Consider the following 72,089-nt stretch of genomic DNA (forward strand, 5'->3'; position numbering starts at 1 on the left):
CCCTTTTAGTTCTCTGAGAAACTTACTCATAGTTTCTGCAGGAACTCTCAAGGACTGTCAATGGTTCATTAATAAGCAAAAAGTATCAAGGCACTTGAAATATTCCTTGAGGACATAAACAGGATATTTGAGGCTCTTTTACAGGGTTTCTGTAGAGGGTTCTGCCGGTGTGGCAGCTGAGAAATCCCAAATGGTGGCTTGTGTATATTTAAATTATTACAGTGTATCCTGGAAAATAAATCTCAGTTTTATTATAATCTTGATTAATATCAATATGAGTTCCATATTTTTTCATTGTTTCATAGGGTCACATGTTGCCTCCTTCCAATATGAAGTTCTCCCCAGTCGTTGTTGAGATTCCAAAACTGGACCTCCAGGAAGAAAAGAAATGGTAAGGTTTTCTGAGTTCTGCCAAAACATTGAAAACATGCTTGACTTTCTTCAGTCTAATTCTGATTAATGGAAACATGCCTCAACATGTTTTACTTTCTACAGGTTAGTAGCGTTGTCGGAAGATACAAACAATGAACAAAGTTTCAATAGTGTTGACTCGACTCATAGTGTGGATTATGGTCAGGCGTGCTCTGGTATCCAGGAACAGAATATGAGCATACTAACACGCACCATGCTTGCCCTGCAAGAGCTGCCATTGTTACCCACTAACACTGTGATACCAAGCAAAAGTCTAGATATTGGTTCCCAAAGAGAAAGCAATAGTGCAAACAGAGATTCGGGGAATGGCTCAGGGTCATCGTTTTTAAGAAACAATTCCTATTTGGAATCATCAGTCCCAGATGATTCTTCATTCTTAGATATCTCTTTTGATCCTTCATATCAGTCTTACAAGAGGGAATTTTTTAATCCGGACCCAGTAGACTGCCTTAAGACCCAGCTTAATTCTGCTATTGTGGAAGATGGATATCAGGACATAGGAAATGTAAATCATGCAAACGGTAGCTCTGATGTTAATGAGAAGTTCATCATGAAAAATCTTATCACCTCTAAAAATCCACTGTATCCTTGTTTGACTCCCCATGATGATGGCATCACCCCAAGTAGTGATTGCTACCAGGATTTCCAAAGCTTATCGAAAAACACAGGAGAACAATGGAGCCCTACCACGTGTGCTGAAATAGCACTTGGGGAGTGTGGAGCACTGAAAATCCCTCAAACCGTTTTGGGTACTGACCATACACCCACATCAGTTCAACAAAGTTCTTGGACCTCTTCTTTGCATATCTCACCCTGCATTCAAATGGACAGTTCCTATCATTCTGTTTAACTCTGCAGTCAAAACAGATACAAGGTAAACGCTTGTAACGTTGCATTAATTTTCTGTGTAATCTCATGGGATGTTACACTTGCAGTGAATTTTGATGAATCATTCATTTGAAAGCATGACCTGTGACAACTAAATTAAGGGTTTCAAAAAGGGGTTCTCACAGCGATGCCATAAAAGTACCATTTTTGGTTTTTAAGAAACTTTTTCCACCACAAAAAACATTTTGTATTATGGAAAGGTCCCATTGATGGAAGAGGTTTTTCATGGAACCATACATGCTAATATATTTTTAATATATGTTTAAATCTTTTAGACACCGAGCCGAAACCTTAAACACTGGCTTAAATGCTTCAATCATGATGCCAGTGTTTGACATTTTAAAGTCACATTTGATAAGGCATATTTGAAAGGCATTATGATAAGGTCAAATGGTATCCTCTTCAGTATTAGAAAACAAAGTGAACTGAACCTGTATTTTTCAATTTTTTTGCCCTGTATATACAATAACTTTTGGTTTGGATGACATTGTTACTTCTTGTTGTTTGTGGTCGAGGATTATGATATTGTCACTATTTTTGTAACAGCAAACTGTTTAATAGTCACTCAGACCTCTTAACAATACTACTACTATTGCAAAAAAAAAAAAAGAAAAAAGTATTTGACTGTATATTTTCCTTGTACAGGTGCATCTCAAATTAGAATGTCGTGGAAAAGTTCATTTATTTCAGTAATTCAACTCAAATTGTGAAACTCGTGTATTAAATAAATTCAATGCACACAGACTGAAGTAGTTTAAGTCTTTGGTTCTTTTAATTGTGATGATTTTGGCTCACATTTAACAAAAACCCACCAATTCACTCTCTCAAAAAATTAGAATACATCATAAGACCAATAAAAAAAAAAACATTTTTAGTGAATTGTTGGCCTTCTGGAAAGTATGTTCATTTACTGTATATGTGCTCAATACTTGGTAGGGGCTCCTTTTACTTTAATTACTGCCTCAATTCGGCGTGGCATGGAAGTGATCAGTTTGTGGCATTGCTGAGGTGGTATGGAAGCCCAGGTTTCTTTGACAGTGGCCTTCAGCTCATCTGCATTTTTTGGTCTCTTGTTTCTCATTTTCCTCTTGACAATACCCCATAGATTCTCTATGGGGTTCAGGTCTGGTGAGTTTGCTGGCCAGTCAAGCACACCAACACCATGGTCATTTAACCAACTTTTGGTGCTTTTGGCAGTGTGGGCAGGTGCCAAATCCTGCTGGAAAATGAAATCAGCATCTTTAAAAAGCTGGTCAGCAGAAGGAAGCATGAAGTGCTCCAAAATTTCTTGGTAAACGGGTGCAGTGACTTTGGTTTTCAAAAAACACAATGGACCAACACCAGCAGATGACATTGCACCCCAAATCATCACAGACTGTGGAAACTTAACACTGGACTTCAAGCAACTTGGGCTATGAGCTTCTCCACCCTTCCTCCAGACTCTAGGACCTTGGTTTCCAAATGAAATACAAAACTTGCTCTCATCTGAAAAGAGGACTTTGGACCACTGGGCAATAGTCCAGTTCTTCTTCTCCTTAGCCCAGGTAAGACGCCTCTGATGTTGTCTGTGGTTCAGGAGTGGCTTAACAAGAGGAATATGACAACTGTATCCAAATTCCTTGACACGTCTGTGTGTGGTGGCTCTTGATGCCTTGACCCCAGCCTCAGTCCATTCCTTGTGAAGTTCACCCAAATTCTTGAATCGATTTTGCTTGACAATCCTCATAAGGCTGCGGTTCTCTCGGTTGGTTGTGCATCTTTTTCTTCCACACTTTTTCCTTCCACTCAACTTTCTGTTAACATGCTTGGATACAGCACACTGTGAACAGCCAGCTTCTTTGGCAGTGAATGTTTGTGGCTTACCCTCCTTGTGAAGGGTGTCAATGATTGTCTTCTGGACAACTGTCAGATCAGCAGTCTTCCCCATGATTGTGTAGCCTAGTGAACCAAACTGAGAGACCATTTTGAAGGCTCAGGAAACCTTTGCAGGTGTTTTGAGTTGATTAGCTGATTGGCATGTCACCATATTCTAATTTTTTGAGATAGTGAATTGGTGGGTTTTTGTTAAATGTGAGCCAAAATCATCACAATTAAAAGAACCAAAGACTTAAACTACTTCAGTCTGTGTGCATTGAATTTATTTAATACACGAGTTTCACAATTTGAATTGAATTACTGAAATAAATGAACTTTTCCACGACATTCTAATTTATTGAGATGCACCTGCATATAGCTAGTACTTCTCTGACTCTAACTATTCTCAATTGCATGCTTGCTATCTTTTGACCATGGCATTCTAACACAAGAAAAGTAAAGCACTTTGTTTTTTAAAGCACCTTTAAAAAAAGAGTGATATAAATGTAAAAATGTTACATATTGTTCTAATATGATTCTTTTCAAGTAAAACTTCATATTAGTGAAATAGAGTGTGAGTAGTTGAGTTTCTTTCAAAAGAGAACTAGAACTGGTTTTGTTCTACATGTTACACTGTAAGAACCAGGAAACTGTACAAATATTTTTCTAATTTCTTTGGAAGTCACACACGTCATATACACTGGCATGTCATGACATTTATTCTCCAAATGTAAGTGCTGTTCAAAGTAAGTTAATCTAAACTGAGTTTACCTGGGTTCTCCATTATAGTTCACATACTGTGATCTCAAATTACAGGATTGCTGGTATGTAAATGGTCTTAATGGAAAAGATTACAGTACAATTCTCTGCAGTAAGAATGATACAGATTATATATATTTTGAAATACCATCTCTTCAAATTAATGCAATATTAACAGCCATTTGAAAGCTGTTGATCTAGACTAACGTAACTAATAATTATCTTGAGATACTGTAAACATAATACATACAGGAACAGTTAATTTGGTCTTGAATACATTTGTTTTTCTTTACTCACAGCAAGTAAAAGACACAAAAAAGAAATGAGAGAAATCTGCTTTTTTTCAAAACAGACTTCCATCCGTCTTAATTTTCCAGTCTGTCACTGAACTGTGGGCTAGACTGCCTCCTGTGTTTACATTCTTGAATTTTCCAGTTTATCCCTTGCATGCATTTAATAATGTTAAATGGACTATTGAAGCACCATCTGCTGGGCCTAAATTCAAAACGGCCTAGTCTTTCATGAAATCATACCTGACATTGTGACTGTATACTGATTGTGCGTATGTATATACAATATACAATTTCATAGTCCAAATTAGCTTTGCTTAATAAAGTTACATTGGCAATAACTAGATCACAATTTTGAATTAAATACAGAAGTCAGAGTGTTGTGGGCGCAATTGCCAACAGTTGAATATTAACCCACTGACTGTATCTCAAATGAGCATATAGTTTTATTCTTTATGTGTTAACAATTATTTTGTTGTTTGGAGCAATATTTGTTTAAAGCAGGTGTCTAAATTTTACTTATACTTGTATTGCATAATTAGTTATACCCTTTGTACTAACGAAAACTGATCATCTTATACCTCAATAACAGCGTCTTTAACAGATATACTGATTAAATTATGTCCATTAGAAATTTTAAGGAGTTAAAGGTCATACAATTTTATATTTCATAGTTACAATTGCCCTCAACCTCAATCATATAAAAATATGTATGGTATACCAGCTACAGTATTAGCATCTGTAATATATGGTAACTTTTAACTAACAATGTACGGATAAAATAGATGTTTCAATTTAAAGGCATCAACACTTGACAACTTTAGAAAAAAATGGGATAGCCAAAAATATTTACATGCCTCATGCAAGCTTTATATATATATATATATATATATATATATATATATATATACGTGTGTGTGTGTATATATATATATATATATATATATATATATATATATATATATATATATATATATATATACACACACACACATACATGTATATATATATATATATATATATATATATATATATATATATATATATATATATATAAGTGAAAAGATCACATTTTATCATACTGTAGGCACAGTAGTAGAAGTCTGTTGAGCATACGTATACACTGGCAGCCAAAGGTTTGGAATAATGTACAGAATTTGCTGTTATAGAAAGAAATTGGTACTTTTATTCACCAAAGTGGCATTCAACTGATCACAATGTATAGTCAGGACATTAATAACATGAAAAATTACTATTACAATTTGAAAAAATCTTCAGAACTTATTTAAAGAGTTCTCATCAAAAAATCCTCCACGTGCAGCAATGACAGCTTTGCAGATCCTTGGCATTCTAGCTGTCAGTTTGTCCAGATACTCAGGTGACATTTCACCCCGGGGTTAAGATCCATAACACTCTTTTCCAATTATCTCTTCCAATGTCTGTGTTTCTTTGCCCAATCTAACCTTTTTTTTTGTTTTTCTGTTTCAAAAGTGGCTTTTTCTTTGCAATTCTTCCCATAAGGCCTGCACCCCTGAGCCTTCTCTTTACTGTTAACATGAAACTGGTGTTGAGCGGGTAGAATTCAATGAAGCTGTCAGCTGAGGACATGTGAGGCATCTATTTCTCAAACTAGAGACTCTGATGACTCAAGATGGCGCCGAGTATGGCTGCTGCGTTGCGAGTTCCGACACAACATGGCAGTGTTTTGTTTGTTTTGTTCACAATTCTCATGTTTTTTGTCTTGGATGTTGTCTGCCTCATTGTCTATGACAGATAAACACTTTTGGACATTGGTTCAGCAATTTCACACCGTAACCCGGACTTCAAATTCCTCAATGCTGACCCGCTGTTTACAAACAAGCAAGCGGAGCCCTTTGTCTGGGCAGTCCGGACGCGGAAACGCAGGAGGAAAAGGGGAAACAGAGCCGGCGTTCTCTTCAGAGTAAGACGCCGCGCAAATCGACCCCTGCTACCCACTATTCTACTAGCAAATGTTCAGTCTCTGGATAACAAGCTCTGCGAGCTGAAAGCGCGGATCTCTTTCCAACGAGAGACGAGGGACTGCTGCATTATCTGCCTAACAGAAACTTGGGTGTCTGCGGAGATTCCAGACTCAGCCATTGAACCCGCGGGGTTCTCCGTGCACCGAGCGGACAGAGCGAAAGAGCTCTCAGGTAAAAGCAGAGGTGGTGGTGTATGTTTTAATATCAACAAATCCTGGTGTGATCAGAGGAACATACATTCTATCAAGTCTTTCTGCTCTCCTGATCTGAAATTTCTCATGCTTCTGTGTCGACCATTCTGGCTACCGAGGGAATTCACAGCGGTCATTATCACAGCTGTGTACATTCCCCCACAAGCCGACACAGACCAGGCACTCAAGGAACTGTATAGGAGTATAAGTGAGCATGAAACCGCGCACCCTGAGGCCGCGTTCATTGTGACCGGGGACTTTAATAAAGCCAGTTTCAAATCAGTCGCACCAAAATACCACCAGCACATTAGTTTCAACACACGAGGGGACCGGGTTTTGGACCATTGCTACAAATCCCTCCCCCGCCCACCATTTGGCAAATCGGACCACTCTTCCATTCTGCTTCTGCCCGCTTACAGGCAGAAACTGAAACAGGAAGCACCCACCCTCAGAACGATATAGTGCTGGTCGGACCAATCAGACTCTATGCTACAAGACTGTTTTGATCACACGGACTGGGAGATGTTCCGGTCCGCCTCTGATGACGACATCGAGCTTTACGCTGATAGTGTAATGTGTTTCATCAAAAAGTGCGTGGAGGACGTTGTTCCGACCAGAACAACACGGATCTATCCGAACCAGAAGCCATGGATAAATAGCGATGTTCGCGCGGCACTTATTGTGCGGACCTCCGCTTTCAATTCCGGGAACGCGGAGGAGCATAAACAAGCCAGTTATGCCCTCCGAAAAACAGCAAAACACCAGAACAGCAAAACGCCAGAACAGGAACAAGATTGAAGGACAGTTTAACACCACCAAATCTAGAAGCATGTGGCAGGGAATTAACATCATCACGGACTTTAAAAGGAATAAAAACTCCGCCATGAACACCGCTACCTCTCTCCCGGATAAGCTAAATACTTTTTATGCTAGTTTTGAGGGAAATAACACCGCCCTCATGGAGAGAGAGCTCTCGCGGCCGAAGCTACAGAGGTTAGTTCACTCTCTGTCTCTGTAGCGGATGTAACCCGATCCTTCCGACGGGTGAATAGCCGCAAAGCCACGGGCCCAGACGGCATTCCGGGCCACGTCATCAGAGCGTGCGCGAACCAGCTGGCTGGTGTTTTTACAGACATTTTCAACCTTTCCCTCTCTTTGTCTGTAGTCCCCACATGCTTTAAAACATCCACCATTGCGCCTGTTCCAAAGCAATCAAAAATAACTTGCTTAAATGACTGCCCTCCTGTTGCTCTGACCCCCATCATCAGCAAATGCTTTGAGAGACTAATCAGAGATTACATCTGCTCTGTGCTGCCTCTCTCTCTTGACCCATTGCAGTTTGCTTACCACAACAACCGCTCCACTGATGATGCCATTGCATCTACACTACACACTGCTCTCTCCCACCTGGAAAAAAAGAACACTTATGTGAGAATGCTGTTTGTAGACTACAGCTCAGCATTCAACACCATAGTGCCCTCCAAGCTAGATGAGAAACTCCGGGCTCTGGGCTTAAACAGCTCGCTGTGCAGCTGGAACCTGGACTTCCTGTCAAGCAGATAGGCAGCAACATCTCCTCATCACTGACCCTCAACACTGGAGCCCCACAGGGCTGTGTTCTCAGCCCACTCTTGTATTCCCTGTACACACATGACTGTGTGGCAACACATAGCTCCAATGCCATCATTAAGTTTGCTGATGACACAACGGTGGTAGGTCTGATCACTGACAATGATGAAACAGCCTACAGAGAGGAGGTGCACACTCTGACACGCTGGTGTCAGGAGCACAACCTCTCCCTCAACATCAGTAAGACAAAGGAGCTTGTGGTGGACTTCAGAAGAAAAGACAGAGAACACAGTCCCATCACCATCAATGGAGCACCAGTGGAGAGAGTCAGCAGCTTCAAGTTCCTGGGTGTCCACATCACTGAGGAACTCACATGGTCCATCCACATTGAAGTCGTTGTGAAGAAGGCTCATCAGCGCCTCTTCTTCCTGAGACGGCTGAGGAAGTTTGGAATGAACCGCCACATCCTCACACGGTTCTACACCTGCACTGTAGAGAGCATCCTGACTGGCTGCATCTCCGCCTGGTACGGCAATAGCACAGCCCACAACCGCAAAGCACTGCAAAGGGTGGTGCGAACTGCCAGACACATCATCGGAGGTGAGCTTCCCTCCCTCCAGGAAATATATACAAGGCGGTGTGTGAAAAAAGCTCGGAGGATCATCAGAGACTCCAGCCACCCGAGCCATGGGCTGTTCTCACTGCTACCATCAGGCAGGCGGTATCGCAGCATCAGGACCCGCACCAGCCGACTCCATGACAGCTTCTTCCCCCAAGCAATCAGACTTTTGAACTCTTGATCTCCCACGATCAAAATACATCAGCACTGCACTTTATTACTCTTATATCTCACACCGGACTGTCATAAATTATATTATTATTATGTATATTCTCTCTTAACAACTTACTATCAACCGACAGCCTGAATGTCAATACAGTACAATACAACCTACTGTACATTCTATATATACTATTATATATACTTTTTTGTTTTTTATTTTTTATTGAATAATGTGTATCTATATTGTGCATATTGTATACTGTACAGTGTATTTTATTATTTGTATATTGTGTTGTAATTATGTGTATATTAGACTTTAAATTGTGTTGTGTTAAATTGATGTTATTGTAAATTGGTATATGTCTCATCACTATCACGACTGCTATGTTGATAGGAACTGCACCCAAGAATTTCACACACCATTGCACTTGTGTTTATGGCTGTGTGACAATAAATGTGATTTGATTTGATTTGATGTACTTAACCTCTAGTTTAGTTGTACATCTGGCCTTCCACATCTCTTTCTGTCCTTGTTAGAGCCAGCTGTCCTTTGTTTTTGAAGACTGTAGTGTACACCTTTGTATGAAATCTTTAGTTTTTGGCAATTTCAAGCATTGTATAACCTTCATTCCTCAAAATAATGATTGACTGATGAGTTTCTAGAGAAAGCTGTTTCTTTTTTGCCATTTTTGACCTAATATTGACCTTAAGACATGCCAGTCTATTGCATACTGTGGCAACTCAAATACAAACACAAAGACAATGTTAAGCTTCATTTAATGAACCAAAGAGCTTTCAACTGTGTTTGGTATAATGGCAAGTGATTTTTTAGTGCCAAATTATCAATTTAGCATGATTACTCAAGGATAAGGTGTTGAAGTGATGGCTGCTGGAAATGGGGCCTGTCTAGATTTGATCCAAATTTACTTTTTTCAAATAGTGATGGTGGTGTTTTTTTATATCAGTAATGTCCTGACTATACTTTGTGATCACTTGAATGCCACTTTGGTGAATTACAGTACAAATTTCCTTCCAAAACAGCAAAATCTGTACATTATTCCAAACTTTTGGCCGCCAGTGTATGCTGATTAAGTGTCATCAGTGTAGTTTGCAAATGAAGAAATATAGTATATCAGATTCAGTGCCATGAGGTATTAATTATCTGAGCACTAAAACTAGAATTTGGAGACAAACCGTAAAAAGAGGCTAAAACTTCTAAGTGGTCAGTGAATATATGCACTTAAATGCAAAGAAGGCTGTAACAAATACACATTTATGTTTTCTTTATTGAATTGCATTAATAACAACATGTTTTATCTTCTGTTAATGCCTGATCTTCTGTAAAGCTGCTTTGAAACGATGTGTGTTGTGAAAGGCACTATATAAATAAAAATGACTTGATGTGACTTGACATAAAACCAAAAAAAAAAAAAAAAAAAAGAAACGAAAATGGTAAGCTTCAAAAGGCATGTTTAATTTTTCATCTTTACTGTCAATTAAAAAGTGTAAATTTGGCACAGTGGGTGCCTGGGTAGCTCAGCGAGAATTGACGCTGACTACCACCCATGTTGTCGCGAGTTCGAATCCAGGGCGTGCTGAGTGACTCTAGCCAGGTCTCCTAAGCAACCAAATTGGCCCCATTACTAGGGAGGGTAGAGTCACATGGGGTAACCTCCTCGTGGTCACGTTAAGTGGTTCTCGCTCTCAGTGGGGCGTGTGGTAAGTTGTGCGTGGATCGCGGAGAGTAGCATGAGCCTCCACATGCTGGGAGTCTCCGCGGTGTCATGCACAGCGAGCCACGTGATAAGATGCACGGATTGACTGTCTCAGAAGTGGAGGCAACTGAGACTTGTCCTCCGTCACCCAGATTGAGGTGAGGAACCACGCCACCACGAGGACCTAGTAAGTAGTGGGAATTGGGCATTCCAAAATTGGGGAGAAAAGGGGATTAAAAAAAAAGAAGAAAAAAAAAAGATCTGGCACAGATTCTGGCACATAATCAGTATCAAGTATTTACATTATGACACTTATTAATTAATGCATAGCAGCAATGCAGTGAAATGAATGTTTTCATTGGGCTAGTATGTGATAGACAAGTGGCAGTAGTGTACAGTAAGTAGGTGAGTACAAATGAGAAAAGACACTATGTAATGTCATCAATTTAAACTCCAAACATCAGGAGTACACGACCAATTTGTGAAAGCTTTGTGACACTTTAAAAACATAAATGAAATACAGCCTTAAACTTATTACACCTAAAGATAATCAATCTGTAAACATGAAGTCAACATGCCTTTTTTACTTCATAACAATCACAGCAGTACTGAGTTGTCTCTGCTATAAAGCTGCCATGCTATGATCAGGACAGATGCACAATGCTGTAACGCTGACAGTTAGTCAGTGAGTAACTCTTGTTTAAAAGAAGCACAACAGCTGTATTATAATTCTGTATTACAGTATATTCTGCAACATGTAGAACATGGTATGTTCAGCACATCTGATGCAATGTAAAGAGAAATGCATATTGGATTTCATTATAGATTGTGATTAACATGTTCTGAACTTCTCATTAGACCGGTTACAGGCTAACCACTTCATTTAAAACTTAAAAGGAGCCAGATATACTTGAGTAATGTATAAAGACATGCTTATAGTCAAAAATAGGATACAATATATGTGTTGAAGATTACCTTTATGTTAACAGTGAGATTCTTGTTGAAATCATTTTTGTTTATCTGCACTGTTGTGAGAGCTCTCAGGCCAGATGAGATGATATTCGCCCTTGGGTCATTAAAGTAATACTTTCATTATCTGAAAGCAGCTTTTCTGGCATCGAAAAGAAAGTCTAAATATTTCACAATGAGAGACACACTAGTGTATAATGTATACTCAGTGTAAAAATCATTTTTGAAAAGAAATCTAAAATGGCTTTTATCTCAGTAGCTATTTTGAGTTAAAAACTCTATAAAAATCACATAATCATACATCAGAACCCTGAGAGAAATGCTTTCAGAGAAGACTTAGTCAAAATAATACAGCTTCTCTTTGGCACTTAAATTTCTCCTAAAGATTATTATTTTTATTTATTTTTTGTTGTTTTTTTTACATTGCTGTTGAGAAGTTAAAGGGATAGTTAACCCTAAAATGTAAATTCTCTCATCATTTAATCACCCTCATGCCATACCAGATTCATATGATTTTCTTTCTTCTGCTCAACACAAACAAAGATTTTTTGAAGAATATTTCAGCTCTGTAGGTGAAAAAGGACTTACATTTTGAACTGTTTCTCACCCACACCTATCATATCACTTCAGAAGATGGATTAAAACACTGGAGTCATATGGATTAATGTTATGCTACGTGTATATGCTTTTCGGAGCTTCAAAATCAGGGCCGGCGCTGGCCAAACTGATGCCCTATACAGAGGTCCGGGATTGTCAGATGGGGGCGGTGGGGGGTGTGATGTTGCGAGGCACGGTGCGAGCATGAGGGGAAAGTGTGAGCGCGAGACAATCTTCTGTGTTCCGCGACTGCTACCGGGTCCTTGGATAACGTATAATGTGCAAGTAAGGTCAGCTGGTGGAGTTTCTGGTGCCCCCCTAGAGAGTTGGTGCCCTACACAGACTGTGTATTTTGCGTATAGGGAGCGGCGTTACTGTTCAAAATTTTGGTACCCATTCACTTGCATTGTGAGGACCAACAAAGCTGAAATATTCTTCTAAAAATCATAATTTGGTGTTCTGCAGAAGAAAGTCATATACATCTGGGATGGCATGAGGGTGAGTCAATGATGAGAGAATTATTTTTACATTTATGCATTTGGCAGACGCTTTATTCAAAGTGACTTACAGTGCACTTATTACAGGGACAATCCACCTGGAGCAACCTGGATTTAAGTGCCTTGCTCAAGGACACAATGGTGGTGGCTGTAGGGATTGAACCAGCAACCTTCTGTTTAACAGTTTAGCCCACTACGCCACCACCAAAAAGACCACCACCATTTCTTTTATTTCTTATGGGATTCACATTCAACTGTAGGTTATAACAGAATGGCACAATCATAAAACAAAACATGGCAACAAAGAAAAAAATGAAATGATCCCTGTTCAAAAGTCTGCATACCCTTAGTTCTTAATACTGTGTATTGCCCCCTTTAGCATCAATGACAGCGTGCAGTCTTTTGTAATAGTTGTCTATGAGGCTCCAAAGTCTTGCAGGTGGTATAGTTGCCCATTTGTCTTGGCAAAATGCCTCCAGGTCATGCAAAGTCTTTGGTCGTCTTGCATGAACTGCACGTTTCTCACCAGAGTGGCTCGATGATATTAAGGTCAGGAGACTGTGATGTCCACTCCAGAACCTTCACCTTTTTCTGCTGTAACCACTGGAGGGTCAGCTTGGCCTTTGGGTCGATATTAGGGTCATTGTCATGCTGGAAAGTCCAAGAGCGTCCCATGCGCAGCTTTCATGCAGAAGAATGCAAATTGTCTGCCAGTATTTTCTGATAACATGCATTCATCTTGCCATCAGTTTTCACAAGATTCCCCGTGCCTTTAGAGCTCACACACCCCCAAAAACTGGCTTCACAGTGGGGATGGTATTCTTTTCACTATAGGCCTTGTTGACCCCTCTCCAAACATAGCGCTTATGGTTGTGACCATAAAGCTCTATTTTGGTCTCGTCACTCCAAATTACAGTGTGCCAGAAGCTGTGAGGCATATTGTAACCAAGCTTTTTTGTGGCATTGGCACAGTAAAGGCTTCTTTCTGGCAACTCGACCATGCAGCTCATTTTTGTTCAAGTATCGTCGTATTGTGCTCCTTGAAACAACCACACCATCTTTTTCCAGAGCAGCCTGTATTTCTCCTGAGGTTACCTGTGGGTTTTTCTTTGTATCCCGAACAATTCTTCTGGCAGTTGTGGCTGAAATCTTTCTTGGTCTACATGACCTTGGCTTGGTATCAAGAGATCCCCGAATTTTCCACTTCTTAATAAGTGATTGAAAAGTACTGACTGGAATTTTCAAGGATTTGGATATCTTTTTATATCCTTTTCCATCTTTATAAAGTTCCATTACCTTGTTACGCAGGTCTTTTGACAGTTCTTTTCCGCTCCCCATGGCTCAGTATATATCCTGCTCAGTGCATCCACATGAGAGCTAACAAACTCATTGACTATTTATACACAGACACTAATTGAAATTTAAAAAGCCACAGGTGTGGGAAATTAACCTTTAATTGCCATTTAAACCTGTGTGTGTCACCTTGTTTGTCTGTAACAAGGCCAAACATTCCAGGGTATGTAAACTTTTGATCAGGGCCATTTGGATGATTTCTGTTATCATTATGATTCAAAAAGGAGCCAAACAACTATGTGATAATAAATGGCTTCATATGATCACTATCCTTAAATAAAAGACAGTGTTTTCGCATGATCAGTCATATTTTCAAAATCAATGCCAATATTTCAAAATTTCTGCCAGGGTATGCAAACTTTTTAGCACAACTGTAATATGATATGATATGATATGATATGATATGATATGATATGATAGAAAATCATCTGTGCAAAATATATGGTTTCCTTACATGTCTCTGCCGGTCCGCATGTCTCAAATTCAACACTGGGGCGACAGAGAGGATCGCCCACATGAGGCGGGTCCATGTAGTAATTTAGATTTTAACATATTCAAGATAGGACATAAAATTTAGACGATCCGCGTCCTGCAATTATTTTATCGCCCCTAACGAGCCACTGCCAAAGTCAGGACTAGTCTGTAGGGGTGCCATTTTAACTACATGGATAATGGATGATGGCGAGCTTAATTATCACTGCTTCCAGACCCAACCCTAACTCTGTAATATCTCTCTTCCAAAGTCCGTTTGAGAGGAGAACTTTGGCGGAAAAACTAGAGGTGAAAGAGCTGGGCCCAGATCAACCTGACCTCGCAATCAGACAGCAGTCTAGTAAAAAAGGGAAGCCATACACGCAAGGCTTCTCTCATAGTTGGTACACCAAAAAGGCTTGGCTATGAGGGTGCGGTTATGCTAATGCTTTATTTTGCTTTCCGTGCTTGCTTTTTAAAACAGCGGGGACAGGTCCAGCATGGAAAGCTACGGGAGTGAGAGATATGAAGCACCTGTCTGAGAAAGTAAGGAAACACAAGAACACAAGGGAACACATGGCTAATTCTGTCAAGCTAGCCATATTGGGAAAAGTGAACATCGCTACGTAGCTTGACAATGGCCACAGGATTGCAATGAGGAAACCTCTGACAACCCTGGCATTTTTAGGGGATTGGTGGATTTTGTTGCTTTCCTAGACACTGTGCTGGTGGAGCACCTTAAGACAGCTACCATTTTTCAAGGCACGTCAAAGACGGTACAAAACGAGCTGTTGGGACTGCATGCTGTCAGTGCTCAAGGATTACATTCTGGAGGAAGTAAAGGCCGCTGATTTTATCGCCATTCAGGCAGACGAAACGACTGATACTTCCACCCAATGCCAGCTGGTGCTTGTGCTACGCTACACTGATGCCAACAGTAACATCCAAGAGCATTTTTTTTTAGTTCATTACCATCCAGAACGCAACCACTGACACCATCACTACAGTGCTTCTGGACAGGCTAAGCATCATACTCCCAAATGGACAAAAGGCCAAACTTATCGCCCAGGCTTATGACGGGGCTGCTGTAATGAGGGGAGGCAACGGTGGAGTGCAATGTAAGATAATGGATGTCTATGAAAGTGCTCACTATGTCCACTGCTATGCGCATCAGCTGAACCTCTTCATGCAGCAGGCAACATCACACATCCCCAGGATCTGCACTTTTTTTTCCGACCTTGGTGGATTTTCTGCCTTCTTCTCCAGGTCACCCAAGCGAATCACCGTGCTTGACCAAGTGGTTGCGCATAGATGCCCCAGAGCCTGTACAACACAGTGAAACTTCCACAGTCGCGCTGTAAACATTGTGTGCGAGCACAAGGATAACCTCCTAAAGTGTTTCCAGACCATCAGAAGCTCTGGGAACTTTGATACCGCATCTGTCAAAGAGGCTGGGGGCTTTGTGAGGATGCCTGAAGATGAGGCTTTCTGTTTTTTCTGGCATTGTTCCACAAGATCATGCCAAATGTAGACATGCTGTTCAACCAGCTGCAGAAGAGGAACATCGACACTGTCTGCATTAAAGCACTTGTCCAGAGGTTCACAGACAGCATGCTAACAATCAGGTAAATAACTATATTTACTATTGGCTGATAAAGCTGTTGTTGTTAGAAAGATGAGTTGCTCACTTCCAGCAGTCTGTAAAAGCCTATAAAAGTATCAGTCCACCTTGGTTTTAGATGTCCATAATACCAAGCACTAATGACAATTAAATAATAAAAGAAAGTGCAACAGACTGAGTAATCTAAGAACACTGAAAAAATTTGTAATTCTAATGGAAAATTAATATAAAAATGCTACAGTGAAAATATCTTAGTTACTGGTAGTTAACTGGTAGTTACCTTTCCATGAACAATTATATTTTATTTAACAAGACAATGTATGTATGTATTAAATACTAAAAGCTGCGAGTAAGACTCAAGCCCCGTACATGCATGCAGCGACTTTCAGTGACAAAGCGACTAGTTCTTATTCATTTTCAATGAAAGCTGGCGACTTTCAGAGACACAAATGACAGCGAGCTCTGACGACTAGATGTGGCCGCGGTGAGCGTCACGACTCACAACAAAGCTGAGAAAAGTTTAATTTTATGTCAATGAGGAGCGACTTTAGGGAGCGACAACCAATAGGTGTGAAGATGGTGTCAGTGGAGCTCACATCATTGGTCTCCTTTCAGATAATGGAGTCGAGAGCAGGCAAGAGTTTCTGTGAGCGATTTCACTGTTCTATATGATTCATCTGTAACCACATGCATGGATATAATAAAAATGATGCATGGAAAAGAAGTCTCCAAGTAAGATTCCACTTAGGGCCCCCATATGCTCAGAAACATGTGATCCTCACAATGTGGAGGAAGTAAAGAACGAGTCGTTTTAGCGGCTTGGTTTCAACAAATGCTCTTTTTGCAGTGACGAGGAAGTTTTGAGTTCTGAAACTTACAGTAAGTTTTTATAGTACAATGACCTCTTATACTTTGTTAAAAGATCAAAGGAAAATTTCATTCCTCACATTATGACCCCTTCATTGTTGTTTAATTAATGTTTATTGTATTATTTTAGTGTGTGGGTGACACTGTGCTCTTTCTGTACATATTTACTGGCCATTGCTCCTGGAGGGACCACTCTTGATGAAATTTAAGTCATCATGTGGCCTTTTGTTTTACCAACTGTTTTACTATGGTGGTTAACAGTACATTTTAAAGTGATTTTTGTAGTTCCAGTAGGTTGGTATATTAACTTTCGGGTCAGGAGCTTCAGTTAATGTTCACATCAACCATCAAAACAGGGAAAAAATTTGATCTCAGTGATTTCGACCATGGCATGATTGTTGGTGCCAGAGAGGCTAGTTTGTCTATTTCTGTAACTCTGATATCCTGGGATTTTCACACAAAACAGTCTCTAGAATTTACTCCGAATGGTGCCAAAACAAAAAACATACAGTGAGCGGCAGTTCTATGGACAGAAACACCTTGAGGTCAAAAGAAAATGGCCATACTGGTTCAAGCAGACAGAAAGGCTACGGTAACTCAGATAATCACTCTGTACAATTGTAGTAAGCATCTTACATCTTAGAATGCACAACATGTCAACCTTGAGGCGGATGGGCAACAACAGCAGAAGACCATGTCAGGCACTTTATTAGGACCAAAGTGTTCCTAATAAAGTGGCCATTGAGCGTATATGGTAGTGTATTGTAAATTATACAGGCACCAACATGACATCTCGTAATGTCTGAAACATGGGCACTTACCAGCTATTTCTCCAATTCCCACCACAATGCCTGAAATGCCAATCAAGCATTTTGCTGCATCTCCAAAGTGTGTCGTAGCTCCAATGCAAGTTCCGTACATACCACTGTAAAACAACAGCTCCAAACCTTGAACAAGAAAGCAGGATCAAAACATGTTCATCATGCTCAAAAATGTTTTGAATGGAATAAACATGGATATTTTCCTTAATGTCCTCACCACTGTATGCCATAACAGGAACTTAATAACAATATGGTGTTTTGTTCTGAAGATATCCAAAATGGTCTCTAAAAGAACAGACAAAAGCGGAAAATTTTGAAATTGACAAATCTCTACAAATCTGACAACTCTTTATAATTTTGAAAGATTACCAGATCATGAAATAGATCATAATAAAGTGTGTAATTTCAGCATCAATCTTTGAATGGAATACTAATAGTTGTCTCAACATATTAAGCTGGGATAGAAGAAAGTATCACCTTTAAGCAATATGAACAAAACTCTGTTTTGGCTTCCATCACAGCAGAAGTTGCTCTTTGTTTATATCTAAGAAATACATGACACAACAAGCACATCAGCCAATTAAATTGCAACATGCTGAAAGATTGGTTCAGGCTTTACATAATCCTTAGCTTCCATACATCACTGTTAACGTGAATCATTATGTTCAGGAGTTTACATGAGTCGTGCTGATAACAGAGACTGGCCCTCCTCTTCAATGAGAGCGGCCTCCAGCTGACAAGTCTTCTTACTTAGTGTCCCGAGTACTGAGATAACCAGTAAACATAATTATTCTGTCTTTGTCTGTGATAGAATGTCAATACAAATGTGTCAGAATCAAAATTTGAAATTTGATTCCATTTTAAAAGATTTTGTGATGTGAGAGTTAGTAAAGACAAAGGATATTTTGTGGTTAGCCGAGATCAGATAAGTAATCATTATCTTAAAAGTGCACGCGGTAACTTTTCCTCATTAAACAATTTTTCCACATGAATTTTTTTATTTTTATTCTTGTTTAAAAGATGTTTAATATGATGCACACTCACATGACTACAATGGTGTTTTATAGTGCCAAGTACAAAAAAACAAAAAATTAAAAAGAAGATTTCGAGAATAAAGTCGTAATATTTTGAGAATAATCTCATAACATCCCTTTTACAAGCATAAAGTCAAAATTATTAGAATAAAGTTGTAGCATTATGATATTAAAGTCAGAATATTTTGAGAATAAAGTCAAAATTACAAGAATAAAGTCAAAGCTTTATGAGAATTTAGTATATTGCAAGAATAAAGTAGAAATATTTTGAGAGAAAAAAAATCACAATATAAAACTGCGTGTTATCACAATGATTTAATGGTCGCCGAGCCAGCAGCTTCATTAAATGGATATGATGGATTTAGTTAAATCATACTTTAGGACGGGATTTAGCAATAAAGAAATCCTTGGTCTTTTGGGGCATCGGCACAAGTTATTATTAGCATCCAGACACTGCAGCGGTTATGTAGGAAATTGAATTCATTCAGGAGAAAAAACCAGCGTGGGTGATGCTTGGCCTGCTTTTTTGTTCTCAAACCAATACTATAACTGAGGGGATGTTACCATATACAATGTCTTGAAACGGGCCTATATAATTCACAGCAGTTCCGGTTATTTTTCGCTTCACTAAAGAGTAAGCCTAGCATCTCGTACCTCTCTTGACAGGCGCACACAGGTTGAAAACTCATGTACTAATGCATACATCATTCATGAACAGAGAGCTCACAAAAACTTATCACAAATTCAGCTCGGCTAACTTGACAAATAAGTTGAATAGCCAATGTTATCTTCTTGGTTAGTGGTGTTTACTGTATCAAAAGACCCAGTCACTCTTCTTTGCTGTTGTCCACCACATCACTCTGATGTTACTTTCCTTACGACTTATTCTCATAATATTACGATTTAATCTCATAATGCTATGATTTTATTCTTGTAATTTGTACTTTATTCTCAAAATATCATGACTTTAATGTCATAATGCTATGACTTTATTCTTGTAATTTGTACTTTATTCTCAAAATATCATGACTTTAATGTCGTAATGCTATGACTTTATTCTTGTAATTTGTACTTTATTCTCAAAATATCATGACTTTAATGTCATAATGCTATGACTTCATTCTTGTAATTTGTACTTTATTCTGAAAATATCACTACTTTAATCTCGTAATGTTAGTTTTTATTTTTATTTTTTGTGGCACTAAAAGAGCATCATACAAGACAGTTATATCAGTGGCCTAAAATTTTTTTATTCCACATGGAGTGGGTCGCCACATGGCAAACAAATTAGGCTCATATGACCAGTCGAACACTACCCTTTATTTCACACTTTTGTTTGTGTAACAAATGAATCATGGCTGACTACAAACAAGCCAAACTTTTGAATGTTTCTTTTTTGTGGTTCTGCTTTTATGTTGATAAGTGTCAGTATAAAGTCCAACATGACTTTAATATAGATCAGCAGAACATAAACAAAAATTATTAAGTGCACTTTTGAGTATAAAAAAATTGTTATACCTGAAATTTCAGTTTTTCCTTTCCAATCAAAATAAATGTATAGATTCCCAAACAACATACTGGAAGGAAAACAAAAATAGAGGTTTTCATAAAGGAATCATTGAGAGTGTTTTCCACAGTTAAACATAGCTCTTGTTGGTATGACTGGTTTGGTTAGAAATTTGGCTTAACGTCTTAATTACTCATGAACACATACTGTAGACCCACAGTTATGTCAGGCATGTTGCTGTTAATCTTAATGCTGTTATTAAACATGTATTGCTCTGACTTCTAATGCATATTCCAATTAGATTATTTTACTGTTCACACAATCACAGGTGATTCAGGGTAGATATGTTAGTCTTAATCACAGATTATACATTTCAGCGCAATTGTGCATCAGTTGTAAGATCCTTCTCAACCTGCACTGCAGTAAAGCCCAAAACATTCCTGTGTTCCTGTTGATGGTGGAAGCATCAGAGTTCTTCACTAGAAAGTGTCCTTGAGCTGTCCAAAGCACTGTGGAATGATAAGAAGTTCATGCGTGATATTAGGTCTACAGAAAAGTCAGAAAAAGATTCAGAACAACATTCAAATATTGCAGCAATGTCCTCACAATAATAATAATTTTAAAAAAAAATTTAATCAAATTGGAGAGTCCCTGTATGACATGCCAAAATCTACTACTATGGTATTCATGTAGCCTTCCATGCCGAGCTACATTAAATTGACCCAAAAATGAAAATTCTGTCATCAATTACTCTGAAATGAATGAAAATAATGACTGAAATTTCACTGTGCTCCTCACAAAAGCTATCACATGACTTCAGACCACTTGGAAAATAGCACATAACTAATATGGACTATTTTCACAGTTTTTTGTTTTGTTTTGTTTTTTGTGCTTTTTGTAGGTTGTCAGAATACAATTTTATTGTATGGAAATACATTTGACTAAATATCTCATTTTATATTGCATGAAAAACAAAACAGAGGTTTGGAATGACATGAAGGTGGGTAAATGATGATGGATTTGTAATTTTTGGGTAAATTATATCTTTAATGAAGAATAAAGATAATAACAGACAGCTATCACAAATTCAACATTTACTTGTCATTTATTTGTAATTTATTAGCTTTTATTAGCTGAGAACATTTGAATGTGAAAAAAATGTGTAATCAAACATGCAAAAGCTGGTGATGTATAACCAGGAAATACATGATGAAATGTGTTTTAATTGCCTAAGTATGTAAATATCTACTTACTGGCTGCACCAATTGCAATAAGCACTGATATAAAATAAAAGGACCATGTGGATGGAATGATGAATACAGCTATGTAACCACTGTAAGAATACGCAAACAAGTGAACAAAGCAGACAATAGTGTGTCACAATGGCTACACAATGAACAGTCACAAAGAATGATTGGTAAAGGTGCATATTTGTGGTACAGTACTTGCCTATAAAGAATTCCGCTCAAAAACATTGTAAACTGTGGTCCAATTATTGCAACAATGGTGGGAGCTAATAAATTACAGAATGAAAAGACTCCATATATTATTCCAAGGCTATAAAAAAGCAAAGAAAGAAAAATCTATGAAATTCTAATAAACCAAGCATCACATCCAGACCTAGCCTGCATTTGGCTCTTAAATTAAGCCCTTAAAGTCCCCATGAAATCATTTGACAAGCACAGTTATTTTCCTTTTGGGATAGGATAGGATGTATTTCCTATTGAAACAGGAAGTTGGGTTGAGACATACATATTGAAGGTTCATACCTTCTTACCTCATTTTTTGCAATAACCAATAGCCTTTAGTTAACATCATAGCTATCAACCACAATTTATTACTTGCTACTGCTAACCAGAGGGGACATTTTCATTCTAAAGAGCTCTATTTTGGACATACATTTTTTGTTTTTTTTTGTTTTTGTTTTTGGATATGCTTATGTAGGGCTTTACTGGTTGTTTAGATCAGTGTTACTATCAGAAATAATTAATAATTATTTCTTTAGTTATTAATTAATATTTAAATTAATTAATTGAATCTAACTCATTAAAACCTCATATGGGGCTCAAGTAAATGTAGTGTGCTACGTTTAGGAGCGGGTTTGGTTATTAGCAATAATTAATAATTATCAAAGACAAATATGAATTATTAAAATCAATAGAACATTGATGAGAATCAATGTTAGCTTTTTCTAATCCTTTAAATCAACAATTATCAAAGATAATCGTTAATTGTTAACATCGATGAAACATTAATTAAAATTAACACTAGCCTATTGATCATTCAAATTCAACAATCATCAAAGATAATTATAAATTATCAAAAATCAATAGAATATTAATAAGGATTAACATTGACGGGGCACCACCCTGGAATCAGGGACTAATAACCAGATAGTAAAATAGTCTCAATATTAGATTGCTTTCTTAGGAAATTCAACATCCGAAGAATATCAATTTTCGGGAAAAAAAACAATGAATGAAGGCTTGAATCCGAGCACTGACATCCCGTCAGCATGACACAGGCATATGCAAAACAAACCAAAACACTTCTCTTTGTAATATAAACAAAGTATATTTATGCAGTAATATCAATTAATAATTAATACAATGCAGTCAATAAACTTCCGACTTACAACTACAAACTAAACAGTGATATGATTAGATATGGAAATCAAAATAATCCTATAACACATGAGGGTGTGTGTTTGTGAGGGGTCGCCTGTGTGTGTGTGTGTGTGTGTGTGTGTGGTTAGTACGAGAGAGAGAGAGAGAATAAAGTGACAGCCCTAAAGCCGATTTCGCGATCGTGGGAGAGAAAGCAGCTGTTAGTTTATCGCTCAGAGACGTGCTGGATGGCTCGTAAACAGTCCCGCGTTCTTTGACTGTTTAATGGATAAAATCAGTTGCCGGTCTCACCCGCGATGGCGAAAATGCACAACAGTCCAATTTGGTTGGACCACAATACAGCAAATCTCATTCGTAATAATTAATACCCTAAGTATTAATAATGAGCGGACATGGCAGTTTGTAAACTGTACAAGCAAAAACCTTGAAACACAAGAATAACACACTATAATATTCTATCTCTGCCCAGACGTAAACCTCTTACTTGAATCGCATGAGGATGCAGAATGTGTGTTCATCCGTCCTTTATTTCCGACCCGGTTCCTTGAGGCTCGTGTGATGACGGGAGGCCGTTTCCTCGCTCTGTTGGCGGGCACGGCTGTTGATTCTCGGCGGGCTGGCGGAGAACTCAGAAATGTCAACTTGATTGAAGATGGAAGAGAAATCTTTAATCTCTTCATTTCTGCAGGCAAACGGATGAAGATGCGGATTGCTCAGCGGTCTCCTTCGGATCCGTTAGAGTGTTCGGTTGAACACAGAGTAATCTCAACTCGTCCAGCGAGATGGAGATTGTATGGCCACAGTTTCAAGTCGGACGTTACTTCCTTGTGCCACGAGGTTGCACCTGAGAGCAGCGATGAGCTACATCTATACACGGTGAACAAAGTTGCTGGAAGCAAATCCCGGAAGCATTTCAGAGGTATTTCTACTCCTGATGATGTCATGGTTTGAGGGACGTTCTGTTGTGTGCCTCATCCAATAGGAGTTGAGAGTTCAATCCTTTAGTGAGCAAGGCTTCATGGGATTTGTAGTCTGTTTTGGACTCCCTTTGTTTGATTTTGGTGCAAATTTTATCAGTATAATTTATGACCTGGTATGTGGGGGCCTGAGTTAGGTTTTTACGACTGTGTCAGGCCTGCCTTTGTCTTCTATCTGAATACATGAGGCCCAACATTTGTGAGTGCAAGATGAGTGTAACGGGTAAAGGATGGGCAAGGAGGAGGCAGGAACCAGCACAACAGTCAACATAACTTTAATTGATTAAAGTTTCAGCACCGGGTGACCATCGTTATGGCCCGGCCATGCCCTCCTCCTCGTCACACTCCTCTGCCGCCCGATTCAGGCCAGGGAAACCTCCGACATGACATACTCCCCTCCCCTCCCTTCCTGGAGGAGAGGTGTTGCCCTTCTGGCCATCCTTCTGCCAGCAGGTCTTCCCCGCTTCTCTGGAGCCCTGGGAGAGACAAGAGGAGGGGGAGGGGAGAGGGAAATAGCAAGGGGGAGAGACAGAGAGAGAGAGGAGAGAGAGAGAAAAACTCGCTCACCGGTCCCCGGACACACCGTCGCCTGGTCCTCAGCCACTCCTCCGCCCTCTGGCGGATGACAGCCGCTCCTCCCCTGGCAGACGGCAGGGAGTCCTCTGACCCCTGGTGGACGGTAACGGCTTTTCTGCTTCCTGGCGGATGACAGTGGTTCCTCCGAATCCCAGCGGCCGGCAGTGACTCCTCCATCCTCTGGCGAACGGCCGAGGCTCCTCTGCTTCCCAGCGGATGGCAGTGGCGAGGACTTCATGACAGCGCATCCCTCCTCCTTCCCGGGTTTTGGCACCAATGTAACGGGTAAAGGATGGGCAAGGAGGAGGCGGGAACCGGCAGAACAGTCAACATAACTTTAATTACATAACTGAACTTAAACATAACATAAAACACACAGATAGCGCGGCCGCATGCATCTCTCTTGCACTGGCATCCCCGGCTCCACTTTATCCCTCTCCCAATGATTGGGCTGATTCAGCGCCGGGCATCCATCGTTACGGCCCGGCCACGCCCTCCTCCTTGTCACAATAAGTCATCAAAATATTTGGTCAGTTTTCCCAGAAAAGCAAGACTGTACTGTACAATTTAAATGTGTACATCTGCTGAAAGTTTATTTAGTCAACTCTTAGAAGTACACAAGCATATGGATGGCCTCAAAGCTAACAGACCTGAACTAAAATGCAACAAATTCCAAATTTTATTTGATGTGGTCTTTAATATTTTCTACAGCAGCATAAACCATACCAGCACATTGTATAGCACTACTGGAATGTACCATTATTGTTTGGTATAGTGTCTGCTAGGGAAACACCACCACAGGAGGGCCATTTTTGGAGGATGCAAGCAGGAAAATACATTCAAATGATGTGAAAATTCACATAGAATATCACAACTAAGAATAATCAATTATCAATATAATTAAAAAATGAAAATTCTCTCATCATTTACTCACCCTCATGTCATCCCAGATGTGTATGACTTTCTTTCTTCTGCAGAACACAAACAATGATTTTTAGAAGAATATTTCAGCTCTGTAGGTCCATGCAATGCAAGTGAACGGTGGCCAGAACTTAGAAGGTACAAATATTACATAAAGGCAGCATAAAAGTAATCTATAAGACTCCAGTGTCTTCTGAAGCAATCCATGGGATTTGGGTGAGAACAGACCAAAATGTAATTCCTCCTTCAATATAAATCTTGACAGCAGTCTCCTTGGTAATCCTGATTTCAAGCTCGAATACGCTTCCTACAGCGCCATCTAGCACTCTACACATGCGTCAATCACTAAGAAGTGTAATTGAGCTTGAAATCATGATTGTGCCTAGAGATTGCAATGGCAAGATGTGAAAAAGGAGTAATATTTTTGTTTGTTCTTACCCAAAACCGATTGGATCACTTTAGAAGGCATGGATTTAACCACTAGATTTGTATGGATTACTTTTATGATGCCTTCAGAGTTCTGGTCACCATTCACTTGCATTGTATGGACCTACAGAGCTGAGATTTACTTTTACAAATCTTCATATCTGTTCTGCTGAAGAAAAAAGGTCATTCACATCTGGGATGGCCTGAGGGTGAGTACATGATTAGAGAATACAGACATACAGTTGAAGTCAGAAGTTTACATACACCTTAGACAAATACATTTAAACTCAGTTTTTCACAATTCCTGACATTTAATCATAGGAAACATTCCCTGCATTAGGTCAGTTAGGATCACTACTTTATTTTAAGAATGTGAAAAGTCAGAATAATAGTAGAGAGAATTATTTATTTCAGCTTTTATTTCTTTCATCACATTCCCAGTGGGTCAGAAGTTTACATACACTTAGTTAGTATTTTGTGGCATTGCCTTTAAATTGTTTAACTTGGGTCAAACATTTTGGGTAACCTTCCACAAGCTTCTCACAATAAGTTGCTGGAATTTTGGCCCATTCCTCCAGACAGAACTGGTGTAACTGAATCAGGTTTGTAGGCCTCCTTGCTCGCACACGCTTTTTCAGTTCTGCCCTCAAATCAGATTGAGGTCATGGCTTTGTGATGGCCACTCCAATACCTTGACTTTGTTGTCCTTAAGCTATTTTGCCACAACTCTTGAGGTATGCTTGGGGGTCACTGTCCATTTGGAAAACCCATTTTCATGGCTGATGTCTTGAGATGTTGCTTCAATATATCCACATCAATTTCCTTCCTCATGATGCCATCTATTTTGTGAAGTGCACCAGTCCCTCCTACAGCAAAGCACCCCCACAACATGATGCTGCCACTCCCATGCTTCACGGTTGGGATGGTGCTCTTCGGCTTGCAAGCCTCACCCTTTATCCTCCAAACATAACGTTGGTCATTATGGCCAAACAGTTCAATTTTTGTTTCATTAGACCAGAGGACATTTCTCCAAAATGTAAGATATTTGTCCCCATGTGCACTTGCAAACTGTAGTCTGGCTTTTTTATGGCGATTTTGGAGCAGTGGCTTCTTCCTTGCTGAGCAGTCTTTCAGGTTATGTCGATATAGGACTCGTTTTAATGTGGATATAGATACTTGTCTACCTGTTTCCTCCAGCATCTTCACAAGGTCCTTTGCTGTTGTTCTGGGATTGATTTGCACTTTTCATAGCAAACTACACTCATCTCTAGGAGACAGAATGTGTCTCCTTCCTGAGCGGTATGATGGCTGCGTGGTCCCATGGTGTTTATACTTGTGTACTATTGTTTGTACAGATGAACGTGGTACCTTCAGGTGTTTGGAAATTGCTCCCAAGGATGAACCAGACTTGTGGAGGTCCAAAAAAAAAAAAAATGACTGATCTCTTTTCATTTTCCCATGATCCAAGCAAAGAGGCACTGAGTTTGAAGGTAGGCCTTAAAATAAATCCACAGGTACACCTCCAATTCAGTACACCTCCTATCAGAAGCTAATTGGCTAATTGTCTAAAGGCTTGACATCATTTTCTGGAATTTTCCAAGCTGCTTAAAGGCACAGTTAACTTAGTGTATGTAAACTTCTGACCCACTGGAATAGTGATATAGTCAACTAAAAGTGAAACAATCTGTCTGTAAACAATTGTTGGCAGAATTACTCATATCATGCACAAAGTAAATGTCCTACACGACTTGCCAAAACTATAGTTTGCTAATATTAAATCTGTGGAGTGGTTAAAAAATGAGTTTTAATGACTTGAGCCTAAGTGTATGTAAACTTCTGACTTCAACTGTAAGATTAAAAAATCATGTTTTCATTATTCAATCAATTTGGTATCTCTGCCTCTTAAAACACTGGTATGTATAGAAGTTCATTAAAAACATATGTCCCCTGCAGAGGGTAAAAATGAATTGCTGGGTTGCAAGAAGTTGTTTTGTTACAGTGTTACATTCTGTACATTGTTTACCTTTGCAATTGTCTAACTATCTGTTTTTGTACTGCTTAGTTTACCCCCAATTGTTTCTCACAGTTTTTCTGTGCCATTGTAAATGATAAACATAACAAAAAAAGACAGAGACTGAAGAATTAATTCTTACCTGTGATACCCACACCCAGTGAAGGCTGTGATATTCAAGCTTTTCACCACTGTTTGCTATAATCAGATCCACAAATTAGATACACAGACTGTTGTACTTTGTAAGCATGGTACAGGCAAATGTGCAGAGAGTGGGTAATTATGGGTAGCTGACAAATAACATGGACAATACATATACACTGATCAGCCACAACATTACTGCTGCTCACTGGATGTTTTTTGTTTTTGGCACCATTCGGGTAAAGTCTAGAGACTGTTTTGCATGAAAATCCCAGGAGATCAGCAGTTACAGAAATACTCAAACCAGCCCATCTGGCATCAACAATCATGCCATGGTCCTAATCATTGAGATCTAATTTTTTCCCCATTCTGATAGTTGATGTGAACATTAACTGAAGCTCCTGACCCATATCTGAATGATTTTATGCACTGCACTGCTGTCACACGATTGGCTGATTAGATAATCGCATGGATTATTGTTGGTGCCAGACAGGCTGGTTTGAGTATTTATGTAACAGCTGATCTCCTGAGTCAGTCTGGGATTACATGAAGAGAAAGAAGCAATTTATACAGCCTACATACATAGAAGAACTGTGTCAAGTTCTCCAAGAAGCTTGGAACATCAAATCTCCCAACAACCAAGAATAAAATGTGTCCAGGTGTACTGAGGAGAACTGGTGCTGTTTTAAAAGAATAGTTCACCCAAAAATGAAAATTTGCTGATAATTTACTCACACTCAGGCCATCCAAGATGTATCTGAGTTTCTTTCTTCATCAAAACAGAATTTAAGATTTTTAGGATTTTATTTCAGGCTTCCTCCTTTAAACAATGCAAGTGAATGTACTCCATTTTTTGACGGTCCAAAATACATATTTAGGGTGCATCAAAATAATCCACACGACTCCAGTCGACAAATAAAGTTCTTCTGAACCCAAACGATTGATTATGTTTAGAAACAAAACAATATTTATATACTTTTTAACTACAAATGTTCGCTTCCATACATGTCTGTGATGCACGCTCACGAGAGGGATGACGTAAGCTCGTTGGTAAGGTCACACGTCACGTGGAGGAGGAGGCAGGAAGCGCGTCATTGTTTACAAGAGAAACTTGCACAGACCACAGACCAAACGCCGTTCACAAAACAAAACAGTCCAAAACAATTTCAAAACAATATAAAATCAAATTAAAAAATTAAAAAAAAACATTACTGCAGTAAATAACCATCCTTTATTTCGGAGCAATGCCGTTGCGTTATCTACTTGTGCTTTTTCTTTAGCAGAAATATATACAGGTGCATCTCAATAAATTAGAATGTCGTGGAAAAGTTCATTTATTTCAGTAATTCAACTCAAATTGTGAAACTCGTGTATTAAATAAATTCAGTGCACACAGACTGAAGTAGTTTAAGTCTTTGGTTCTTTTAATTGTGATGATTTTGGCTCACATTTAACAAAAACCCACCAATTCACTCTCTCAAAAAATTAGAATATGGTGACATGCCAATCAGCTAATCAACTCAAAACACCTGCAAAGGTTTCCTGAGCCTTCAAAATGGTCTCTCAGTTTGGTTCACTAGGCTACACAATCATGGGGAAGACTGCTGATCTGACAGTTGTCCAGAAGACAATCATTGACACCCTTCACAAGGAGGGTAAGCCACAAACATTCATTGCCAAAGAAGCTGGCTGTTCACAGAGTGCTGTACCCAAGCATGTTAACAGAAAGTTGAGTGGAAGGAAAAAGTGTGGAAGAAAAAGATGCACAACCAACCGAGAGAACCGCAGCCTTATGAGGATTGTCAAGCAAAATCGATTCAAGAATTTGGGTGAACTTCACAAGGAATGGACTGAGGCTGGGGTCAAGGCATCAAGAGCCACCACACACAGACATGTCAAGGAATTTGGCTACAGTTGTCGTATTCCTCTTGTTAAGCCACTCCTGAACCACAGACAACGTCAGAGGCATCTTACCTGGGCTAAGGAGAAGAAGAACTGGACTGTTGCCCAGTGTTCTAAAGTCCTCTTTTCAGATGAGAGCAAGTTTTGTATTTCATTTGGAAACCAAGGTCCTAGAGTCTGGAGGAAGGGTGGAGAAGCTCATAGCCCAAGTTGCTTGAAGTCCAGTGTTAAGTTTCCACAGTCTGTGATGATCTGGGGTGCAATGTCATCTGCTGGTGTTGGTCCATTGTGTTTTTTGAAAACCAAAGTCACTGCACCGTTTACCAAGACATTTTGGAGCACTTCATGCTTCCTTCTGCTGACCAGCTTTTTAAAGATGCTGATTTCATTTTCCAGCAGGATTTGGCACCTGCCCACACTGCCAAAAGCACCAAAAGTTGGCTAAATGACCATGGTGTTGGTGTGCTTGACTGGCCAGCAAACTCACCAGACCTGAACCCCATAGAGAATCTATGGAGTATTGTCAAGAGGAAAATGAGAAACAAGAGACCAAAAAATGCAGATGAGCTGAAGGCCACTGTCAAAGAAACCTGGGCTTCCATACCACCTCAGCAGTGCCACAAACTGATCACCTCCATGCCACGCCGAATTGAGGCAGTAATTAAAGCAAAAGGAGCCCCTACCAAGTATTGAGTACATATACAGTAAATGAACATACTTTCCGGAAGGCCAACAATTCACTAAAAATGTTTTTTTTTATTGGTCTTATGATGTATTCTAATTTTTTGAGATAGTGAATTGGTGGGTTTTTGTTAAATGTGAGCCAAAATCATCACAATTAAAAGAACCAAAGACTTAAACTACTTCAGTCTGTGTGCACTGAATTTATTTAATACAAGAGTTTCACAATTTGAGTTGAATTACTGAAATAAATGAACTTTTCCACGACATTCTAATTTATTGAGATGCACCTGTAGGCTATATGACTGTCAGGAATTCAAGCCAACCAAGTGCGAGAGCATTTACTGAGATTCACAGGATTTACAGAGTTAACACAGTGAGATCAGGTGATATCACACAAAAGAGAAGCTTCACAAACTGAAGAATAGGTAACAGGCAAAAAAACAGGGTAAGCACTAAACAGATACTGGCGAAGATCAAGAGTAAATACAGACAGGTAAATAAACACTGTGTGAGAGCAGCGCGGTCAAACTAGAGTCCTTTGTGTGAGACTTGACAGTGAAGTGGCATGAAGGTGAATTATTTATGCAGACAGTGATGAGCGAGTGAATTGAGTACAGGTGCGTTGAATTAGAAATCGAGTTGGAGGAGCGGAGCGCTGTGGGAGGTGCAGAGCCCGAGGGAGGCGTGACAATGACAAAGTTTTCACACATACCTGAGTTCGCTGGAAAAAACAGCATGGGAACAACCGATGAATTCAGATATCGACTCTTTGTTTCTTTCGATGGTCTGAAATCCTCAGGGGTAAAATGTTCACTGCACACCCTACAATATTTGAGAGAATGTAGGGGTGTACTGATATCCAGGTTCAGCGTGATATGCCAGAGCTTCAATCGCTCATGATCATGTATATGCAATCGATGAAAAGTTAATATTTTTCCCAGCGTGCATTTTCGTTGGGGTTTCTGAAGTTTGAAGCATCCAGGATACACACGCCAAATGACCATTTGGAACAATACCCGTATACAAATACAAATCTACAGCAAAGACAATTAAACTTGTACAGCACTCCTTCTCTTGTAAACAATGACGCGCTTCCTGCCTCCTCCTCCACGTTAAGCTTACGTCATCCCTCTCACGAGCACGCGTCACAGATGTACGGAAGTGAACATTTGTAGTTAAAAAGTATATAAGTATTGTTTTGTTTCTCAAAATAATCAATCATTTGGGTTCAGAAGAACTTTATTTGTCGACTGGAGTCGTGTGGATTATTTTGATGCACCCTAAATATGCATTTTGGACCGTCAAAAAATGGAGAACATTCACTTGCATTGTTTAAAGAAGGAGGCCTGATTGAAATCCTAAAAATCTTATATTCTGTTTTGATGAAGAAAGAAACTCAGATACATCTTGGATGGCCTGAGGGTGAGTAAATTATCAGCAAATTTTCATTTTTGGGTGAACTATTCCTTTAAGGCAAAGGTTGTCACACCAAATATTAATTTAGCCTTTCTTTCTTTTTTTAGGTTTACTGGAGTTTGTATAATGTTAACTGATATATGAAAATTATTTTTGCCAATATTTTAGATGACATTCTCACTAAAACTTTTGAACTGTATATATATAAATATGAATCTCTTTACTAAGAGATGACTTTGAATGTTTTAAAGAAGGTGAATTTCATAACAGCATTACATGTACTAAACATTCAATAAATAGATCATTCTTATTGAATAAAAGTATTTTTTTAATCTTATGGTAAGACATCTTAAGGGTTAAGGTTGAACTGAGTTTCATTTTCATTTGGGGATTTGAGGGTTTTTACTCTGTAGAAACTGTAGAGGTGAACACGAGTCCAGCGTGACATTTGAATTTGTTCCACTCAATAGTCATGCAGGGTAACTTATTGACTAATGGAAAAAATGAAAAACATGAGATGCGCCTGACCCATGTTTACTTAAACAATGGAGTGATACAAGTTTTATACAGTCTAACAGAAAAAAAATTTTGAACACTGATTTTCACAATGTATAAAATACTCAATAAAGTCCAAAACAGATACAGATCACATTCTGATTTTACAGTGGTAACAATGACTGAAGTAACTATGCTATTTTGGCAAAACTATGGTTAAATATTTGTTAGGGTTGCCATTTCTGCCCAATGTTATGGCTTATCTGTTAAAATAAATTATTAATATTGAAAATTAATTGTCTGCAAAAAAAAAAAAAAAAAAAAAAAAAAAACAGCAAAACAACTCCAAACAGCATAATAAAATATATAATATGTATATAATATATATAAACTGAAGAATTACTTATCAACTTACTTCAATATTCCCACAGGTGGTAAAGGCTGTAAAAATTAGCAAAAATCCTATTCCCAAAATGACAACATTATACGTCCTTTTGTCTGCCATCCTTTGCTCATTTAAATATACATTTAAGATGCCAGCTGCAGAGATTCAGCAAATTTGCCTTGATCCATATAAATCAAAACTGCATCCAGCCCAGGAAAGACAAACTGTTAGAAAATAAATCTCAGAGAGGGTGGAGATCTTAGTCATCTACTGCATTTCTATAAAAGTGTTATAACATTATATCTATTTCACTGGTGAACTGCAGCAGATACAAGTTCGTGGTCGCAGAACTGCACACGTCTCGTGAAGCTCAAGCATGAGATGAAAGTTGCTGGCAAGCAAAATTCCATCAACATGTGATGGTTTCTGTGAAAACTACTTCACTTGAACAGTGCCTGCCCACTTCTCCAGCCATCTTGGTCCCAGAAGTATTTTTCCCATTTATTTTTGCCATAGGGATTTCATAAAATCCTTTGTAAAGAGTTCTATATCATGAACCAAACCAACCAGCTCTGAGGTGAATAACAAGATTACAAACTTTGATTTGATGAAAAAAATGTATTTGAAAATCAGGCAAAAAGACATAGGTACAAGATTGTGTACTTAAAGCTGAAGTGTGTAATTTCTGCACCATTAGTGCTACAGAATGGAACTGCAAAATAAACAAACAGAAAGTCCCACCCCCAGCTCTCCCCATTGGTTGAGTCAACATTGTTGTGACGGTATGGATGGGTGGCTCAAAACAAACAGAGGAATTTTTGGATCTTTCTATTTTTAGATCATTCCAGTGGATCGTTCTCTTCAGGATCATGGGTAGTGTTTTCCAGCAATTCCGCTATTAAACACGATTTTTTAAACAATGAAGTTGACAATGCAGACTGATGGCTTCAAAAGAAGCATAGACCATCGATTAACAACCTCAGAGCTCTAGGTCTGTATTTAAAGGTTTATAAGTTATCTTTAAAAATAAATTCACCTATGGAGAAAATGAATGTAATTTTTACTTCCAGAACCCGACGGTTGCGCTGTTATGCATGGGTGGACATAACAGACGAAACTAAATAAATATATTATGAAATAATCAAATACATAATTTTCAGTCATATAACAACAATGATTTAATTTAAAAATATATATTATTTTATTAGTAGTATAATTATTATTGCAGGGAAACTTGCCACTCGTCAGGAGAAATTATTAGCCCGCACACTAAATATATATATATATATATATATATATATATATACACACACACACACACCTATCAGCCACAACATTAAAACCACCTGCTTAATATTGTGTAGGTCCCCCTCGTGATGATATTCCTCTCACCACAATTGTACAGAGCGGTTATCTGAGTTACTGTAGACTTTGTCAGTTCAAACCAGTCTGGCCATTTTCTGTTGACCTCTCTCATCAACAAGGCATTTCCGTCCACAGAACTGCTGCTCACTGGATGTTTTTTTGTTTTTGCCACCATTCGGAGTAAGTTCTAGAGACTGTTGTGTGTGAAAATCCCAGGAGATCAGCAGTTACAGAAATACTCAAACCAGCCTGTCTGTCACCAACAATCATCCATGTGATTATCTAATCAGCCAATCATGTGGCAGCATTGCAGTGCATAAAATCATGCAGATATGGGTCAGGAGCTTCAGTTAATGTTCACATCAACCATCAGAATGGGGCAAAAAACTTGATCTCAGTGATTTGGACCGTGGCATGATTGTTGGTGCCAGATGGGCTGGTTTGAGTATTTCTGTAACTGCTGATCTCCTGGGATTTTCACACACAACAGTCTCTAGAATTTACTTTTTGTGCCAAAAGCAAAAAACATCCAGTGAGCGGCAGTTCTGTGGACGGAAATGCCTTGTTGATTAGAGAAGTCAACAGAGAATGGCCAGACTGGTTTGAACTGCCAAAGTCTACGGTAACTCAGATAACCGCTCTGTACAACTGCGGATTCTGAGATGCGGGTTGGCGCTGTTTTGGCAGCACGAGGGGGACCTACACAATATTAGGCAGGTGGTTTTAATGTTGTGGCTGATCGGTTTATATATACTGTGTGTGTGTGTGTGTGTATATATATATATATATATATTATACAGGGTTGGGGAGTAACGGAACACATGTAACGGGATTACGTACTTAAAATACAAAATATAAGTAACTGAATTCCACTACAGTTACAATTTAAATAATTGGTAATTAGAATACAGTTACATTCAAAAAGTATTTTGATTACTGAAGAGATTACTTTGCATTTTATTGTCATTTGTTTCATTTAATATTTAGTCCTTTCAGTTGGAAAGCATTTATACATATAAATGATGCAATCCAAAGTGCATTTGAACAGCGGTGAAACACTTTCTTATGATGTGTTACATTCATACGAGCAGACAGAGAAGTAAGTTTGAAGTAAGTTTGGAGCAGAAGAAATAGAAATAAACCTTGTGTAAATTATCAGCTTTACGCTAAGCTAAAATGCTATTTCTAGCCATTTTACATGCACATGTTACCAGGCACGATCATATTTTTTATCAAGAAAATTCACATTGGATAATAATTTCTTTTTTTTCTAGTAACAAATTTGATATTAGGGTAAAAATCATATTCTTGATCATTTTTGTATTGTTTTCCTGTAAAAATATATAAAAAAATCCATAAAACAAGATCAATTTGATTTATCTTGTTTTAGAAACAACACTGCATAAGATATTTAGGTTTTTCAGAGAATGTATTTTTAACATGTGTATTTTGTCTTACTGTACTGGCAGAGTTTTTATAGTCAAAACAAGTGAAAAAATCTACCAGTGCTGAAGAAGTAATCCAAAGTATTTAGAATACGTTACTGACCTTGAGTAATCTAACAGAATACGTTACAAATGACATTTTACAGCATTGTAATCTGTGGAATACATTTCAAAAGTAACCCTCCCAACCCTGTAATATATATAAATAATATAAAGCCCTCTGATTGTGAGATAATGATAATGACGTGACATTTGAAAGTTGGTATGGTTATCGTAAATTGTGGAATGGTGTTCATGCACTCTCTGCATAAATTCCCAAATGGAAAGTTCGTCAAAGCAAAGTTACACATAAAGCAAATATATCGCATTACGTTTCCTGTATTTTTTTCTGCGATGTACATTGCCTGAAACCAACAGAAATGCTGCTTTAAGCTAACCTGTTAAATTGTCATTACATTGTCGAACTGTTTGTACTACACGCAACATTATGCGTTTCAATACGAGCGACCACAAAACCGTTTTAATGGCAGCCAGGGTTACGGCATTATGCCAGAGTCTGTCAACACTGCATAACTCTAATAATTTACGCCTTGTCACATACAGTAGCCAAACAAAACAAGTATAGTGGCTGCTGCTGATGCACTGACCGTGCACGCACTTAAAATTAGCACCGATGAACTGTATGTCTAAAGAAAGTAAGAAACTGCATGAAATCAAATACCTTTTACTTTGTTTACATATTGCTTTCAATGGTTTTTTGTAAGCGCTGAAATGAGATCACCTAACCATAAAGGTAGGGTACGTTCATGTGTTACATTGCAGATCAGTAAATCCAAACACACTATCCACAGAGCACATGTCAATCACGATTATTTGGAAATCATCGAAAGTTTGCAGATCCACGTCACATCTACAATCCTCGAATGAGATTACGTACGTTTTAAAATCGCTCTAAGTCATTACGGAAAGTCAGAGGGTTCATTCACTGTGACAGCACGCTCTTTCCCAGAAGCCTTTCCTCATATTGTACACAATCATCATGGCGGCGCAGGATGGTGGGTAGCATGAAAATGTACTTAAATGTTATTTCCACTGTCTTTGCGGTGTTGTGTAAAAACCTAGAATACCGATTCCAGTTGTTTTGCACTTGTATTACACTGAATGGGTGTTCTTTTAAATTGTCAGTGATAAAAAAAAAAACACGTAGATATTTTGTGATTAGTCCAAACAGCCATCTCGAAAACTTCGGCTGTGTCACAAATCCTATTGAGCTGTCTAGACAGCATTTTATGGGCATCAAAGGCGCGTCTGGAACGTTCGAACATTTTTCGAACTTTCGAAAAGCATTCCCTGGTTTCATATGTTTATTTTGAATGAACGTTCCAAACGCACGTGTGATGCCCAATGTTGTACAGGTAGGCAGTTTTTGGGTTTGAGACACAATTTCAGTGTGAGCTTGCGAATATTAGCACAGCAGGCTGGCTAAGTTATCTGTTCGACCATCCTGCTGTTTGATCATAGCCAGCAGTTAGGAGATTGTGACTTGTCGCTGAGTTAGTCGTGTGCTATTACGAAAAATCTCGATCAAGGCTGTCATGGGTGCAGTATATTGTCTTAATTCAACAGTTGGGTTTAAATAACGATAGGAGAAATTTGTAGATGCTTATGCGCCTTTGGGCAGCAGCTAGTCAGTTAGCTTTAAAAGAAAATTCAATACCAGCTACGATTAAAAGATAAAAATAAAAAATCAATAAATTGTCATCTGAGGTGGTGGAAGAAATGAAAACAGTAGCAACACTTAAAACGTGAATGAATCCAGCTTTCTAAGATTTGGATAGTTATTTTTTTTACCCTACTTAGTGTGATAATTATTAGCATTGACTTTTTAGTGATATATATTTATACTATGTTGTATATGTATTATTTGTTTACTTTTAAATTGTCAGCTGTTTTCTGAATTCTTGTATATTTGAATAGTCAATAAATGTAAATTTTGTGTTTTCATATTAGTCCTTCTCATGAAACAAGTCTGACATTATTTGCACCACATTTTCCTCTTCATTTGTCAATATGATCGAAAAATGAAACTGGTTAATTTCTCTTATAATTGCATTTGGAATTGTTCCCACAGGAAGTGAGGTAGGAGAAATGGAAGACGAGGTCATGCAGAAAGCACCAGAAGTATTGTGTGAGGCTGCTGGGCAAGGAGATGCAGCAGGGACTGAACAAGCATCTCTTACCGATGGTGAAAGCATGTCAACTGAGCTTCGTGTTGTCAGCAATGGAGAGGAAAGCGATGAGGGGAAAGAGATGGTGGAAGTGAAAATCATTTGGAACAAAAACAAATATGATCTTAAAATTCCTTTAGATGGCACTGGGGCTAAGTTGAAAGAGAAGATTCACACACTCACTGGTAATACTGGAAGGATTATTAGTCTTTGTACATAATATTAAAGGGATAGTTCACCCACAAATGAAAATTCTCATCATTTACTCACCCTCATGCCAGCTAAGATGTGTATGGCTTTCTTTTTCTGAACACAAAGATTTTAATAATATTTCAGCTATATTGGTCCTCACAACGCAAGTGAATGGTGACCAGAAATTTTAAGCTCCAAAAAGCACATAAAGGCATCATAAAAGCAATCCATAAGACTCCAGTGGTTAAATATATTTTGTGAGTTCTTTTTTTATTATAAATTCTCCTCCCTTCCCAGTAGGTGGCGATAAGCAAAAGAATGCAAATTGCCAAAAACAAAAGAACAATGTGAACGTGGACATTGATTGGAAAAAAGGATGTTAATATAGATCTGTTTCACACCTGCACCTGTCATATTACCTCAGAAGACATGGATTTAACCACTGGAGTTGTATGGATTACTGTTATGCTGTTTTTATGTGCTTTTTGGAGTTTCAAAGATCTAGTCATCATTCACTTGCACTGAATGGACCAACAGAGTTGAGAGATTTTTTTCTAAGAATCTTTGTGTTCAGCAGAAGCAAGTCATACACATCTGGGATGGCATGACGGTGAGAAAATGATGAGAAAAAAAATCCAATTTGTGGGTGAACTATCCCTTTAAAAGTTATGGGTTTAACAGCATGCATACATTAAGCTTTGACAACTCCTTTGTACAAAAGGTCAGAATTCTTTGCCTCCATTGACGCACATAAGATAAACTTTCTCAAATCTATGATGTCATAATAGTAAAAAGGGGTATACCAAATAAGAAATTGTGAAATTAAGTTTTCAATTAAATTTTTCCCTCAAATTGTTATGCTATAATACAATTGTAATTATTTTATGATAAAATAAGTTGTTATAAAAAAGAACTGTATTACATAAAAAAACTGCAAAACAGAAAATGTGGACTCAAGACTTTTGAACCCCACTGTACATTGTTATTTATGTGCAGAAAACTCCACATGTAAAATGTCACAATTAAAATGCTTCAGAGCAAGGAAATTAGTGTTTTAGTGTTAAAAAAAAAAAAAGTATCTTAAGCCACCCTTCTGAAACTATTTGGTACTGGGTTTTTTCTTCTACTGTTTTGTTATTAGGTCTTCCACCCGCTATGCAGAAAGTGATGTACAAAGGACTGCTACCAGAGGACAAGACACTTAGAGAAATCAAAGTTACTAATGGTGCAAAAATAATGGTGGTCGGGTCTACAATAAATGATGTTCTAGCTGTAAATACACCAAAAGAAGTTATACAGCAAGAAGTTAAAGCTGAGGAAAACAAAAAGGAGCCATTGTGCAGGCAAAAGGTGGGAAACTCATTTCCTTAAAGTGACTTTTAACAGTTGTTTTATTATTATTATTATTATTATATTTGTGGACTTCTTTTTCATAGCAACACAGAAAAGTTTTGGATAAAGGAAAACCAGAAGATGTCATGCCGTCAATAAAAGGAGCCAAGGTAATCAAAAGCAGTAGAGTAGAAGAACAGAACACTGCACACAAATATTTCTTGCAATGAATTCTATGGCCAATCCCCAAGAACTTTGTAATGGAGTAAATTTTAATTTTTATATTTTACAAAAAATAAATAAATAAAATTAGGGGACGTTCAGACCAAATTCGTTCTTGCCCTAAAAAAGCTAGACACAGGTGTTTCGAGGCGTGTTTTCCAAAAGTTCTTTTAACTTGATTCGGCATCTTAAAAGCACAGCACTCCTGCTCAAGACACGGCACAGCAGTCAAAGACATCCATCCAGAACATTTTGACATAGAAATACAATTAAAAAACACCACAGATGGACTCGAAAATATGCTTGGTGTAAACAGCCCCATATACACCGATGAGCCAAAACATTATGCCTAATATGCGGTTGGTCTGCCGCGTGCCACCAAAACAGCTCTGACCTGCCGAAGCTTGTGGTGTCCTGTGGTATCTGGCACCAAGACATTAGCAGCAGATCCTTCAAGTCCTGTAAATTGTGAGGTAGAGCTGCCTTGGATCGGACTTGTTGGTCCAGCACATCCCACAGATGCTCAATCGGAATGAGATCTGGGGAATTTGGAGGCCAGGGCAACACCTTGAACTTTTCATCATGTTCCTCAAACCATTCCCGAACAATGTATGCAGTGTGGTAGGGTGCATTATCCTGCTGAAAAGGCCACTGCTGTCAGGTAATAGCATTGCCATGGAGGGGTGTACCTGGTCTGCAACGACGTTTAGGTATGTGGCCCGTGCTGGCTGGACCCAGAGTTTCCCAGCAGAACATTGCTCAGAGCATCACACTTCCTCCATCGGCTTGTCGTCTTTCCACCGTGCATCCTGGTGCCATCACTCTCCCAGGTAAACGGCGCACACGTACACGGCCATCCACGTGATGTAAAAGAAAACAGGACTCATCGGACTAGGCAACCTTCTTCCACTGCTCCAAGGTCCAGTTCCAATGCTCGCATGCCCATTGTACTCTAGGCACTTTCGACGGTGGACAGGGCTCATCATGGGCACTCTGACTGGTCTGCAGCTACGCAGCCCCATACACAGCAGGGTGCGATGCACTGTGTGTTGTGATAATTACAATTTTCTGTGACTCGTGCCACAGTAGACCTTCTGTCAGTTCGGACCAGATGGGATAGCCTTCGTTGCCCTCACACATCGACGAGCCTTGGGCGCCTAACACCCTGTTGCCGGTTTGTGGTTTGGCCCTCCTGGGACCACTGTCAGTAGGTACTCGCCACTGCTGTCCGGGAGCACCCCACAAGCCTTGCCATTTCAGAGATGCTCTGACCCAGTTGTCTGGCCATAACAATTTGGCCCTTGTCAAAGTGGCTCAGGTCTTTACTCCTGCCCATTTCTCCTGCATTCAACACGTTGACTATGAGAACTGATTTTTCGCTTACCATCTAATCTACCCAGACCTTGACATGTGGCCTTGTTAGGAGATGATCAACTTTATTTGCTTCACCTGTGAGTGGTCATCATGTTTTGGCTCATCGTGTAGATGTATGTGTTTTACTGGAATGGTGTCATTTGAATCTAGGTTCAGTGGTCAGGTCCTGTGAAAGCTTGCTGTAAAGCTCTTTTAAAGAGCACAGAATAAGTTCCTTGTGCGCACTAATCAGGGGTGGACTGGGATGTGATTTTACATAGAAACTGGCCTAAAAGTTGTTGGGTGGGGGGGGGGGGTCGCTGACCTTTTCTGTATATCTCTGCCCCCTTCGGCATATCGCGGCGCCGTTTTGTGGCCCATTCTGCATAGCGCGGCGGCTCATTTCAACTTATCGCGGCCCGTATTGCGGCCGGCCCACTTTGAACCGTTCTGCCGTTGGCCAGTCCTCCCCGATCGGCCCCAAAGTGCGTCAGCCCATCGGGAAAATATCCGGTATGTCAGATTACCAATCCAGCCCTGGCACTAATGACATCCGAATTATATCTTATTTGTTAAACAGGAGCGCCTTCCAACAGTGCCTTTATCAGGAATGTACAACAAATCTGGTGGAAAAGTACGACTCACTTTCAAACTGGAACAGGATCAGCTGTGGATTGGAACAAAAGGTGATTTTATCCTTTAAGTAAAAATTAAGAGACAATATGATTCATACTAATTCCTTTGATCTTGACGTTTTCTGACCTGCAGAAAGAACAGAAAAAATCCCAATGGGTTCCATTAAAAATGTTGTGACTGAGCCAATAGAGGGTCACGAGGACTATCATATGATGGTATCTGTTTATCTTAACATTGTCATATCAACAAACTATGCATTAAATGTTAGGAAACAAACATTAATTCATTGATATTTTGTGTTTGTCTTAGGCATTTCAGCTGGGTCCGACAGAAGCCTCACAATATTGGGTCTATTGGGTGCCTGCACAGTTTGTTGATGCAATCAAAGACACAGTCCTTGGAAAATGGCAGTATTTTTAACGTGCCTCTATATAGACACTGAAAAATTGGGATTAAGAGCAGAATATTGAAACATTAACTGGAGCCAACACAATAATCTGAAGAACTGATTTTTCTGAAGTATAAACCGAGCAAACCGAAGGATTCATGTTGGACAAAATATGATTTCTGGTTTTTAAGTGCACTAAATGTCAGCATCCCGTTTTTCAAACTGTTTCACTACTCGTTTTTTTTTAAAGCTATCCCAGGCATAAACAGAGAATTGTACAGAACTTGCAAATACATTTCTCGTAGGTATTCTGATAGAAATAAAAAATTATTTAAGGAAAATATTTGATGGCATATAGAAAGATTTTATCTAGTATATTCCTTGGTTTACCATACAACTCAAGCAAACTTGCCAAAGTTTACAATTCACAACAGTTGTTGATTTTACAATTAGCTTCTCTTATTGCACAGACTATAGTTTACATGTAAAACAGCAATGTTGTAACACTCAAAAATGAAATTTATCCAGGTAAAAAAAAAAAAAAGAAATTGCATTTCAGTATTTTTTTAAAAAAAAAAAATTTAAGCATATAAACATCTAATCATTTTCTGTGGGTACATTGCAGAATTACAGCTCTAATGCCAAGAATACAATTATTCTGCTTCTGTCCTCTCAACAAACCCTGTGATACTTTGAGAAAAGGCAATACTTATTGATATTTTGTTGTAAATTCAGGGATGTCCCTTAACCCAAACCCTCGCTCTCAGTTCAGATGTAATATTAGGAAGAACTGTGTTAATGTTCCATAAATACAGTCACATAACCAAGTTGCTGAGGAGTAAGTATTCGGATATACAGCCAGATTGTCATGCATGTTGTTTATTTCAAACATGGTGCTAACCAATGAAAAGCATTTTTATTTCAATAAAACCCAAAAGTAAGGAGTTTCAATGACCTTTCTGTAATATACTTGCTCATTTTGTATTTTATTTTTTTATCTGAACTGTGTCTATCAGCTCACAATTTAATCCCATATTCCAGGATTTAAGCGTCCAAGTTCTACCTTCAGCACGGTGATGCAATAGAATTTTCTTGTTCAGTCTCAAATTACTTGAAACTCCCATTTTAATTCATTTATTGAGAGGTCCTAACTAAACAACTGCGATTGAATATGCATATTTTTTTGTAACAAAGTTGTTTTTATGCATGTAGAGAAGTAGCATTGCTTTCCAAAAAGCTGCTGTCATTATGTGTCACTCCAACAAAAGAGCTCCCTCTTGCTGGGTTAAATAGCCAAGGTAGTAATGCTTCAGTTCACAGTCTGCTTCAAACCAGTTTTATTATAGGATTTTTAATTTAGTTTTTATTTCTTTTTTATATTCAGTTTGCCACAATTTAGTTTTCACAGTTTGTCTGTTAGTTTTAGATTAGTTTTAGTATTTTTTTATGGCTGCCAAAGCTGAGCATTTAATGGTGTAATTTAAAAAATCTAATATCATTTAAATTCTCAGGGCAGTCTTGTGTTACCTCTATCTAGTGGTTTTTCATGTATAATGTGGATTGTAAATGTTGCAAATTTTATAATATAGGGTAAATATTGGTAAAGTTACAAAGGACATTTACGCTCGATCCACATCGTCTCCATATGAATTTCCTTCAATTATTATAAATCATTACTAAACTAATATTTGGGGAGTAAACTATCAAAGGGATAGTTCACCCAAAAATGAAAGTTATCTCATCATTAATCACCCTCATGCAATCCCAGATGTGTAAGACTTTCTTTCTTCTGCAGAACACAAATGAAGATTTTTAAAAGAATATTTCAGCTCTGGAGGTCCATACAATGCAAGTCAATAGGGGCCAAAACTTTAAAGCTCCAAAAAGCACATAAATGCAGCATAAAATATGCCATAAGACTCCAGTGGTTAAATCCATGTGTTCAGAAGTGATAAAATAGGTGTGGATGAGAAACAGATCAGTATTTAAGTCCTTTTTTTACAGTAAATCTTGACATTAGCTGTCCCCTTGGCAATAATGATTTCAAGCTCGATTTTATTTCTCAGCACCATCTAGCCTCTGTGGACTCTACATGTAAGTGTAATCGAGCTTGTAAGTGTAATGATCGGTCCTGTAAACTGCAATTGCAAGGTGTGCAGTGAAAAAGGAGTTACATTTTGGTGTATTCTCACCCAAAACAGATTAGATCATTTAAGAAGACATTGATTAAACCACTTACGGATAACTTTTATGCTGCCTTTATGTGCTTCTTGGAGCTTCAAGGTTTTGGACCCTGTTGACTTGCAATGTATGGACCTACACAGCTTAAATGTTCTTCTAAAAAAAATCTTTGTGTTCAGCAGAAGAATGTCATACACATCTGGAATGGCATGAGGGTGAGTAAATGATGAGATAACTTTCATTTTAGGGTCAACTATCCCTTTATCTTTTTGAGGTTTTAAATGGATGATTTTACTTTGGGATGTGTGGTAGAGCTCATTTCATGACCACTGGTGGGAAAAGTTATTATGGTTCTAAAAAAAATTAAAAGTTAACAATGTTATGATGTGAAAGTGTATATGAAAATATAAATATTTATTCCAAATAGATGTAGATATTTTCTAGAGAATAATTTTCCATCTGTCCCACTTTACCAGTACTGTTTAAAAAAAATCTGGGATTTGGTCAAAAGAGGTTCTTCAAAGGTTCTACATCCCAGTATTGAATATTTCTTCATTTTTGATTTTGACAAAGGTAAAAGACATACTAAGCTTTCTTCAAAGATGTAATGTTAGGTTATGTGTTGTTTAGATCATAATTCAAAGTGTCAAGAAAAGTCATATTTCCAGTATTGTCCCACTTTGCCCATATTCACCCTTGTATATCAAAAACTACAACTAAAATGAATTTGAGATCATTTTTAATTTAATTTAGTTAGTTTTGGAGTAATGAATAAGTATTTTAGTTTAGTTTGTTTTTCCCAATAATATTTATTTTAATGAAAATTATTTTAGTTCATTTTCATTTTCGTTAACTATAATAACACTGCAAACATGGAGAATTGTACACTTTAAGAAGTTTGTCGCAACTGAACAGTAACTTACTGGCAGTCCCTGATTGAATCTGCAGAATTTTTTCCCATTTTCTGTGCTGATTTTTGGGGTCAATCAGGAATTATGCGGGAATGTATTGTAAACATGGTTAAAAGTGTTAAACAGAGCAAAGAGTACTATATACAGGTGCATCTCAATAAATTAGAATGTTGTGGAAAAGTTCATTTATTTCAGTAATTCAACTCAAATTGTGAAACTCGTGTATTAAATAAATTCAATGCACACAGACTGAAGTAGTTTAAGTCTTTGGTTCTTTTAATTGTGATGATTTTGGCTCACATTTAACAAAAACCCACCAATTCACTATCTCAAAAAATTAGAATATGGTGACATGCCAATCAGCTAATCAACTCAAAACACCTGCAAAGGTTTCCTGAGCCTTCAAAATGGTCTCTCAGTTTGGTTCACTAGGCTACACAATCATGGGGAAGACTGCTGATCTGACAGTTGTCCAGAAGACAATCATTGACACCCTTCACAAGGAGGGTAAGCCACAAACATTCATTGCCAAAGAAGCTGGCTGTTCACAGAGTGCTGTACCCAAGCATGTTAACAGAAAGTTGAGTGGAAGGAAAAAGTGTGGAAGAAAAAGATGCACAACCAACCGAGAGAACCGCAGCCTTATGAGGATTGTCAAGCAAAATCGATTCAAGAATTTGGGTGAACTTCACAAGGCATGGACTGAGGCTGGGGTCAAGGCATCAAGAGCCACCACACACAGACATGTCAAGGAATTTGGCTACAGTTGTCGTATTCCTCTTGTTAAGCCACTCCTGAACCACAGACAACGTCAGAGGCATCTTACCTGGGCTAAGGAGAACTGGACTGTTGCCCAGTGGTCCAAAGTCCTCTTTTCAGATGAGAGCAAGTTTTGTATTTCATTTGGAAACCAAGGTCCTAGAGTCTGGAGGAAGGGTGGAGAAGCTCATAGCCCAAGTTGCTTGAAGTCCAGTGTTAAGTTTCCATAGTCTGTGATGATTTGGGGTGCAATGTCATCTGCTGGTGTTGGTCCATTGTGTTTTTTGAAAACCAAAGTCACTGCACCCGTTTACCAAGAAATTTTGGAGCACTTCATGCTTCCTTCTGCTGACCAGCTTTTTAAAGATGCTGATTTCATTTTCCAGCAGCATTTGGCACCTGCCCACACTGCCAAAAGCACCAAAAGTTGGTTAAATGACCATGGTGTTGGTGTGCTTGACTGGCCAGCAAACTCACCAGACCTGAACCCCATAGAGAATCTATGGAGTATTGTCAAGAGGAAAATGAGAAACAAGAGACCAAAAAATGCAGATGAGCTGAAGGCCACTGTCAAAGAAACCTGGGCTTCCATACCACCTCAGCAGTGCCACAAACTGATCACCTCCATGCCACGCCGAATTGAGGCAGTAATTAAAGCAAAAGGAGCCCCTACCAAGTATTGAGTACATATACAGTAAATGAACATACTTTCCAGAAGGCCAACAATTCACTAAAATGTTTTTTTTTTATTGGTCTTATGATGTATTCTAATTTTTTGAGATAGTGAATTGGTGGGTTTTTGTTAAATGTGAGCCAAAATCATCACAATTAAAAGAACCAAAGACTTAAACTACTTCAGTCTGTGTGCATTGAATTTATTTAATACACGAGTTTCACAATTTGAGTTGAATTACTGAAATAAATGAACTTTTCCACGACATTCTAATTTATTGAGATGCACCTGTATATTGGTAGCTGAAGACACTGTCAAATTAGCAAAAATGTAATGAACATCCACACAAGGGGTGGAAGAATGGTAGAACTTTGTGAATGACAGGCATTCCAATTCTGCAGAGCTTTCTGTGAAGTTCTGTGCACAGATTACCTGCGGGCCTGCTTACTGGCAACAAATAGTCAGCAAGTTGCTGTATTTCATACTAAAGTCAAATTACTGTAAAACTAGTTGACAGCATACTTTATAATGATTTGCAGTATATTTGTACCATACTGTACAATTATTTAGTTGTTTGTATGCTTTATATTAGCTAAATTACAATGTGCTTCTAGTACTGTAAAACTAACTGCAGTAAGCATATTTCTAGTGTGCTGTAGGGTAAAAAAAAAAAAGTTACAAATACTGAGGCCTCTTTTTATCAAGTACAATATTTATTGCAAAGTAATGATCTCGAAATAGTGATATCCAATAAAAATACAGAAATACCTCAAAGTGCATAAAGAATCATAAAACTAAGTCCATTAAAACGCTTATCAATATAAATTAAGTTCATTGACAAACATTCTTCATCAAAAATCAGTATTAATAAAGCCCCAGTGATTGAAAGAACACCACTAAACAATTATTTGCCTGTCTTGAGAGAATAAAATGCAATAATCAATCCAAATTATGTGCACCGCAGAGCTCAGGAGATAAATGCTTTCAGTCGTCTTTATATTAAACTGGTTAATTTTAATAGATAAATTACCTACAACCCCAATTCTGAAAAAGTTGGGACGGTATGAAAAATGCTAATAAAAACAAAAAGTAGTGATTTGTAAATTATATTCACCCTTTGCTATATTGAAAGCACTACAGCTACACATTATATGATGTTTTGCCTTGTGAATTTTATTTTTATTTATTTATTTTTTTTTTTTTATGTACAGTCATTTCAAATAAGATGATTGCAACACACTTCATAAAAGTTGGGACAGTTGAGTGTTTACCACTGTGAAACATCTTCATTTGTTCTAATAACACTTAAGCAGTTGGGCACTGAAGACACATGTTTGTTAAGTTTAGAAAGTGGAATTTCCCCCCATTCATCCATTATGCAGGTCTTCAGCTGCACAGTTGTACGAGGTCTTTGTTGTCGTATTGTGCGCTTCATAATGCACCACACATTCTCAGTTGGAGATGGTCAGCACTGCAGGCAGGCCAACCTAGCACCCGCACTCTCTGCTTATTCAGCCAGTATGTGGTTTAAAGTTGTCCTGCTGAAAATGCCGGGACTGCCCTGGAAAAGATGGTGCTGGATGGCAGTATATGCTGCTCCAAAATTTGTACATATCTTTCTGCATTAATGGTGCCCTCAAAGATGTGCGAGTTACCTGTGCCCCCCCCCCCCCCCCCATCCCCCCCATCAACAATGAAAACGAAACTTTTGGGCCAGTTGCTATGTAAAAAAAATGGCAGGAGGGGGGCCCTTGGAAATAATTGGCCCCAGGGCCTTTGCAAGTCATAATCCGTCCCTGGTCTTAACTTGCATCTGTGGATGCAGCGGTGAGTGGTGTTGACTAACAAAGGTTTACCCAAGCCCATGTTCATGATATCCATTACAGATGAATGATGTTTTTTAAAACAGTGACATCTGAGTGATCGGAGATCATGCGCATTCATAAGTGGTATTCGCCTTGCCCTTTATGCACGATATTTGACCAGATTCTTTGAATCTTTTAACTATATTGTGCACAGTAGAGGGTGAAATGCCCAAAAGCCTTTGAAATTTGATTTGAAATGCCTGTACATAAAAATTTAAAATAAAAAAAATGAAATTCACAAAGTAAAACATCATATAATGTGTAGTTGTAGTGCTTTCAATATAGCAAAGGGTGAATATAATTTACAAATCACTACTTTTGTTTTGTTTTTAGCATTTTTCAATGGTCCTTTTCTGCATATCGCTGCCCACTTTGGCATATCGCGTTTCGTGGCCGGCCCACTGGGAAAAGTCCCGGTTCTCCCGATGGCCAGTCTGCCCCTGGGAGCAGGTGAAACTAGTTAATATAACAAGGACTAAGCCAGAGAGAGTAATGAGGGAACGAGAAGGTGGAGTCGGGGCGCACATGGTAAGACAAACACAAAGGAATGTGCAAACATTCAAGACCAAATAGAATTTATGCCCTAGAGTTACACGGAAAAATATTATGTCGACACTCGTGAAATTTTAGCGATAATTTGCGTTTCCATCAGCTTTATTTTGATGTGATAAAACTTTTTTCGCAAAAAATCCTTGGATGGAAACGTAGTTAGTGTCAATACTTAAAATGTAGCGGAAAAACTGGTTTGGAAACACTTTTTGTGGAGAAAATTGGCATTAATGCAAAAAATATAGTGTCACATGACAGAATTTACCCCAATCGTTAGCCTGTGTTAATCATCTTTGAAAGCCAATTTATTGTACGTTATTATGGATTGATCTTAATGGCATATATATCCGATGCTGCAAACCTGACGCTTCCAGGAGTGCCAACACAAATATCTCGTGTCATGCACATCAACAAGTGCAGGAGAACAAATTAATGGCCACTGTTTGTGAATAATTTTATCGCGGTAGCCATCCGTTTATTTGTTAAAGTTGCTTTTACACACCATTCAAAATAATAGACGGCAGTCACGGAATTAGCCCACAATACAAAAAAACATATTTTTGTGCACAAAGATGTTTTAAATTAAAAATAAATACACAATAATAGGAGAAAAACATCAATGTGCTTTTTTGAAACACTAACATATAGCCCAATTCTATAAAATTAATGTTTAGCGTACTTTAGAAAAGATGCCGGCAAAATTCACTGTATTAAATAAAGTAGCCTACCAAACGAATAAAGCATTAAATAAAATTAATTACCAAACGAAAAAAAATATTTTTAGACCTATATTTATATATATGCCTTTTCTTTACACAAACTTAACTATAAACTATCAGAACTATTTGTCCAATGCGGAGTTCACTTTCAGAAAACAAGCTTTTGAACATTTTAAATCTTTTAAATATTTTAAATCTGACCCTCTTTGCCTTGGATCGCATTTGCTGAGCTTCTTCAGAAATGTCAGTTGAATTATGACGCTAAAATTAATTTGAGATGACAATCAAGTTCAGTTGGTCATTAAAAGTTGCTGGACAAATATGCAGGACATAATGCAGTTGTGATAGCAATACTTTAGATGATTGTTCAAAATAGCCTATTAAATATCAGGTGTTAAAGAGTGAAGCATTTGAGCTATACTATAAAGGCACTTAGGTGCTGATTACTGTCAGTTTGCAACCACCAGAGAATGTCTGGTTAGAGCAAATTATTTATGTCCGATTGAAGAGGAGATATATTAGTGCACCACTCATTGACCACTCTTTATAGAAAAATTAACCTTCTTTATTCTTCACATCTTGATGGTTAAATGTAGATATTAAGTGGAGTAGTTTAAAGGTGTGTGGTTATTTGATGCAGACACACATGATACCAATTAACAATATTTGCAAAGAACATCTTTGATGAACTGGGATTATCCACAGTATCGAGCAATGGCACATGAGGTACAACAGAATTAAATTATCACTACTGGTTCCTTAGCATATGATGGGTCCTAGTTATAGGTAAGCAACTGACTGCCTAATCAAAAATCCTAATAAGGATGTTATACTGTTACATTGCCACTGGATGGTAGTACAAACATATTCAACTGGCTCTCACTTTAATACAGCCGCCCCCATATGTGTATTGCAGATTTGCATCCTTAGGGCCAGCACAGTACAATTATTCTGGAAGTAATGGGAGCATAATAAATTGAGCGACAGGCTTGGTGTAAGTTCTGTCTTTGACTTTAATTTCTGTTACTCTGACTTTTTTTGTCAGCTCCGACCTTAACAGCTTTAACAGTCCCAACAGGCCAGAGTGCTATTGGGAATTGTGGATCAACAATCATAACCACTGTACCAACCATCAGATTTTCCTTTTCTTGTTGCCATTTCTGTCGGGACTGAAGTCCAGGCAAGTAGTTACGCAGAAAATGGTTCCAGAACTGATCTGCTATTACTTGATTGTGCCTCCATCTTTTGTGGCTAAGCAGTTCATATTCAGGATAAACTATCAGTGGCAAGGCAGAATCCAGCCAACCCATTATTAGAGAGTTAGGGGTTGCTGGCTCTGGATCTGCTACATCTGAAGATATGTATCCTAGTGGCTTTGAGTTTAGGATTCCTTCTTTTTCAATTAAAACAGTCCTGAGCACCTTTTCTGTGACTGTTTGGGCACCAATGGTGGCATACAGAGATGTTTTAACAGAACGGATTTCTCTTTCCCAGGATCCACCAAAGTGAGGACAATTAGGAGGATTGTAATGGAACTCAATCTGTTGTTTGGCAAGCTTTGCTTGCAAGTAGGGGTTAAGATTTTTCAAAGCTTCTTTAAGCTCACTGTCTCCACCCTTGAAATTGGTTCCTTGGTCAGAGTGTAACTCATGAGGTTTCCCTCTCCGAGCAATGAATTGTCGGGGGGACATAAGGAAAGAGTCTGAATCAGCGTGAGACAGGTACTCAAACACTTGTAAATGATGCCCCAGCGTTTTTCATTCCGTCTACCAATTTTGATAGTAAATGGGCCAAAACAATCCATGCCTGTGGATTAAAAGGCAGGTTGGAAGAATCGTAGACTGGAAGGAGGTAAGTCTGCCATTTTTGGGGTATCTGGTTTGCCACGCCATCTGCAACACTCAATGCATTGCTGTTGAATAGAACGAACAGCTTGCCGTCCTCTCAGAATCCAGAAACGCCTTCTGATTTAATCGAATACACACTCTGAACCAGGGTGGTGTAGTGATGCATCATATTGCCTAATTAGTAATTTTGTTACTGGATGAACTGGGTCTAGGACAATTGGATGAAGAATATCATAGGTTAGCTGATTACACCTTCGAAGTTGCCCCCCTACTCTAATCAGGTGAGTGTCAGAATCGATCTCAGGGGACAGTGTCATTAAGCGACTGCTCGGAAAAACTGATTTCCCTGCTTGAAGCTGTTTGTAATCATCAGGGAAGCTCTACATTTGTGAATATTTTAGGATTTCTAGTTCAGCTTTCCTGTATGAGTCAGCTGAGGGAGGGCTAGTAGCGCTGCCTGCCCTGTGAAGAGATTGGACAGTTGCTTCCACAAGCTCTTGGAAAGAAGTTGAGAAGTGAATTGAGTAGCATCAATTGGATTCTGTTTATTGTAAGTTATTAGGAGGTGACAAGATGTTGACTTAGTTCTTCTGTATAATCTACTGGCTCTATTTTGGGTAATTTAGGCCAAGAAGATGTAGGTTTCCACAGAAAGGCAGGACCTTTTGTCCAGCGGTTATGTTCTGCAAGCTGTGACAGACATGCCATGAGTTATGTCATCAGCGGGGTTTTCTTGCGAGTTCACATATGACCATGCTCGAGAGTCGGTAAGCTCCTGGATCTCTGCGACTCTGGTTCCTACAAACACCTTAAAGTGGCATGAGTATGATTGAAGCCAGTGCAGAACAGTAGTGGAATCAGTCCAGTAATTGAAATTGCTAATTTCCAAGGTAAGCTCTCTTTTCAGGACGGCTGCTAGTTGAGCTCCAGTTAGAGCTGCACAAAGTTCAAGTCTCTGTATTTTTTGTTGCTTTCTAGGAGCTACCCTGGATTTAACTGCCAATTTTCCTCAAGGCTAAATGTTTTTAGCCTTGAGGAAAATTTTCAATTTTTCCTTGAGAATCCTCAGTGCGAAGATAGGCCACAGCGCCATATGCCCGCTCAGAGGCATCACAAAAGACATGAACACTTCTTGAGCTAACTAGTGGATCTATTTTTGTAGTGTAACACCTTGGCAGTGTGACACAGGAAAGCTGTGAAAGCTCATCTTCCCAGGTGAGCCATGCATGTCGGAGATCAGCTGGTAGTTCAGGATCATCCCACTCTTTTCTTTTTGTCCCAAAGCTTCTGAACTATGATCTTAGCTCTAGTGGTGAAGGGATTTATAAATCCTAATGGATCATATTGGCTGGAAAGAATGCGATATATGTTCCGCATAGTGGGTTCAGCTTTCTCTATGTGACCATGTTTGTAGCCAAGCATGTCAGATCTGCACAGCCATCTAAGTCCCATTGTGTGCTTTTGAGGGTCTGATCTGTCCAGACTAAACCAAAGCTCACAGCTTTCTGATCTAATCTCCTGTGGCAGGTGATTTATCAGTTGTGTAGTGTTGCTAATCCACTGGCGCAGTTCAATTCCACCTTCGGCAAGCAGATGTCGCTTGTCATCTACTAATTTCCTGGCAGTATCAAGAGAAGGGATACTTTGTAACCAATTATCCAAAAAGAAGCAGTGCTCTATTGATGCACAAACATCACTATCAGGTTGGCTATGGTCTGCAACATGCTTTTGTAGAGCAAACGTGGCGCAGCACGGGCTGCAGGTGGTTCCAAAAGGAAACACTGATGACTGGTACACATCAGGTGGGTTGTTGATGTTCAAGTCTCGCCAGAGAAATCTCAGGAATGTTTGGTCCTCTGACAGGAGATACTTGATGAAACATCCCTTTAATATCGCTGCTAATGTCTACAGCGTACTTCTGAAAGCAAAGAAGTACTCCAAGCAGTGTTACACCTAATGTTGGTCCAGGAAGAAGGTGTTCATTTAAGCTTAGGCCTTTGTAATTGAAGGAGCAGTTTAAAACAATCCTGTTCTTCCCATTATGGTGGACCATGTGGTGAGGAATGTACCACCCTTGGTTTTGTGCAGCTGTTGATTGTGGGATTTTCATTACATAGCCTGCATCCAATAGTTTGCTTATTTCAGCATTGTATACCTGAGACTTTTCAGAGTTGTGTGACAACTGTTTTTCAGTCCTCCAAAGCTGAGACAGTACTGCTTCCTTTGGAGCTGCTAAAGGTGGAAGACTGGTTTTCCACAAAAGGGGAGTGGCGTATCTTTGAACACCTTTCACTTCAATCCTGACTGTTTTTTCCTCCAGTATTCACATAGCCTCTGTATCTTGCTTTGTCTGGTTACAAGATTTTCATTTCTATATGGCAGTGTGTCCATCTGCCACAGTTTCTCGACATGACCGAAAAGCTCATTAGACAAAGGCTTAATGGAGGTGAACAGGCAATGCTGTGTGTGAAGTCTGTGCTCAAGGTACTTTGATGTACCTTAAAGTGTCCACCCTAAACAAGTCTTTACTGCTGCTGGACTGCCATAGGGACCCAAACGAACTGGTTCAATTGGTGTTATTAGATGTGGGTAGACTGACCCAATGAGCAGTAGTGGCCTTGCTTGTTCAATTGACTGAAGAGGCAAATCTCTGAGATGACAATGTCTCTTTTGGAGGGTTTTGACTGGGTATGTATGAGGTGACAATCCCAACTCATCAGCTGTGAAGGCCTGTCTGATGTTAAAACTTTGATTTGGTTGTGTGGCAGGAGACACTGAAAAGGATACTGAGAAGCCATGGATGATACGAATATCCTGACGCACTGTGCAAAGAGACAAGTCTTCAGGACTGCCTTGTAGATTAAGATACTGAGCTGCTTCTTTGAGAAGTATAGTGCGTTCTGAACCACCACCTAACAGTGTGAGTGTCTAGTGAGAGATTGCCGTTTTGCAAGATGACTCTACACATTTTTAGCAACACTTTGCTGCGCCTGTTGGTCGATCAACATACAGGGTTTCACCTGAGGTACTGGCGGAATGGATCATCTCGCTAGATGCTTTTATGGCATTGGCACTCTTTCCTGTATTGACATCATGCAGGACCTCTAAATGTCTTCTTTGACATTTCTTGCATTTAGCCTTGAGTACACTGGCCCGCCTGGTGATCACATCCACATCTCCAGCATCTCTGATTGGAAGTAATCCAAGTATCAATCTGCTCTTTATTCAGTAACTTGAAATTGGAACATTGATTAAGATAGTGTTGTGTCGTGTTTTTACAGAATGGGCAAAATTTCTTTGGCTTCTCCAGAGGTTTCGTTTCAGAAACTGTATTATGCCGAGACTGCTCAGTTTTGACAACTGACCTTTGTTCACTTCCATGAAAGATAGCAGTAGATGTATAAGGAACTTTCTGTCCTCTCTGTTGTTCTCTCCGATAACCCTGCTTCTCTCTACTTGGATCAGTGCTAAACTGAGTACCATCCTCTTGTACTCTAACTTCATACTCCAACCACTCTGATAGATCAAGTAGTGTAGGTATTGGTGTTTTGAGGGGATTCACATACCCCTTAAAGTTTGCTCTAAGGCCGTGAGGAAGTTTAGCTAGGAGTCTGGAGACATGAGAACCACATGTCAATTCTGTACATCTGTGGCTTCCTAACTGGTCTAGCATTCCAACCAAAGCTCTTACGCTGGGTCCATCCATCAGCCCTGCAATGTGCTGATGAGCGAGCTGATGGGGCTGTCCATAAAGTTCAGTGAGAGCTTGCATTGTATGGCTGTTTGGATAATTGCTATTACTATATGAATCAGCAATAAGCAATGCTTCTAGCTTCAAGTGGTCCATAAGTATTTGAAACCTGAACCGCTCTGTAGCATCTATGGGCAGAAGACAAGAACGTGATACAAACTAGTTACAAGTGTCTGCTATTAAATGATGTAGCTGTTATCTTTGCAGAACAAATAGAAAATGTATGGTTTAGTTTCAAACACGAGGAGTGAACTGTTACAATTCACCCCGTAGTCCGGGTTAGTTGTAACATACCTTGGGGTGAGATGTAATATTATGATATCCACCGGGGTGATATGTAACATTATGAAATAAAGATTATGAAAAAAATGGATTTTAAAAGCTTTTTATTCAATACTGACTTTTCAAAATAATTGGGGTGTGTGTGTGTAACAAAACTGAATAAAATGAGCAAATGTGCACCAGCTTCAACAATTGAACACTATTTGTGTGTGCGTGTGTTACATTAGCATCATAATATTACAACTGAATAACGCGCATGTGTGTGTAAGCATGTTTTGAATAGCTTTAATATTCTTTGGTGTAGCTGCAGATGTAAGTGCTATCCTCTCAAACCTGGTATATCATATATTGTCATGGTCTTTCCTGAATTCATTCTCATCCAGCAATCACTTGCACTGTTCACCATCATCTTGTGTGGGCCATATACACTCCTGTCGAGAGGTTGGAGTTTATAACTACAGTGAGGGAGGAATGTTAGCATCACAATTCCATTGTTCTTGCAGTAGTCAATGGCTGTAATTGACGTGTGAGCAATGGTTCTAGGGGAAATAGCAACTTTTTCTCAGTGCTGACCTTGGTGTGTTTTGCGAAGTGCTTCAGAAAGATGACAAAATTCTCCTGCATACATCCTGATTTATTTCCAGTTGCTATCGGCCCATCTTTTACAAAGTGGTCTGCGTAATGAAGGCGTGGGAACAAAAACATTGGAGGAATTGTGTTGCCAATGGCATTGACTGCAAATGTGAGACTGACCAGTTAACCCCTTTCTCCTGATGTCATTGCCCCAACCTGTTTAGAGCCACGTTTTGCAATCACACTGACTGGAGTTTGCACAGTTGTAATGCCTGTATCATCGACATTCCAAATGTCATTGGCAGTTAAGCTGTGCCTCATTATTTCATGAAGTTTTCTGAAAAACATTGCCACATTGTTTATTAATACTGGTGGCCCGTGCCAGGCTTGTGGCCTCAGGGCTCCTAATGGACAGAGTTGGGTTTCTTTTCATGTAGGCTGAAAACCAGTCCGCTCCTGCCTTTGAAGATTCATCCCATGTCTGTGGATGTTTGCACCCATATTTCACAGCAAGCTGATATGCAAGTTCTCTCACCTGTAATTTTAATCACATAAAAATTTCAATATTTTCAATATTCAGTCATTTTTTATATTTCCCTCACCTATCCATCTGTATGTTTTACATTGGCACCACTATAAATTGATAATTTTCTCCTATCTTATCCCTAATCCTACTCTTTATCCTACTTCACGTGGACACAGTCCATTAAAATGCATCAGCTGCCCTCATCAGATATTTTGTAAGTTCTTTCTCTTGTTCATCAGTGAAGATCTTCTTTCCACTGTGGTAGCCTACACTCGGAGGTTCCCTTGATCCCTTCTCTTCTAACATCTTCCTCTTTTTGCAGAATCTGTACAAGGTTACATGGCAAATGCCATACAATTTTGCCACAGATCTTACAGACTTTCCCTGCTCTTTTACATCATCTGATGCTCTCTTCAAAATGCTGAGAGACACCCCTCGGTTTGTCTTTTTCTTCCAAGACCTAGGCATACTGAAATTCAAAGAAAACATATAAATACAACAAAACATTTGCTTGGGGTAGGTTGTAACATATTTCATTGATGTTACAACTAACGCAGAGTCTTGTAGCCATGAACTAGTTCACCTTACAGCTAACAGCCAAAACATTAGCACTAACAACTTGAATGAAAAATATCTACACAGACACACAATAAACAATTTAACTTTAATGAGTTTAACTACAAAGAAGGCATTGCCATTACAAAAATAGTTAAAAAAAAAAAAAAAAAAAAAAAAATTTACTTCCTTACCTCAAAATTAGTTTTTCCCCTCTAAAATCTGCTGCGACTGCCACAGGGCTCTATTTCCTCACATATGGAATAAGGCCCAAACTGAGCATGTGTAAAGTGAATCAGGTGATTTGTAACTTGTTCCTGATTGGAGAAATTGGAAGTGTTACAACTGACCCGTGTTACAACCTGTTCTCCCCTAAAAGGCACCTCGTAAATTAGGTAAATTAATTAAATGTCAAAGCACATTTGCCAGCACAGGAAGATGAGTAAAGGAAATCTAAATCTGTTGAAATCATATTAATCAGCAGTTTCTGAAGAAATGTTGCAGAGATAAACAAAAGAAACGTATTTCATTTTGAATTAACTTTGAAAACTAACCACTTAAATTACATGCATAGGCTGCTTATTATATGTCATTTTGTAAAAAGAAAAAACAAAGGAAAAAAAAAGTTTCTAGAGATAAGCAGAACAATTTGATACACAATGAGATAACATTGCTTTCTAGTGATAAGAAATGTCTTATCTGCGTGTCTAGGTTTTATCTCCTATGAATGATCTAAATGCGTCATCAGACATACTGAAAAATGTACACTTGTTTCTCATGTGTCAGGACAATTGATTGTTGAAAAAGATGGTTCTCAGTTTTTTATTTTGGCATCCCCTTAAAAAGTTGGGTTTGACCGATGTTTGTGCACAATATGCCTAAAAAATAAATGACAGCGATAAGCAGCCAGGAAATCATGTGACCATAACTAGGTGTGACCATTATTACAGGAACATCTTTCTTTTAATAGATATCTGGTCCATTTTTACTTACATGAGATTTCACTTTCGTGGTCCTGCAACCTTTGTTCTTTGTGAACTGTATGTCTTAAAGTGTGGCCTGTTTGATGAAGCTTCATAACAGGCACGGAGAGAGTTCAAGATAGAGAAGCAATTAGGCTTTTCAGGATTTCGAGGCCCTAGGCAATTGCCTGCTTTGCCTATAGCTTATGCCAGCCCTGGAGCATGTTTAGTGGCAATAACTGCAGTTGAACTGTTTAGGAATCTTGGCCCACTCTTCTCTGAACTGCTTTCTGATTGGTATATCTTTAAGCATGAAGTATTTTTTTCTAGGTCCTGCCACTTCTGTTGGATTCTAGTCAAGACTTTATAGGCCATTCCAAAATGTTAACTTTGATTGTTTTTAGCCGTTATCTTAATTATAAGCATTCAGCAGGTTAATAAACCAAAACTCTTTTGTTTATTATCCTGCTGAATTACACTTCAGCTTCAGCTCATGCACAGATAGTGGAACATTCTCCTTAAGAATTGTCTGGTGCGTAGCAGAATTCATACTTCTTTCAGTAATTGCAACTCATCCAGGTCCCGAGGCAAAAAATAAAATAAAAATGCCATCACTTTGCTACAATGCTACTGTAGTTATGTCCTTACAGTCGAGAGCTATATTCATTTTACACCAGATTTAGGAAGACTTTCAGTTACAAAAAGTACTTTTGACTCATCTATCCATAGAATATTATACAAAAATTATTGGGGATCAATATGGTGCTTTTTAGCAAATCTGAGCTTTGATATTTGTTTTGGTGAGCAATGGTTTCCGCCTTGCTACTGTGGTGTTAATTTTGCACAGTTCCTTTATGTTGACTCATGAACACTGAACTTACTTGATGCTAGAAAGACCTGCAATTCGTTGATGTTAACACCTGCTGGTTGTGGTACTGTGCCCTTGGAGGAATTTTGTTAGGTTTGCTTATTCTGGAATATACTCCAAGTTCTCTCCATTTGGAGGTAATGGCATGTATTGTGGTTTGATGCAGTCCAAGAACACTGGAAATGGTTATGTATCCCTTTCTAAACTGACGTTTCTCAGCATTTTCCCCAGCTGTTAAAGAATTTCCAGTAACACTTTACAACAAAGTTGCATTAATTACCATTAGTTAACTAAATTAGTTAACATGAACTAACAATGAACAATATTTTTGTCAGCACTTTGTTTTTTCAGTATTTTGGTGAATTTATGTTGGTGAATGTTAATTTCAATATTTACAAATACGTTTTTCTTAAAAGTAAACATTGTAAATGTAAACATTAATGCATTATGAACTAACCTGAACTAACAATGAACAATTGTATCTTTAGAAATAAACATTTACAAAGATTAATAAATGCTGTGAAATGTACAGAATTGTGTTAATGTTGCATGTGCAAATTTGCATTATAATGTTAAGGGATGGCTGAAATCAAGAGTCTGAACTGAATTATTACTTATTTTATTTCTTTGTTTCAAGACTACTTTTTCAGTTACTTTCATTTGGCATTAAATGATGGAAATAATGAATTAAAACAGTACTTTGTGTGCTCAGGTTTAATATGAAACAAAAGTTAATTTGATGACGTAACATTTTCAGTGAGAGAATCAGGAAGAAGGCAGATAGTATTTCATGGCACTGTATATCAGTGATTCTTAAACTAGCGAAACCTTTCTTCCCCTATATTATTTTAAATAAAAAAGTCTTCTAGTTTTAAAGGACATGTGAGCTTTTTCCTATTAGATGTCAAGTAATATCACATGTTCTTTATTTTCTATAAGAAAATATCACTGTCCCCAATACTGCAATAATGTCATTACCGTTTCTCCAAGCATTTTAATAAATAAAATTATTATTAAATGTATATTTTATGATCATGGAAATGAGAAGAGACAGAGTGACAGCTTTAAGATCAGAAATGTAATTAATTTTAATATCTTTACATCTGATATGATCTGAAAGTATGCTTTATTAGGTTTCATTATCAAATCCACATTATTTAAATGTTGTAATTCAGAAACAATTGATTTGTGAGTGTTCCCTTTGTGTAGTTCCCTTATGCATAGCATATATTGCATATATTACGGTTGTGCCACTGCCAGTATACCAAAATCCACTTGAAAGTTGATCAAGGCCTTTATTTCAGGAAATATAGAGGGTGACTAAAAAAACAAAAACATATTCAGTGTGTTTACAGTATGGACCTAAGGACTACACTCAACATTATAACTTTTGGTTATAATTTGCTTACTTGTAGCCTCAGCTGATCTTTAGTTTCTGTGTAGCAGAAATTCCATTGCTTTGTGTAACATGCTGTATTAACTTTTGGATGGCAGAGTTTACATTGCACAGTGATGTTTTTGCCTTTGTGTCTCCTTAAAAATGAAATTATCTCTATGATCCAGTGGTTAAATGCTGAGGTAGACCGCTCCATCACCACCTGACTGGCTAGTAGTGAGTATCAGTTCTGAGTGCAATACACACAACCCTCCCCATCTCTTCCAAAAACACAGAAGACTTACCAATCGTATATTAGTGGTGTGCTGATTTAGAATGAAAAATGTAAAGATTGAAAAAAGAAAATGATTAGGGTGATAAATAAATTATTAGAAATTTACTGTCATTTCTTTGTTAATATGTAATCATGTAAGCTATAAAAAGTAACTGTAGTTTGATTACAAGTATTATAAAATGTAATCCAATTACAAGTACTTGATTTTTTTTCTGATTACGTAATCTAGATTACACGTAATACATTACTACCCAGCACTGTCAATATTATAACACAAATGCTGTCGTTTGAGCTTAACTGGTTTTGAACCTGGAATATTCCTTTAATAGGTTTGTTCTGCACAAGTGCACGTTTGTAGTGAAAAATCTGGACAGTCTGCACATTTGGATATGCATAATTGATGCTCTTCACATTCCATCACAGATGTTATGGGTGAATAAGAACAAGATGGTTATCTTGTATTAAAAGACTACAGTGGCGCTTATATTTCCTCAACAGTTTTCATTTATTTTCACATTATAACACTACAACTGTTATCACTCATCTCATGGGCTCCTTGATTATGTGAAAAGCAGTCAATCTCAATAAATACATATATTTAAATAAATGCATAGAACCGTTCCAGTGTTGTATAACAAGACTGAAGCAACCTAGACTATCTAAACAGGTTCAGTCTGTTTAATGAATTGTTGTTTTAAGTGGAACACCATTTTTCTTTGTCAATCAATATGAGCAACATATGCATACATGTCATTGTGTGTCTGAGTGTGATTGTAAAACAAGTAACCACTCAATTAATAGGCTTTTTCACAGACAAACACACACAATAAATCACTTAATGTTATAAATAGACATATAATATGTCTATTGATGTGATTAAACAGTATTCGGTTGCACTGTACAAAAAATAATGTGACAGGTAACCTAAAAATATGTGCTTCACAAAAAAATTAATAATTGTTATGATAAATTAGTTAACACCAACGAAAGTAACAATTCCAGGTTACCCATTTTTTCAGAGCAAATAACTGTGTCAGGCTGATCTGTTTTCATATGCAGGTACTTCAGTTTTTTGGAAGCATTACATAAAATATAAAGAGATTATAAATGTTTTAAAGAGAACGGTCTACCAATGTTAAGTCTACCATACATTGCTCAGTCTTTTCATACATTGAAATAGCAGTAGAAATGAAATGGTAAGTTTAGCCTACACTGTAAAATTTTTTAATGGCAAATGACTGTAAAAATGCTACAGTTAAAAACTCTTAATTGGTAAACGTGTACTTTCCTTAAAATATACGGTACAAAATTTGTATATATTTAAAAAGACAATACATGTAGTTTTACCGAAAAATGTTGTACAAATTAAAAAAATGTAGATGTAAAAACAAATGGTAAAAATTTGCATCATGTTTAACGAGAGTACATGTATGTTTTAGGGTAAATTATTGTTAAAATGACAGTAAAAAACAATAATCGGTCATTCCCAGAATTCCCTGCGTGACCCATTACATTTAATTATATTTTATTGGAATAGTTATGTTTCTTCTTATTTTTAATATCAGTTACATACATTGGGGTGTTTTGTTTTATATTTAATGTAGTTTAATGTTTACTGTATTATTTTAATTTCACATGTGTTACCCTGATGGTGTTTTAGTGTTTGTGTGAGTGCAACTGAGCACTGTCTCTACATGTTTATTGGTCATTGCTTCTGGAAAGGCCTCTATTAATGAATTTCATGTCATCATGTGCCCTTCTGTAATTACTACGGTGATTAACAATACATTATAAAATAAAAGCAGATTTTTACAGTTTCCAAAGGTTAATATCAAGTTTATCATTTAATAATATAAGCGACGATAATTCACCGTAAAATGTACAGGCATCAAAATTACATCCCGTGAAGCCTGAAGCATGGTTACCGTATTTTTACAATGAATTTCTGGCAACCATGGCTGGCACTTTTTTATTGTAAATTTAACAGGATTTTCTTTTACAGTGTATATTTTCCTCTAGCACAAAAATATAAAGAGAACCACAAAAAAAGACCCATCCTTTCCTATAATGAACTTAAAAAATGCAATATACTTTAATTGGCAATTATGAAGTCACTATCAAGTCACAAAATTTCTCTTTAAAGTAAAATATATTTTTCTCAAGAAAAAAAAAAGTTAAGGTAAAGCATACAATTCCTGTTAGTGAAGTAATTTGATCTAACACATTCCCAAACTATTGTTTTGCCCCTTTTATGTAGTTGTGGTTGGTCTTGTTTTGGGTTTAATGACGTGGATGAGGAGCAAGCACTTAGTTGGCCCACACCCTTGTGACATCTCACTTTAATAGTGCACCTGTTGGGCTGGAAGATTGACACACAGAGACACTCCTGTTACAGGTAAGTGTGCACACTGTCCTTGAGCGCCTTACTTTCATGTTTCAAAATATAAAAGGTTTGAATCAAATATAAAAGCCTGCATACTTTAATAATTATCCTTCATCATCACTGCCATTTTTTTCAATTTGTTAAATTATGCCATGCAATTGTATTGTATGTTTTTAGGCTTTGGGGTGTCAAAGTGTGAAAATGGGACACGTTCAGCTTTCCGTTGTCCTATTTGGATTAGGTAGATGGAGCAATTCCTAATTACTGTTTCAATTACCTAGTGTGATAGTTCGAAATTAATCTTTGAAGAGACACTGTTGATGACTTAAATTTATTGTCTCTTTTATAGGCCTCCTCACACTAGCAAATGGACAGGTACAGTATTTAAAATGCATAAAAATTATTCTATAGATGCTGTTTATAATGCATTCAGTAAATTTCACTGTATTAAAAAAAAAAGTGGTAAGTTGCAATTGTTGCCTCAAGGATTTATTTCTACTTTATCTAAGCCATAAAAATAAATTATGGTGGTGTAACCTAGTTTGTCTGGTAAATTTAGTCAGATTAAATAACATTAAAAAATAACAAAATTCAAAAAAATCAGGTAATTTTCTATGATTAGGTTACCTGACAAAATAAATTTAGTGTAAATGACAATAATGAAAGTACTGGTGTAAGAGACTGCTCTCTTTTCAACAAACTTTAAAGGATTTGTGACTGAATCATATGATGCATTTTTATTTTTATTTTTTTTATTTTATTTTTTTTTTTTTTTTGTTGCTTTTGCTTCATTTGTTTATTTTCTGTTTGCTTAAAGTGTCTGGTGAGCCTTCAAAATGGTGAGTTTTTGTAGAGATTTCTCACTAAATGTTTAATTTTGTCTAGTCTAATAACATTCTAGTCTGTTATACAGTATATAGTATAGTTATATATTTTCATCAAATTTGTCTTTTTATTAATCAAATATACAGGCACAGTTTCCAACAGTGGTTCCACCTGCTCTTCAGTGAGTATTAATTTGATGTTGTGATATTGTCTACAGTTGTGCTCAAAAGTTTGCATACCCTTGGAGAATTGGTAATATATGTACCATTTTTAAAGAAAACATGAGTGAGCAGGCAAAACACATTTATTTCTTATGAGATTCATATTCAACTGTAGGTTATAACAGAATGGCACAATCATAAAACAAAATGTGGCAACAAAGAAAAAAATGAAATGACCCCTGTTCAAAAGTCTGCATACCCTTAGTTCTTAATACTGTGTATTGCCCCCTTTAGCATCAATGACTACGTGCAGTCTTTCGTAATAGTTGTCTATGAGGCCCCAAATTCTTGCAGGTGGTATAGCTGCCCATTTGTCTTGGCAAAATGCCTCCAGGTCATGCAAAGTCTTTGGTCGTCTTGCATGAACCGCACATTTGAGATCTCCCCAGAGTGGCTCGATGATATTAAGGTCAGGAGACTGTGATGGCCACTCCAGAACCTTCACCTTTTTCTGCTATAACCACTGGAGGGTCAACTTGGCCTTGTGCTTAGGGTCATTGTCGTGCTGGAAAGTCCAAGAGCGTCCCATGCGCAGCTTTCGTGCAGAAGAATGCAAATTGTCTGCCAGTATTTTCTGATAACATGCTGCATTCATCTTGCCATCAATTTTCACAAGATTCCCCGTGCTTTTAGAGCTCACACACCCCCAAAACATCAGTGAGCCACCACCATGCTTCACAGTGGGGATGGTATTCTTTTGGTTATGACCATAAAGCTCTATTTTGGTCTCGTCACTCCAAATTACATTGTGCCAGAAGCTGTGAGGCATGTCAAGGTGTTGTCGGGCATATTGTAACCAGGCTTTTTGGTGGCATTGGCACAGTAAAGGCTTCTTTCTGGCAACTCAACCATTCAGCACATTTTTGTTCAAGTATCATCGTATTGTGCTCCTTGAAACAACCACACCATCTTTTTCCAGAGCTGCCTGTATTTCTCCTGAGGTTAACTGTGGGTTTTTCTTTGTATCCCGAACAATTCTTCTGGCAGTTGTGGCTGAAATCTTTCTTGGTCTACCTGACCTTGGCTTGGTATCAAGAGATCACTGAATTTTCCACTTCTTAATAAGTGATTGAACAGTACTGACTGGCATTTTCAAGGCTTTGGATATCTTTTTATATCCTTTTCCATCTTTATAAAGTTCCATTACCTTGTTACGCAGGTCTTTTGACAGTTCTTTTCTGCTCCCCATGGCTCAGTATATAGCCTGCTCAGTGCATCCACGTGAGAGCTAACAAACTCATTGACTATTTATACACAGACACTAATTGCAATTTAAAAAGCCACAGGTGTGGGAAATTAACCTTTAATTGCCATTTAAACCTGTGTGTGTCACCTTGTGTGTCTGTAACAAGGCCAAACATTCAAGGGTATGTAAACTTTCAATCAGGGCCATTTGGGTGATAATAAATGGCTTCATATGGTCATTATCCTTAAATAAAAGACAGACAAGTTTTTTGCCTGATCAGTCATATTTTCAAAATCAGTGCCAAAATTTCACAATTTCTGCCAGGCTATGCAAACTTTTGAGCACAACTGTATATTTTTTTAACTAATTTGGAAAGCCTTTATGATAATTTAATTCCCTGCTTGTTTCCTCATTACTTTTATCAGTTTTCAAATTCCACATTTAATGATTTCCTCATCTGCACTGGGCTACAACTCTCAGACCTGTCAAAGAAAAATCTCAATAAAATCAAAGGACATACTGATGCTGCCTTTGATTTGTACACATTACTGGTACAGTCAACTTTAATTCCAAAATACTGCAGGCATATAAAAACTATCCATTTTTAAAGGAATTAAATTAATACCTATTGAATGCCTTGTTCATCGTCCAAACAGAGATCGAGGCTTGACATGAGTCTTGTCATCAGCTCCATCAATAGCATCAGAGCAAATGACTCAATAGTGGTTTCGCTCAGTGATATGAATTTTGCAAGGCTCTGGTTCCAAGTGAAGCTCAGTCCGTACCTCTCAACACTGTCTAAAGAGACGCTCTCCTGTCTGAGTCAAAGCAACCTCACCTGCCAGACCTTCCAAGCACTGTGTGTAATTCCAAATATATACATATATTGTGCTACTAATATCAAATTTATACATCAAAGAAAATAAACTTAATTTATGTTTTACAGGGTAAAGGATCTGAGCACATATATTGGCTCTGACAGGCAAAGGATGGTGTACCAAAATTTTATTAAACCTTTTCTGGCAAGAAATACTACTGATGGTAATTGTTTTACTTTTGCTTTTTTGGTGCGTTATTCATAGATGTCAGCTATGGGACCAATGCTTTTAAATGTACACATTGCATGTTTTGGTACCACTTTACATTAATGTTCCCATTGTTAAGGGTTTATAAATGACTAACAGACCATTAACAAATGCATTATAAATCATTTGAGTTTATAACAACATGAACAAAAATTTAGAATTTCATGCAATATACTTGTCAAATAGTGAGCCATTTTACCTTACATGTTATAAATATTATAAACACTTATTCAGTATTAGTAACCTAAAATGTACCTTAATGTAAATGTCCTGAAATGTCCCATAATACTTCAATGTTAATGTACCTACATAAAAGTGTCATTTGGTTGAGTGGTCATGAAGATTTATAGACACTATATATGCTGTGAATGAATATGAAGACCTGAAATGTGTTTTGCAGAAGACTTTAAGTAACTAGGACTAGGTCATTTGGAACATCAACTTAACAAGGAAAGTGACAAAATTCATATAATCTTATAGCGGACTGTGGCTATTTTTGCTGCATTGTTACATAAATCATGAATTAGGGCATATTATATTTTTGATTAATATAAGTATGAATAAGTGTATTATTAAGCATTTATAATATGTTAAGTTAAAATGCTCACTATTTGGCAAGTATTGCATAAGTCACCCCTGCTATTCATGTTGTTATAAGTGCATATCAATGATTTATAAAGCATTTGTTTTATAATCCCTTAACAAGTAGGAACATTAATTTTAAATGTTACCCATGTGTTTGAATTGGCTTCTCAAGTTGCTGATGTTCATATTTTGCCTTTAAAGCTGGCTGCGTATTCAGTGGAAACAGCCTTGAAGAATGGCTGTTGCTGAACTTCCAAACATTCTCTACTATCGCAAGTTTAGGAGATTTCACAACTCTGAACCGGAATTTTAGTGGAGTAAGTAAAGAGAAACCAGAGCAGTTTACCACTTCAAGAATAGTTCATATGGTGCCAATCAAATCATATATTTATTGCTGAAATAAAACTCTTTTGAATTGTTTTGCTTCTTTGTAGCTGTCTGTCATAGATAAGCTCACCCCAGAGCAGAGAGCTCATCTGATCTTTAATCTAGAAGCATCTGGTAATCTAAATAATGAAACAATCAATCAGTTACTCCAAAGTTTCCTGAAGCCACTCCAGAACATAAGCACACTTAGTGTGACCAGTGGAAATTCCACCGCACAAAGCGTTTCAGATGGAATCGATAAGGTTAGATCTGGGTTTTGAGTTCTGAATTTGTGATGTTCTTACTAATTAGGTCAGTCATGACTGATGTACAAATGAACCTAATTCTTTTCACGTCTTTTCACGTGCAGAATCTCAGAGACTTCCTGGAGTTATTGAGACCACTGGGAAGATTCATTAAATCATGTGTGACCATAGCTCAGACAGTATGTCTTTTTTCCTCTGATTTGGAAGTGTTTTGCTTAGATTGTAAATTTTCTCAATATGTCCAGTTTATTTTTGGATTAATAAAATATTAGCAAATCTTGTGCAAAGGACATCATCTGCTTGTTCATAAATTTACAGATAAATGAAATTTATATTGAAATCAAAATGTGCATAATAGTTATGAACCTAGTTGACTTAATCTACTGCTTCAAGTTAAAAAGCACCATCTCTTTTCTGTTTCTCTCAGACATATATCAGAGCTGAAACAACACAGCTTCTGGTGAACTGGACCATGACTTTTCTCTCGCAAAACATGTCCAAGGGAAATGGCACAACTCAAACTACAGCAAGTGCTTTTAATATCAGCCAAATTAATGACTGGTTCAGCTTTGTGGTTATTCCTGTGCTGAAGACATTTCTGCCGAATAACCTGACTGTCCCAAGTAACATCACAGTATTCAACATTGTTTTGTGAGTAGCACACTTGTGTCTGTATCAAAAACCAAATTAGAGCCAAAACAAGATGCAATTATTGCAAATTAGAATATTAGAAAGACATATAGGACTGCAATTGTGAACATACAGTATGTGCTTTGCAACATATCTGCTATGTTTAAACTAATATTCTAATCTTTATGCTTTGTCAGTGCTGCAGACCCTCAACCGGCAGATCCCCTCGAAGTCTGTAGAGTCAACAGCAATAGCAGCTCTTGTATTGTGAGTCTGGCTTTTACAAATAACTGTTTTCAATATCACACCTTACTGAGCACACCCTGACCATGCACAACATCCCACTTGGCATGTCACACATCTAAAGAATGTGCAAAATAAAACAACTGCATAATGTGGTTATGTTCTCTTGAACTAAACTGGAACAACTAGAACAAGATGCAAAGAGTTTACAGATAGATTTAAAGTCCAGATATCAAGTGTCTGCAGTCTCATTGTGCTATTCATATTTTCTGTTCTTCCCCTTCCTTTTAAATGCAGACATCACAGGCAGAAGAGAGTCTGGCCAAAACCATCACTTGTGTTGCTCGCTCAAATCTGAACTTCACTGAGGAAAACTTGAAACTTATGATTACAGAACTCTCCAGACCACTGCGTACACTGACGGAACAATCCGGAAGGGTAAAAAAAAGTGGAAAATCTGTTCTTTTTTTTTTTCTTTTTTTTTTTTTTGTGCTACAATCAAAACACTGCTTTTTGACAAGACATATTTGGCTTGTTTTGTTTCAGAGCAATCTCACCGACTTGTTCGGGGAACTTACTGCAGAAAGCTTCACTTCTGGAAATCTTGTAGATGTGGAGTTCATGAGATTCTGGTTCCAAAATAAGATGAGGCCTCTACTGCCTACAATGCCAGGGGAATTCCTGTCTTGCTTGAGCGCACGTAACTTCAACTGTCTGGTCTACAGGGCACTGTACGTTCCTCACATATGCTACAATATATGTAATATTTATATATAATATAACATAATACTTCACTCCAAATTACAGTGTGTCAGGCAGGTCAAGGTGTTTTCGGGCATATTGTAACCGGGCTTTTTTGTGGCATTGGCGCAATAAAGTCTTCTTTCTGGCAACTCAACCATGCAGCTCATTTTGCTCCTTGAAACAACCACAACGTCTTTTTCCAGAGCAGCTTTTATTTCTCCTGAGGTTACCTGTGGGTTTTTTCTTTGTATCCTGAACAATTCTTCTGGCAGTAGTGGCTGAAATCTTTCTTGGTCTACCTGACCTTGGCTTGGTATCAAGAGATCCCCGAATTTTCCACTTCTTAATAAGTGATTGAACAGTACTGACTGGCATTTTCAAGGCTTTGGATATCTTTTTATATCCTTTTCCATCTTTATAAAGTTCCATTACCTTGTTACGCAGGTCTTTTGATAGTTCTTTTCTGCTCCCCATGGCTCAGTATATAGCCTGCTCAGTGCATCCACGTGTGAGCTAACAAACTCATTAACTATTTATTCACAGACACTCATTGCAATTTAAAAAGCCACAGGTGTGGGAAATTAATCTTTAATTGCCATTTAAACCTGTGTGTGTCACCTTGTGTGTCTGTAACAAGGCCAAACATTCAAGGGTATGTAAACTTTTGATCAGGGCCATTTGGGTGATTTCTGTTATCATTATGATTTAAAAAGGAGCCAAACAACTATATGATGATAAATGGCTTAAAATGATCTCTATCCTTAAATAAAAGACAGTTTGTTTTTTGTTTTTTTCATGATCAGTCATATTTTCAAAATCAGTGCCAAAATTTCACAATTTCTGCAAGGGTATGCACACTTTTGAGCACAAATGCGCGCGTGTGTGTGTGTGCGTGTATGAGCTATAAATGACCTAAACACTAAACAGAACATGAAAGTTAAATACTTTTGTTACAGCTTAGGTAATTTGTGGGCAATGTCACATTAAAAAAGAAACAGTTTGCATTATCAACACTTTACATTTCTAACTTTTTTTCTTCTGCAGTGTTGTGGAATTAAGTAGCAATACTGGACTGATGGACAGTACAACACAAAGACTTGTCTTCACTAACTTTATTGGTCCATTCCTTTTACGCCGTCAAAACTCAGGTACTGTAGATGTTATAGATCATTAAATTTAGCAAACTTAATGATATTTCTCTCTTTCTAAAAAAAAATAAATGTTAATGTGGTTTGAACATCTTTAAAATATTCCTTATTTATCTACACACTGCTGTGCAGTGACTGGATGGAAGCATTCCCTTCTCATGAATAATGTGTAGAAAAGGTCAGAATCGAATGACGTTTTGGTGTTCTCTACTACCTGTCAAAACTCAGAGTTTACGCATATATTTCTTATTTATGACGATGCTTCAAGTTGCGGTTTTAAACCAGAAGAGCGAAATGGCTCAAATAAATTATAAAATAACCACTTCACCCTTAAAAATAAACATAATGAGTGCAATAATTTGTTTAAACGATGTGTAACCTGTACATATCTGTTAACATCTCAAAAAGTGTGTTTTGGGGTTTCATGACCTTTTTAAAGCTTCCTTTCTGTTTCTTGAGTTGGCCACATTAAATTATATAAAGCCCAGGACCTTATTTAAATAGCAACCAGTAATGATCAATAATGTACAAAGAATTTAATGGTTTCGTTTCAGATGGTGACTGCACATTGCCATTCAACAACAGCGTGGACTTCATCCTGCAAAACTTTGGGAGTTTCTCGCCTTTTGCTCTGCTTCGAGATTTCTCAAATTTTAGCCGCAATTTTTCAGCTGTGAGCCAATCAATTTTTACTATTACTGGTGATTATAAGTAATCAGGTTGAATAAAGAATGATTACAATTAATCATGAAACTATAGGCTGACTGTACATATATAGGTCTATACATTTTCAAGCATCTAATCACTTTTAATTTTGTGTAAATTAAGTATGCCTTTCATCGTATTTGCAGCCAGAGGCAGTTCCTGTTCTCTCATTGATGCAGCTGGGTGAACTGGTTTTCTCGCCTCCTGCTAAACCAGAAGAAAGAAATGACATCCTCAGAAGAGTCTTTGACTTCCTTCTTCAAGCCCCTAACAGGGACAAACTGATCAACTTCATCCCCTTTCTAGAGACACAGGCCAGCAAGGTATCTAGTTTATAACTTTATACATAATCTATTTATTTGCCTTAGTATTTGTTTAGTCATCAACTGTCCTTCGTGTTCCTGGACAACAGTGTAGTGATGTCTCTTTATCTTGTAGGCAAACTTCAGTTGTGAAAATTACAAAATCATGTGAGTGGTCTTTTCTGAGTGAAGTTTTCAAAATAACCAAACCAAATACCATTATGTTAGGTTTGAATACTAACACATCGGTTTTCCTCTTTCTCTCTGAATTAGCTTTGACAGGATAGATCAGACTTTATCATCAGTCTCTCCTAACCAGTCTGAAACACTGCTGACTATTAGAGATTCCCTGATGATGATTCCTCCCGATGGTGAGATTGAATTTACTAACAAAACCTTGGTCTTGTTGATGATATCAAAGTAATTGAATGCAAACTCCTGCCAAAATTAAAGGCTGAATTCTGTCTTTTTTTTCCCTATAGAGTGCATAGAGAGAGCTGGCCAAGTAAGTGATGAGAACAAAAAGATTTCTCTTTTATATTACGTAAATCTGTTTTGTAATATTTCACAGTCTAAAAAAACAATAATAATTTAATACAAACTTTGTTCTCATTCCTGCAGTGCACAACAACCCCTGTAAATGGTAGGTGACTATGATAATGTTTGACTTTGATGATTTCAGATGTCAGTGAGGCCACTAAAACTGAAAGTCTTTTCCTTTTCAGAGACCGTTCTCTGTGCAAGCATCAACAGGTGAGAGGTTCTCTC

At 37.9% G+C, this 72,089-nt stretch overlaps 2 protein-coding genes and 1 pseudogene across 4 annotated transcripts in view; 2 read left to right on the forward strand and 1 right to left on the reverse strand.

The window, feature by feature from the left end:
• il4r.2 (interleukin 4 receptor, tandem duplicate 2) overlaps positions 1-3,746 on the forward strand; it is a 6,464-nt gene extending 2,718 nt beyond the window's left edge. For both annotated transcript variants that reach the window (XM_051713814.1, XM_051713813.1), the window contains exons 9-10: positions 306-391; positions 496-3,746. In XM_051713814.1, the coding sequence (XP_051569774.1) occupies positions 306-391; positions 496-1,282 (873 nt within the window). In that variant the 3' untranslated portion in view covers positions 1,283-3,746. The remainder of the gene's footprint in view (positions 1-305; positions 392-495) is intronic.
• An 11,793-nt stretch (positions 3,747-15,539) lies between these two features.
• LOC127450620 (UNC93-like protein MFSD11) lies at positions 15,540-33,383 on the reverse strand (annotated as a pseudogene).
• A 3,177-nt stretch (positions 33,384-36,560) lies between these two features.
• On the forward strand, positions 36,561-42,892 carry LOC127450082 (ubiquitin domain-containing protein UBFD1-like). Of its 2 annotated transcripts, none has more exons than XM_051713821.1 (7): positions 36,561-36,662; positions 37,722-38,003; positions 39,152-39,360; positions 39,447-39,512; positions 41,498-41,603; positions 41,686-41,768; positions 41,863-42,892. In XM_051713821.1, the coding sequence occupies exons 2-7, from the start codon at positions 37,739-37,741 to the stop codon at positions 41,971-41,973; spliced, it is 840 nt and encodes a 279-aa protein (XP_051569781.1). In that variant the 5' UTR covers positions 36,561-36,662; positions 37,722-37,738; the 3' UTR covers positions 41,974-42,892. The 2 variants fall into 2 exon arrangements, with proteins under 2 accessions (XP_051569781.1, XP_051569780.1); XM_051713820.1 differs by having other exon boundaries at positions 36,566-36,645.
• The last annotated feature ends 29,197 nt before the right edge of the window (positions 42,893-72,089 follow it).

Source organism: Myxocyprinus asiaticus, chromosome 13, assembly GCF_019703515.2.
Source record: "Myxocyprinus asiaticus isolate MX2 ecotype Aquarium Trade chromosome 13, UBuf_Myxa_2, whole genome shotgun sequence".
NCBI lineage: Eukaryota > Metazoa > Chordata > Actinopteri > Cypriniformes > Catostomidae > Myxocyprinus > Myxocyprinus asiaticus.

Excerpts from the sequence above, each read along its gene's own strand:
- LOC127450082 (XM_051713820.1), top strand. Across the intron at positions 39,361-39,446 it reads AGCCATTGTGCAGGCAAAAG|CAACACAGAAAAGTTTTGGA; the intron begins GTGGGAAACTCA and ends TCTTTTTCATAG. Across the intron at positions 39,513-41,497 it reads CGTCAATAAAAGGAGCCAAG|GAGCGCCTTCCAACAGTGCC; the intron begins GTAATCAAAAGC and ends TTTGTTAAACAG.